The sequence below is a fragment of the Cibotium barometz genome, chromosome 45 (assembly GCF_041138505.1).
Source record: "Cibotium barometz isolate CiBa-2024 chromosome 45, ASM4113850v1, whole genome shotgun sequence".
In the NCBI taxonomy this organism is placed as follows: Eukaryota; Viridiplantae; Streptophyta; class Polypodiopsida; order Cyatheales; family Cibotiaceae; genus Cibotium; species Cibotium barometz.
The window spans coordinates 26,913,017-26,985,105 of NC_141090.1; the positions used below are offsets into that span (position 1 = coordinate 26,913,017).

Below are 72,089 nucleotides of genomic sequence, written 5' to 3' on the forward strand. Positions count from 1 at the left end.
GTATGGAATTTGTTGGCCCATTCAAGCCAATAGCTTAGAGAACATGAAATAGATACATTTTGGTAGGCACAGATTGCTGCGCAAAATAGGTAGAAGCGAAGGCTTTGAAATACTAAAAATCATTGTCAATAGCAAAGTTTCTTAATGAAACTATCATGACAAGACTCAGATGCCAAGAATAGAGATAGTTAGTGAGACCAAGGGAGCCACTTCCTCAATGAAGTGATTAAGAAGCTGATAGAGCAACATATGATCATACATAAGAAGTCAACAATCTACTTCCTGCAAGTAAATGGGAAGGAAGAATCCACACAAAATCTTGTGTTGGGCTATGAGGGGGTGGTTGGTTTGGGAGCTCTCTATTATATACTGGAGCCTCTTCAGTGGTTCTCATGTTGGAGACCGAAGAGCATGGCGGCTCAAGGTAAGCAGTTGTTTGGAGGCTCATCTTCTATATGAGTTTGGTAATCCCTGACCAATTCTTGGGCCACCAAGAGTCTTTCCTTCTCTCCTCGATGGCATTAGGGTATTCGGCAAGCTTTTTAGGAAGCTAGTTAGTGTCAATCGGTTCCCTAGATTGGGTAGCTGAATGTAGTAGATATTCTTCTGACTAATAGGTTGGTGCATGTGTGGTCATGCCATCTTTTGAACCACACTTAATAACTACCTGGCTACCCCTTCGCCGATCTTCATGGTTTTCTTTCTTGAGTGTCTAGTTGCTCATGCTTGTTTTCAGGGACATTCTTTGAAGCGAAGACCCTTGCATGTCTGAAATGGATCTAGAGCAAAATATTAAATCAAACACATCAAAGCAAGAATCTAGTATCCATTAATCATGAGATTAGTTATCAAATGGCTCATCACATGAATATACAAGAGAGAGAAAATATATAAGTGCATGTAGAAAGAGAAGATGCACAAATAGCCTAAGTGTGTTTAACCTCTCACCAAGAGGATGGCTTTCATGTTAGCCATGAACTTGACCATGGAAGGCCAAATCTCCATTGATGGAACCCAAAGGTACAAGATGACCAAAATTAGTAAAAGTGTCAAAAGATCCTACCAATGTACCCCAAGCCCTATTTATAGTCACTTTCTCCTTTTTGCCCATGGGCCCCTATGTACATGTGGAAATCAAGCTCTATGGTTCATGTGACAAACCATCCCTTCCTAAAGATTTTGTCCTCAAAATCATACAAGATATTTACAATTAAATCGCAATCTCAATGTAAACCCATGGGAAGTAGAGAGGTCTTCAAAAATGCACCTCGAATACATTTGGAATAGGGAAACCAAATGTAGTGAAGCCGGCAAACTCCTTCTCCAAAAATAGCATGTAGGACTGTTATGGCAGCCATGTTGTCGATGAAGCTTCCCTTGAAATTCTTCATGAAACCTCCATAAAAATGAGCTGCAAATGATGCATAGCCACACCCAAAAGGGTCCCACATATTTATCATCGAACCAAATGATCTTCCAAGTGTGTTGGAGTAGATTGGTAACCCCAACAATAGATCCAACCAAAGCTGTCCAGAAATTACAGCACATATAAAACCTCATGATATGCCCATTATTCACATATAAAACCTCATGATATGCCCATTCTTCATATAATAATCATGCCACTTGATCAAGGAATACTTCCACCAAGTACACCATGTTGTTGAACATACTCCATTGATTGCCAAGTAGCCTCATCTATGGGCAAGCGCTTCCATTTCAAAAGGAATTCATCAATGTTCCGGTTCCTCAAAGCCCTTGTCCTCTTGTCCCCAATCCTCTCTGGCTCATAGATAATCTCTCCTCCTTCATCCATCGGTGGTAACTCTTCAATCTCTTGAGGAAGAGAGCCCACAAAAATCGTAAGGTTGGATACATGAAACACATTATGAATCCTTGTCGAAGGAGGTAGGTCAAGCTTATAAGCCAAGTCACCCACTTTCTTGACTACCAAATATGATCGATAGTATCTATGTGCCAACTTGGAATTGGAAGACCCTTTGAGAATATTGTGACGGCTCTTAGGAAGCCTGATGAACACATAATCACCTTCCTTGAACTCCGTCTTGAGTCTATGCTCATCCGCATTAGCCTTCATGACTTCTTGTGTGTGCCTTCTTCATATTATCCTTGCATAATTGAAGAAGCTGTCTCATCCTTTCCAACTCTTCCTTGGCTAAAGGATTAACCATTTTATCCTCATGGAAGGCAATAGATGGCACATGCACTTGATACCCATAAAGAGCCTCGAAAGGTGACATCCCAATTGATACTCAAATGCTTGCTTGAATTATGACAAAATTCAGCAAGGTAAAGCCATTCATCCCATGATGCTTGCATGTCATAACAATAGTGCCTCAAGTACACTTCGAGCCATTTGTTTGTGCACTCCGTTTGCCCATCTGTTTGAGGGTGATAGGCTGTAGAAGGAGTGATTTGAGTCCCCAAGTTCTCATACAATGTCCTCCAAAAAGTGCCCATGAACTTGGTATCTCTATCATAAACTATGTTGAGTGGCAAACCATGTATCTTGAATACATGCTCCATAAATTGCTTGGCAATGTGAGAGGCCCCATAAGTAGTCTTGGAAGCAATAAAATGAGCTAATTTGGTGAGTCTATCCACCACCACAAATACTTGATCCCATCCATGCTTCGTCTTTGGCAAGCCCGTGATGATGAAGTCCATGGAAATGTGAGTCCATTTTCCATCCAGAATAGGCAAAGGATGAAGTAAACCACTTGGCAATTGGTGACTATCCTTATTCCTTTGGCATGACACACATTCCAAAACAAACTTCTTGACATCCCTCCACATGCCTTTCCAATAGAAGCTCTTGCTCACTTTGTCAAATGTCTTGAGAACACCAAGATGACCCGAAAGCGGTGAAGAATGCATCTCTGGAAGCACCTTGGGAATGTAGGATGAGGTTGGAACCAAATACACCTTATCCTTGTGCCATAGTAGACCATTCCAAAGCTTATAATGAGGAAATTCTTCACCATCTCCTTGCTGTAATTTTTTGTAAATATGGGCAGCACTCTCATTGACAAGATACTCCTCTTGTATCCCTTTCATCCATTCACTATACACTTCCATAATTGATGTCAAGGTGCAAGCCCACATTCTAGAAAATGCGTCCACTACTATGATCCCTTCCACCGGGGTCGAAAGGAAACTCATCCTCTTCTTTGACAAAAGAATGACCCTCCAAGTCTTCTTCACGTGTCTCCTTGCTAAAATCTTCAAACTCTTCCACATCATGAGATGACTTGGAATCATCATCCTCATCCATAATGATCATAGTAGCCACCACTTTCTTTGATTAGCAAATATGCCTGGGTGACCACTTCTCTTTGCATTTAAAACATAGGCCTTTGCTCCTCAATTCCTCAATCTTAGGATCATCCATCCGTTGAGTCTTCTTGAATGGTTGATGAGGAGGCTTCTTGACAAACCCATTGCTCTTCTTAGCATCATTATGAACTCCACTTGTGGACTGTCCACTTCCAAAAGATGTATGGAATTTGGAAGTGTAAGTGGATGTAGAATAAGGTAGACTTTTCCCCACATTTGAAGAAGTGTGAAATGGCTTATGAAAAGGTACATTTGGCTGAACCCTCTTATACTTTGGCTCATATAGCTCCGCCAACCTCATAGCCTCTTTTGATAGTGCTTGGTCTTTGTGCCGAGACATCTGCTTTGATGTATGAATCTAGACCATGCACAAACTTCTTCAATCGCATGCCTTCATTGAGTCCATCCACAAACATAGAGAGCTTCATGATCCTCTTGATATACTCCCTAACCGACATGCCCTTTTGTGTGAGTTCATACCAGTCTTCATGGTATCGGTCAAGAACCAAAGGCAACACAAATGTCATATTCATTTCATGCTTGAGTTCTTCCCAAGTATGAGGCATAACTCCTTCCCAAGTATGAGGCATAACTCCTTCCTTGAGCATATGTCTCCACCATTAATGTGCATAGTCTTCCAAATGCAAGGATGGAAAATGCACTTTGTCCCTTTCATTCTTTGGATAGAGCTGAAAGTATGTATCCAACTTATTCATCCATTCTTCCAACTCATGTGGGGTGAACCATCACCCTTGAACTTAGAGAGTGAAATCTTGTCCTTTACATCCTTTGACACGGTTGACGATGCATTCGCATGATGGTGCGAGGGCTTGTGCTTTTGCATTTGCACAAAAGATCCAAGAAATTGTGCAAAATCCTTGTACTCCCTCTTGAGGAAATTTGGCATTTCCATCCACCTATCATGAGCTTCTCTTTGTCTCTCAATGAATGACATATGTTTCCAATCAAGCTCAACCACATCATCCATATCATACACCTCCTCTTCAAGCATGGAGAACTGATTTGCTTTGGGATGCAAAGGTTTCCCTTGAAATTCTTCATGAAACCTCCATAAAAATGAGCTGCAAATGATGCATAGCCACACCCAAAAGGGTCCCACATATTTATCATCGAACCAAATGATCTTCAAAGTGTGTTGGAGTAGATTGGTAACCCCAACAATAGATCCAACCAAAGCTGTCCAGAAATTACAGCACATATAAAACCTCATGATATGCCCATTCTTCACATATAAAACCTCATGATATGCCCATTCTTCATATAATAATCATGCCACTTGATTAAGGAATACTTCCACCAAGTAAACCATGTTGTTGAACATACTCCATTGATTGCCAAGTAGCCTCATCTATGGGCAAGCGCTTCCATTTCACAAGGAATTCATCAATGTTCTGGTTCCTCAAAGCCCTTGTCCTCTTGTCCACAATCCTCTCCGGCTCATAGATAATCTCTCCTCCTTCATCCATCGGTGGTAACTCTTCAATCTCTTGAGGAAGAGAGCCCACAAACATCTTAAGGTTGGATACATGAAACACATTATGAATCCTTGTAGAAGGAGGTAGGTCAAGCTTATAAGCCAAGTCACCCACTTTCTTGACTACCAAATATGATCCATAGTATCTATGTGCCAACTTGGAATTGGAAGACCCTTTGAGAATATTGTGACCGCTCTTAGGAAGTCTGATCAACACATAATCACCTTCCTTGAACTCCGTTTTGCGTCTATGCTCATCTGCATTTGCCTTCATGACTTCTTGTGTGTGCCTTCTTCATATTATCCTTGCATAATTGAAGAAGCTGTCTCATCCTTTCCAACTCTTCCTTGGCTAAAGGATTAACCATTTTATCCTCATGGAAGGCAATAGATGGCACATGCACTTGATACCCATAAAGAGCCTCGAAAGGTGACATCCCAATTGATACTCAAATGCTTGCTTGAATTATGACAAAATTCAGCAAGGTAAAGCCATTCATCCCATGATGCTTGCATGTCATAACAATAGTGCCTCAAGTACACTTCGAGCCATTTGTTTGTGCACTCCATTTGCCCATCCGTTTGAGGGTGATAGGTTGTAGAAGGAGTGATTTGAGTCCCCAAGTTCTCTACAATGTCCTCCAAAAAGTGCCCATGAACTTGGTATCTCTATCATAAACTATGTTGAGTGGCAAACCATGTATCTTGAATACATGCTCCATAAATTGCTTGGCAATGTGAGAGGCCCCATAAGTAGTCTTGGAAGCAATAAAATGAGCTGATTTGGTGAGTCTATCCACCACCACAAATACTTGATCCCATCCATGCTTTGTTTGCCCGTGATGATGAAGTCCATGGAAATGTGAGTCCATTTTCCATCCAGAATAGGCAAAGGATGAAGTAAACCACTTGGCAATTGGTGACTATCCTTATTCCTTTGGCATGACACACATTCCAAAAAAAACTTCTTGACATCCCTCCACATGACTTTCCAATAGAAGCTCTTGCTCACTTTGTCAAATGTCTTGAGAACACCAAGATGACCCGAAAGCGGTGAAGAATGCATCTCTGGAAGCACCTTGGGAATGTAGGATGAGGTTGGAACCAAATACACCTTATCCTTGTGCCATAGTAGACCATTCCAAAGCTTATAATGAGGAAATTCTTCACCATCTCCTTGCTGTAATTTTCTGTAAATATGGGCAATACTCTCATTGACAAGATACTTCTCTTGTATCCCTTTCATCCATTCACTATGCACTTCCATAATTGATGTCAAGGTGCAAGCCCACATTCTAGACAATGCGTCCACTACTATGATCCCTTCCATCGGGGTCAAAAGGAAACTCATCCTCTTCTTTGACAAAAGAATGACCCTCCAAGTCTTCTTCACGTGTCTCCTCGCTAAAATCTTCAAACTCTTCCACATCATGAGATGACTTGGAATCATCATCCTCATCCGTAATGATCATAGTAGCCACCACTTTCTTTGATTTGCAAATGTGCCTGGGTGACCACTTCTCTTTGCATTTAAAACATAGGCCTTTGCTCCTCAATTCCTCAATCTTAGGATCATCCATCCGTTGAGTCTTCTTGAATGGTTGATGAGGAGGCTTCTTGACAAACCCATTGCTCTTCTTAGCATCATTATGAACTCCACTTGTGGACTGTCCACTTCCAAAAGATGTATGGAATTTGGAAGTGTAAGTGGATGTAGAATAAGGTAGACTTTTCCCCACATTTGAAGAAGTGTGAAATGGCTTATGAAAAGGTACATTTGGCTGAACCCTCTTATACTTTGGCTCATATAGCTCCGCCAACCTCATAGCCTCTTTTGATAGTGCTTGGTCTTTGTGCCAAGACATCCGCTTTGATGTATGAATCTAGACCATGCACGAACTTCTTCAATCGCATGCCTTCATTGAGTCCATCCACAAACATAGAGAGCTTCATGAACCTATTGATATACTCCCTAACCGACATGCTCTTTTGTGTGAGTTCATACCATTCTTCATGGTATCGGTCAAGAACCAAAGGCAACACAAATGTCATTCATTTCATGCTTGAGTTCTTCCCAAGTATGAGGCATAACTCCTTCCTTGAGCATATGTGTCCACCATTAATGTGCATAGTCTTCCAAATGCAAGGATGCAAAATGCACTTTGTCCCTTTCATTCTTTGGATAGAGATGAAAGTATGTATCCAACTTATTCATCCATTCTTCCAACTCATGTGGGGTGAACCATCACCCTTGAACTTAGAGAGTGAAATCTTGTCCTTTACATCCTTTGACACGGTTGACGATGCATTCGCATGATGGTGCGAGGGCTTGTGCTTTTGCATTTGCACAAAAGATCCAAGAAATTGTGCAAAATCCTTGTACTCCCTCTTGAGGAAATTTGGCATTTCCATCCACCTATCATGAGCTTCTCTTTGTCTCTCAATGAATGACATATGTTCCCAATCAAGCTCAACCACATCATCCATATCATACACCTCCTCTTCAAGCATGGAGAACTTATTTGCTTTGGGATGCAAAGGTACTCTCCTCGGATCTCCAAAATTTGATGTCTGAATGTAGGTGCATGTTGCTTTCCATCCAATTGAGAAGAACCCGCTTGGAATGTAGTAGGCTTCATCTCCCACATAGAAGGCCTCCTAGCATCCGCCATGAGTCCGAAAGTGACATTCTTGGTGGAATGCTCATGTGTTACCTTGGGAGAAACCTCTTGTACAATGGGTAGCTTGCCTTCCCTACGGCCTTCAAAAGCTGTCCCAAATTGCTTGCCTTCATGTAAAGCACCATGACCATTATTATAGGAAGGTTGGCTCATTGGCCCAGCGACCCTCTCTTCCAAAACTTCCATCCTTGTAGCCATAGTGTCAAGCCTACCATTGACTTCCACCCTTGTAGCCATCGTGTCCATCTTAGCATTCATTTCCATCAGCATTTGCATGATCGAATCGATGGGGATGGTATGCGAAAATTGTGGGGTGTGCTTATGGGCACTTCCAACATTCAACTCCTCATTCCCTTCTCTTGAAGTATGCCCAAAAGCATCCCCTTCTCTTGAAGTGTGCCCAAGAGTATCCTCCGGAGCATCCAAAATTCCTTGTTCCATCATTGCCTCTTCACCCTCTACCTCGTCGGAAGCCAAAGTGTTGCGCTTCGGTCGCCCTTTTGGCTTCGGCCCCATGGAAACCTTTGGTTTCAGAAATTTGGCTCTAAATTGAGGTAGGGATGTCTGATTGAAGTGATCTAAAGCTTGTTGGAGAGCTAATGAAGTGTACTAGACCACTATGCAAAGATCCGTAAGAGATGAGGTGTGCTACTATTCTCTGTTTTAGGGTTTACAGGGTTATAGGGCTGAAACGGTATTTTGGATACAACTTGAGCTAGAGATATCCAAATGCAAAACTTTTTAGCTCAAATGAAAGCCTAGATGAGTACTACAAGCCTATGTAATTAGATCTAGAAGACCTTCAAACCCCTGTGAGACTGAATTAGGGTTTATTGTTTTTACAAAAACCCTAAATTCTACCCTAAAGAGATATCAAAATGCGGAGGTGAAGGGCTCGTTGGGTAGCTCTAAGGAAGCACTAAGAGCTTATATGGTCCCTTTTAATTCATTCCAAAAGGGTTGGGACTGAATTAGGGTTTTTGTGAATCTGCAGATTCTTGCCAAAGTGACCCTTTTTGTGCCCAATTGATCTTTGTTTGCTCCCAAACCAATGTCAACACCTTCTGCACCTCATTGGCATCCCAAGATTTGCAAATTATGCTCCACAATCTTCAATTGTCCATGTATGACCAGAAATTTGAGAAAATTTTGACATAGTCTCCTTTGTTTTAGGAGCTAAATCTCAATTTTTCTCAAGTAGCAATGCAAAAATCCATAATCCTCTTATCAATTTCCATCCATTACATAGCATGTGCCTTAACTTGCATCACCAAAAGGCATACAAATTCCTTGCAATTCCAAGCATTCACCATATGTGTTTCCCATGGCATAATGCAAGATCAATTTCCATGAGATGTCCATATTAAGGTGCCATTGCCATGTACATAAACCAAGAGGATGATTGTGCGAAGAAGATCGTCAGTGTAGCACGTTGAAGCTTGCCGATCTCCCGGCCAAGCTCTTCTCACCCTCGTACTTAGTTCAAACCAAGGCACGGGTTGAGGCCAAGTCTTCACCTCCACACCTAATCCTCCACCGTACCGCTTTACCACGGCACTCACGGAACGGAGGATTCAAGCCGTGCTCCCCCCGGGCCTCTCCGCCAACACCCGGGGTACCCTCGCCAACATATCTAGTTTCTCGAAATTGAAGTGAGTGCAAACAATTGTGAGGTGCATATAGCTTGAATATGAAAATGAGGCGGATCACTTGCAAGGATGTAGCATGACTCATGCCCATTACAATATACTCATAAACCATTATGCATGAACTCATACTTATCCACATAGCTCCAAATGTCCGCCATTCATCCAAAAATCCAACATCAATCAATAAGCACAAGTGAGGTAATACCATATACCAATGATATCAATATCCAATTGGTATCACTCCCATAAGCATTGCTTATGAGTAATTGGCATCAAATGGCATTCAAGGGCATCAACTTGCATGTGAATGTAGCATTACCAATTGATTCCAATCACACATCAAGCTCTTCCAATGCTCAATAGCATCATTCCAATACATAAAAGCATCATGTCCATAGCAAAAACCTTCTCATTATTACCCAATATCCACTCCATGCATGTGGCTCAATCAATGCATCTAAGCATATGCATTCCTTCATCCATTTATGCATGGATTCATCAAAGAATCCTGCATTTGTCTCACAAATGGCCACATGACATCCAAATGGGTGTGATTAAAGAAAAATGTTAAAATTCTATAAATTAGGATTTCCTTTCATGAATAACCCCAATTTGTCCATAGCATGAGGATTAATCCCCAATGCTTGAGAAAATGGCCATAGCAACTCACCAATGGTATTCCGAAAGCTTCAATGGTTGGATTGTTGCTTGAAAGAGCCTTCAATGGATCCAAATCTTGAAGATTTTTGAAATTTTTGAGAGCTGCTCAAACCTCCTCTTCTCCCTCTCCAAAAGCAATGAAGAACTCCCCAAAATCCACCAAAAAGATGCCAAACATCATAGCTAACAACCACATGGATCTTGTGCCAAATGGAATAGATCTTGTGCCAAATGTAATAGGTCTTGTGCTAGCCTTCTATGGCTTTGAAGCAATAACTTCATATGGTAACAAAACAAAGCTTAATGGCCACAATTTGCACCAGCAGCAGTTCAAGTATCAGAAGCAGCAGCCGGTAGTGCTGGAGAGGCGACGGCCTTTTTTTTTCGTGAGCAGCAGCACACGAATCTCTCTGTGGTGTAATGGATCTTCTTCTTGTTGTCACGGGCAGCATTAGCAGCCAGCTCAAGCACCTCGGCTGCCAGGTATTCGAGGACCGCTGCAAGGTAGACGGGAGCACCGGAGCCGATTCTCTGAGCATAGCAGCCCTTCTTGAAATAGCGAACCAAGCGGCCCACAGGAAATTGCAGCCCTGCTTTCAAAGTCTTGGACACAGCCTTCTTCTTAGGCTTACCACGACCTCCCTTGCTCCCACCTTTGGCGTCCATGATCGACACAGCCACAAGCAGTATGAGTGAGTGGAATGGGATAACACTTGCAATAGGATAACACTTGCAGCCATTAGAATGAGTGGAGATGGAAAATGGTGAGCTATGTGAGAGAGATTAGGGTTTGGAGCAAAGGGAAAGAAATTTTCAGGAAAAATGCATGTAAATTGGTACTCTATGTGTTCCTCTCCTCAAGAACAACAAAAGCCCTAGCAAATGGGAGCAAAACAGGGGAAAGATGAGAAGTAATGGCTATGGAAAGCTTGGAAAAGAAGCACAAAAATATAAACATGATTAACATAGAGATTAACAGGTGATTAATTCAAATTTTTTTCAATTTTTGTACCCCGCTCCAAATAATTGGTCTAAGGTGCCCAAATTAGGTCCAATTGAGCTAAATCTCCATGAAATCACATGAAATGATGTCTCCTCTCCACTAATCCCTAAAGATTAAGTAGAAATTAAGCAAGATTAAGCTAAAACTCCAAGAAATCAAGAGAAAATTCAGAAAATTATCAAGAAAATGACTAATCTCATGCCCAAAACCTTGATAATGGATCAAAGTCAAGGCTGTGATACCAAATGAAATAGATCTAGAGCAAAATATTGAATCAAACACATCAAAGCAAGAATCTAGTATCCATTAATCATGAGATTAGTTATCAAATGGCTCATAACATGAATATACAAGAGAGAGAAAATCTATAAGTGCATGTAGCAAGAGAAGATGCACAAATAGCCTAAGTGTGTTTAACCTCTCACCAAGAGGATGGCTTTCATGTTAGCCATGAACTTGACCATGGAAGGCCAAATCTCCATTGATGGAGACCAAAGGTACAAGATGACCAAAATTAGTAAAAGTGTTAAAAGATCCTACCAATGTACCCCAAGCCCTATTTATAGTCACTTTCTCCTTTTGCCCATGGGCCCCATGTACATATGGAAATCAAGCTCTATGGTTCATGACAATGTCCCTCGTCTCATGAGGTCAATGCCTCTACTACAACATGAGCTATGACACTTTGTCTGTTCTACAATTTGGTCAGAGTGTTGAGAGGGATTGTGTGGATGAAGTCGTCTCTTACACTCAACACATTATTGCTAGTGCTAGGATTAGCTTCATGAGCTTTTTCTATTGTTCATGGTCTCGGTAGACAATCCTTATACATATGGTCTATCTCACACCCAATGCATAAAGGACTTAATGAGAAGCACCTATAGAGGTACTTTCCATCCCTTCCTTGATTAGACACTCAACCACTCGGGGAGGTCCTGCGCACTTGTAGCATTGCATGGGTGGTCGTTTAGCCATTGTATTCATGTCCTGGCCTCATGGGATTGGGGTGTGGCTAAGTATACTGGGAACATTTGGTTGCCCTCAATCATGTAGTGGCGTAGAATTTGGGAGGGTGGACTAGTTGGCGCTCGAGGGGTCGTAGGTGGGACCTTCACAGAGTTCCCCCTCATCCCCTTCTTCAAAGATTTATGTCATGGTGGTTATCTAATGAACAAGTGTGATTCGTGGCAATGGGGGTTGAGGTGGGAGAACTAGGGGTGGTAAGGGCATTTAGAGGACTCAGAATTCCTCTTTGGGCTACTTCTTGGCCTGGTTGAGGTACGTTGTGAATAGCAGGTGCTGGAAAGAACAACGGTTGCCTTTGGTTTGCATGCAAGGCTTGAGGTAGAACGTGGGCTTGATCAGCCCATAGGAGTTTGTGACTTCATGTTTGCCCCATGTTTGGAGATATGTGCAATAGAGTGTGGAACGGGGTCACAGATGTGGACACTCCGTGATGGTATGGTTAGCTCGACAAATCGGGCACCATATTATCTCCCTCTTTGGATAGAGATGGGGTTGGCCAACGTGATCGCGGCCTTCGTCAGTTCTCCACTATTGGGTCATTTGCTGCATTAATGCAGTGGCCAAGTGCTTGACCTATTGTCCAGAGGTGGACTCCTTGCTCTTTCCATCAGATCTTGTGCTGGTGGCCTTGAATGCGGCTTCTGATGTACCCTCATGGAGTTATCGAGAACGTGTTTCCTTGAAGTTGTCCTCAAAGTCCATAGCACTCCTACAACATTGCTCGAAGGAGGTACGGTCCAAGGAATACAAGGAATTGTGTAGGGTTACATCATCTAGACCTTTCAAAAATATCCCTATTAACCTTTCATCAAAGAACTTGTCTCTGGCACTACACAAGCGTGGAGATATCTGACTCTGTTGATGTAATCTCAGATGGTTTCACCAACCTTTTGTCTAACATTGTGCAGTTGCTCAATAGGACTCCATCTGGTTTCCTTGACAAGAATATCCAACCTTTAAGTCCTCTTTCAAGGCTTTGAAGGTGGCCTTATATTATGTTTTCAAGGACCTAAACCATTGACTAACTTTATCATCTAGGGTGAGGCCAAAGGAACTCACCTTGACTTGATCGTCCACATGGCTAAAAGCGTCACAGATCTGGGTGAACGTCTCTAAGTGCGGAATGGGTTCTCCAGTCCCATCAAACTTAGTAATTAGCTTTGAGATGTTTGCGGGTTTTTTCTAATCTAGTCTGCGTCTTGGTATTGGTTAAGCTGACCGTGGGGGCATGATGCTAGTAGCCACCCCCTCCCTATTTCCATGGCTATTCTCAATATTTCTGGTGTTAGCCCGGGAGTGGGTGCTGGTTGGGGAACGATGGGTGGAGGAGCTAGGCTAGGAAGATAGTAGAGCATAGGAGGTACTTGTCTTATGGGTGGATTGTGCCTCATGTGGCCCCATGTGGTATCCTGGGTATACTCCCTGAGGTGGATATTGTTGATATACAAGTGGGCCTAGTGGATGTGACAGGGCTGGGTAGGCCCTTTCTCTCTGATACGACTTTTTAGGCCCTTGGGAAGCTAGATATGGACCCAAGTTTGGTATGGGTATGTAGGCTCGAAATGAATCAGCCACCCTCGAGACACGCATGGCTCTCCACACTCGTGGACAAGGTTTGATGGATCTCACTTTGCCCTATATCTGCTCTAGGATCTAGAGGCGGCATGGGCTCTCTTTCCTATTAGTGTTTCATACCTCGCGCCCTGGGATGTGGCTCTTTCGACTATGCATTTCCCATGATAAAGTTGTGGAGCCTCAAAGTAAGGCTTCTTTGTGAATGTGTGGGGAGCTAGGGTCTTTCTCTTGGATAGGTGGTCTCTCTATACACTGAGCTTCAAGTTCTGGTGTGTCGAGGGTAGGCGTATCTCGTCTCATGCAGGGACGATCTTTGGTCGTCTCATTGGTGTTGTCAAAGACTAGCACCATTTGGCTCCAAGCTGTATTGATCGATGGGTTCAAGATAATTTATATCATCAAAGAGAGGGTTGTTTCACACCAATTTTCCTTAACGTAGGTGTATAAATGTGTGTGAATTATTGTGTAGGACCCCCCTGTGCTGAACATGGGGGTCCTACATGTGTGGAATTACTGTGTAGGATCCCTTGTGATGAACAATCTTTTTTTTTGGGAAATAGTATGGCCATACGCTTTAAGATGGTATGGGCATACACTTTGTTGAAGACATAGGCATATGCTTCTCAAAAAGAAGATGACCCAAGCATATGCTTCCTGGAAGACATGGACGTCGCTTTAGGAAGGAGTGAACAAACTCTTTTGAATGATGAAGGTACGGGCATGGCAAAAATGACATGGGCATGGCAAGGTTGCCACGGGTGTACGCTTTAGAAAGGAGATATGGTACAGGTGTGGAAAAAATAACACGGACGTACACTTGTTGTAGCCATGGAAAAATAAAATGACACGGGCATGGTGAAACTGACACGCGCATGGCAAGTTGAAGGGAACAAGTATATGCTTTGGAAAGGAACAATTGTGCGCTTTGAATGGTATGGGTGTATGCTGGAAATGGTGCGAGCATTCACTTAGAAATTTTCATAGATTTGAATTATGCACGTCTGACTGCCACCTACAAATATTCTGTGACAGTGCAGATGTACCCCTTGTTTAAATGCAATTTATGCTTACTCAATGCAATTATTCCTTTTTTAACGCACAGTGCTAAATTAATGGCTAGAGATCTCACAAGATTTTCCCAGGAGGAATGGACGGGCGTGGCAAGTTTGCCATGGTCGCTATGAATGAAATGGGCGTTCACTTCTCAGAGTTCATCCAGAATGGGATTTTTACCTACGTTGCTGCTCTGAATTTTGTTGATTTAGGCATTCCCAAAATATTTTTTGAACTTTTGTTTTTATGGGGAGCTAGAGCTAGTCTCTAGCTACCTATTGATACCTAGAATGCATAAAGAAACCTAATAAATTAAGAATAATTTGATGAATAATCTATTGTGAAAACTCAAAGAAAGAGGAACAAAAATAAAAAATTGTATGAATGTCAAGAGCAAAAATTAAACACTTACTTGTGTCTCTCACACTTGTTGGTGAAGACATCAATGCTCCAATGCTCTCGTTGACCTCCATAGCTCAATTGAACACAATCAATCAAACAAACAACAAACTAAAATAACATGAAACCAATCGGTGGATTTGTACTCCTATTGGGAAAAATGAACATGAAATATGTGGATGAACCCTAAGCTAAGTGCTATCTCTGGTAGTGGTGCCAAAGATGTTAATCTAAATATACAACCTTGCACACAAGAGAGGGGAAGAAGAAGAGAAACACCCATGCAAGGGTGGAGTCAGAGATGTGCACTTAGCCAACCCTAATGAGGGTTAACTCCCCTTTGTGAGGCCGCTAGGGGCTCACTCCACCACCACTTGTGTCACCCAAGTGGAGATTCACAAGCTAGGTGAGGAGCAAAGAAGAAGGGAGCTATGGAAAGCTCAACCTTCACTCCAAGGGATCTTGGTAGAGAGACAATAGAGGGGAGAGGAGAAGAGAAGCTAGATCATTACCATCCCTAACATGCACACACAACAACAATCAAGCATGTAAACATTTACAACACAAGCAAGCATCCACAAGCTCAAGAGAGTGAGAGAGAGAGAGAGAGAGAGAGCAAAACTTAATTGAGACTAATGGGATTGTCCCTATTCATATTCCATAAAATGTCTTATATACAAGAGCTCTCATTTTACAATGGCTGGCCGCCCATTTACAATTGGGGGCCCAAAACTAGCTTCCTAGCTCTATGTACATCGCATTCCTATGACCGGCATTACACAAGCCGTAAGCTCAGTCATCCCATATCTCTTTTATCATTCAGCGCTTTGCGTAGTTACAAGAAAATAAGTTACAAGAAAGCATGGGCCACAATTTAAAAATAATGTTAATAACTAGAGTGGTTAACAACTAATATTAACTCAAAGAGGAATATAACCATTAGTGAGAATGGCAATAATAAAGTAATTTTATAAAATTATAACATGCACCTTTTCATGTCATGTGTGTGAGATACAATTTTTTGGAAATAGGTGTGCCTCATCTTGAGAAAAATGCTAGATGAAAATTCACAATAGCCAGTTCAGGGATTCTCTTTAAAGGAATTGAGCCGATTGTAGATAATGCAATAGTAGTGTAATATTTTCAAAAAGTATGGCTATTCTCTTGAATTTTTTGGTTTCACCAAGAGTGAAGCAAAAGGAAGTGTGTATATTTCTCAAGAATAACACTATTGCAAGGGCTTCAAGGTTTGATTTTGAACATGAAGGAATTTATATTCAAGCAAGCTCTTGAGTCTTTGCTTGAGAGCCACCAGGCTATACCAACTTATCCCAACTCACTAACGTACCTTGGAAATGTGTATGGTTACCAAAAAAAGAAAATAATCCGAATCAAAGGCCAGAAGCATGTAGATGATCACCACCAGTGCTCACATAACCCGGTTTGTAGTGTAATTTTTCTAGCCGAAATTTAGAAATCTTGGTTGGAGTTTGATATTGTCTTTAATTTTAAGGGTATAAATTTGTACATTTTAGTTCTTAATCCCCTCAATGTAGTTTTTCCGATCGAAATTTAGAAATCCTGGTTGGAATTTGATATTGTCTTTCATTTAGGGGTTGAAATTTATACATTTTAGTTATAAATCCCCTCAATTGTACAATTTCTAGTCATTTGCAAGACTATGCCCCATCAATTGCATGATTTTTAATGATTAAATTAAATTCTAAATCCCAATTAAGCCTAAGCGTAGCCTTTAATTTTTGAAGGGTTAAAAAAGCTATTTTTTTCGAGCACTTGATCACCACCTTTGAAAACAAATCTCCCAAATTGAACGTGATGACATTTATGTGGTCTTACTGCTTTTCCCAAACTTATCGAACTCAAAGCTGGTGTGACACGTTTACGTACTTGAGAACGATAGTGGGAGCGTGGAGTGTGCATGGGAAGAGGGGACGTGTATGAGAGTCTCGTGCTCTCGCAAAGACAACATCTGCGCATTTATGGCCCCCCTCCCCCCCAAAAAAAAAAGCAGAAAAGCAAAAAAAACCCACCAAAAAAAAAACACGCTTGCCTATTTAGTCCAAATTGCTTCTTATTCTGAGCATTCTTTCATCATCGCCATGGATCCTGACTCCTTCTTGAACCTCCTTTCTACTGATTTTGATGAGTTTGATGACTGGTACAGTGCAGGCGCACAATCTAGTGATCCTTCTCTCTCTACCCACAACGTTTGTGAAAGGAATATTGGTACTAAACCGCCAGCTATGGATTTTGAGCCCCTAGAGAAATCTGTGACCAGTAGTATCGGCACTCCCTTCACATCTGTGCTCAAGATTTCCGACATAGCCTGCGCCCTTGGGAAGTTCTCAAAGCCTTCTCTATGCTCGGAGTCTTTAAACTCGACTGCTGCGGCCGGTCGTGAGCTGGACGTGCCCATGGCCGGTAGCCTCAGTAAGAAGCCGCCCACCGGCAATGGCCATGCCCATGCCCATAGCCAGATTATCAGTGAGAAACGCAATCTTTTGCAGGTGGTGGTGGATAATAATGAGATCAGTGAAGATGTTAAGCCTGAATTACCTACAGCTTCTAATTCCTTTCGTCTATGTTTTCCATTTCCCTGCACGCAAAGCTGTAGCCCTGCGAAAAGGCCCAAGATCTCTCAAAGCTCTAAGTTCGGATTAGACATTAACACTGCTTTGAGGGCTGATATTCTTGATGTGGGTAGAAAACCTGCCAACAGAGAAGGCCTGTCCCAGCGAGAAGCCCACATTCAATCTGAGAGGCTCAGAAGGAAGAGTATGTCAGATAACTTCACTATATTGCAGTCTTTGGTGCCTAGACTCAAGCTTAAAGTAAGTTAAACGAGCCAATTAAGTTATAATCTACTTGAACTTATTATAGCAGTAAGTTAATCTGGTTTAATCAGCTTCTCTTGGCCTTATAATAATCAGCAGATGTCAGTAAGTTAACCCAGCTTAATTTATATCAGCTCTCTAAGTGTTCTAAAATTTATTTTAGCCGTGTGTTAATCTACTTTAATAAGCTTCTTGTAGCCTAATCACATGAAAAAAGGTAAGTTAATCTACTCTAATTAATCTGACGATAGTACAGTCAACCTTCTCGTTGGCAATGAACATGGGTCGTACACTTTGATATTATAATGTCATACTCTCGCCTGGGTGTGTGTTCATATTCGCGGTTTGATGTAATCATATCCTTAGTAATGATTTGATACCTAATCTACAATAGGATTTTGTTAATAATGAGGGACTGTTATTCGTGTTTGAGCTTAATCAAGAGTAATTATCATAAATCATCATATGATGATCATGATTGTTGAGGCTGGAAGTGTCAGGACGGAATTCAAAATGCTTAATGAGCTTAATCGTAAATAATTAATCATATGTCGAGAGATTGAGCTTGCAGATCATGAATGATCATATACTGACTGAGATTAAGGATGAGGGGAAGTATAACTGTTTGAGCTTAATCATGACCGACGACATGCTGTTTTCTGAGCTTAATGAAGATGAGGGGCAGTATTCATGTTTGAGCCTAATCATCTAACATGGTGATTTATGGATGTGTTAAGGTTGAGAATGAGGGACTGTGGTGTGAATATTAATGATTGTTCAGAGTGCCAATGGGATGAGAAATATATGATGTAATCAAAGTGTGTGCTTATTGATGAAAGGTATTAATTGCATGCCTTGCTGCAATGCATGGATTAGTGTGTCACAAAAATGAGATAATGTATGCAGTTAATTTATTTACGTGAATGTGATAGTTGTTTGCTGAAGGCAGTACACAAGCTTATTAATTGAGAATATGGTGATTAGTGAGTGGGTGAGATGATCAACGTGAGATTAATTGATAATATGGTGATTAATGAGTGGGTGAACTGAACTACGTATTGAGATTATGGATGTGCAGCATACAGACCGGATCACGATCTTGACAGAGGTAGTCGCCTACATTGAATCTCTGCAAGGAACGTTGAAAGAGTTGGAACAGAAGAAGGTTGATTTGCTCACGATATTGGGCTTGTCGGAAGAGGATTATTATTACACGAGCCTGCAAGCTGAACACATGCAGAGGGGCTTCATGAGTTTATCCGATCGAAGGGCGAAGAGAAAGCCCTACAGTAGTATTGATAAAATCCAATTATTGGATTGCCATGCAGAGGTTACTGTTCGCATTTCTGGAGTTGACGTCTTTGTCAGTCTTAATTATGCTCCTAAGCAGAAAGGTGTTTGGTCTAAGGTCTTGCTTTTGCTCCAACGACACAGCATTGAAGTTGTCAATGCCACATTGGCCGCCACCAGTCGCGATAACAATTTCCATTGCATCCGTGGCAAGGTAATTAGTCATTAACCCTCCCTTAATTATGCCATTGTACTCAGTTACCTTAATCCATGGTTTCGTATAACCTCACTCAAGTGTGCCAAATCTTATTCATGTAGCTAATCCATGGATTGATTGCTGACCCAACCCGTCGATTAATTGTTTACTTCACGTGTGCTTTAGTTTTTCACTTTAATCATGTGCTAATGAATGCAATCAACGTCTAACTCGTTGCTTAAATGCATGGATTAGTGCCTCACTTAACTGTGTTGATGCATGCAAATAGCTTATCCATACGTGACTTCTTAACTTTAATTGCATGGACTAATGTCACGTTTGAATGTGCTAATGTATGAAACTAGCTTAATCCGCAGGTTAATTTCTTAATTCATAAGTTATTCTAATAATTTCCACGATTATCACATCGGTGAAAGCTGTTCACATGCCTTTCGATTGTCAAGCAGGTTGAAAACATCCCCGAGGTTGGATGCGTGGATCTGCAGGAGAAGCTAGAGGAGCTAATTGCCAAGGAATTGAGCAGGAGACCCAGATCATGATATCTAGATTGGTTTAGTAATTGAGCTAATGATATCTAGATTGGTTTATTGATTAACCCAATCGAATGGTGTAATATTATATATGGTATTTGCTATTGTATAGTTACCTTATCTCATGTAGCATCCTTACATTTCATGTCGTCAAAACATGTGATCTTCTGTCAAAAAAATGGAGCTATTACTCTAAGCATGGGTTTCTGTGAGGCGTGGGATTTTTGGGATTTCTATCCGGCCTCACATGGTGCTCTCGAGGTATGCTTGGACACCCCGAATTCTTTGCATCTATATGGGAGTACCTTGAGGTGGAGTAATGTGGCCTATAGCCCGACCTCTCCTACCTTCGTTTAGATACAAGACGGCTCGTGGGTAAGGGATCCCGCGCCTCGGATACCCGTAAGTCATTTTCTCTCATCACTCTTGTGATCCCATTGTAATCTCCTCGCATGTTGGAATTTTATCAATACAAGTTTTGGGTTGGAAGCCCGCATTTGGGTGACACCGTTTTCCATTGCCGTTCGTACGTTTTTGGTCATAACTCCTTCGTACAGAGTCCGATTTCAAAGTTCTAGTACTCAAAATGACCGGCTCATCGTCCTCTTTGAGATAAACTATAGGTCTTGGTGTGCACCATTTAGCAAGTACTCTCTGTTTTCACTTTTGTACTGGATTTTCTAGTCCCGAGCGAGAACTCACGCCCAGCACGCGACCCGAGATCACCACTTGGTGACACTTGGTATCAGAGCAGGAAATGCCGCGTCGCGGTGAGTTTGATCAAGACCACAGAAGGTGGCTACCTGACGCGGAGGAAGCCACGAGAATTGAGGAGGAAGCAAGGTAAGAAAGAGAGGCAGAGCTTGACGCACCGAAGTAACAGCTTGGATTCGGCGTGAAAGGCACAACAGAAGTCTCGAGTCAAGAGCAATAGATACTCGACAACACCAAATGGATGACCCAAGGGATCCAGGGTGACTTGGCAAGATCACCAAGATGACAGACTGAACCGGCTAGAAGGCATATTGGCCTCCTTAGTCGAGCAACTACACAAGAAGGATGGCAGCTGACCTTCGTCGCCAAGACAGATGAGGTCGAGGTGCCCTCCCAACGTCAACACAGAAGATGGAATGACAAGACTCAGAGTCATCACATGAGGAATACGGGAAGTACAAACTGTTATCCCCAGAGAAGTATACTAGGCAAAGAGATTCGTTTGTGGTGGTGACAAGGTGGATCCGTGAGACAGAGGATTATCTCACCATGAACAAAGTGTCTCATGAACACTGGATCCCTGTGGTGTCGCGACTGCTATCAGTGGTTGCATACATGTGGTTTCTGGCAGGTGAGGCAAAAAGGCCATGGACAAGGTGGGATGATTTTACCAAGGACATGGCCGAGTATTTTGTACCACGGAATGAAGTCTTCAGGGTATGTGATGAATGGCGTAACCTCAAACACGCAAATGGAAAACTGCGAGATTATATCAACAAATATAGGCAACTTATGCTGCAAATTATGGATATGCATTCTATAGATAGATTACGCGGGTTCCTGCTCGGATTGTGTGACTGGACCCGTAGAGAGATCGAGAAGCAGGAGCCTGAAAATTATGAGGCGGCACTCACAATGGCGGAACGCCTATCCGACACTAAGAGCAGAAAGTGGCAAAGTAAAAACAATGCAACAGGAACAGGGGGATGGAATGGTGCCAAACCTCAAAACAAGAAATGATAACTCCTCCAATGAAACCCGAGAAGAAAATTCTGGGACAAGTACAAGCGGGGCAAGGTTGAGTGGATCTTGCATACCTATGGGAGTGGATCTTGCATACCCCGAACCTATGGGAGCAACACCCCAATCAACCAATAAAAGGGGATTTTTCAATATTGCAAGAAGGCGTCCTCTTCCTCCCCGACATGCCTGTGCAGAAGTTGCGCGGGCAATCATTATGACAGTGAATGCCCTCGCGTCGACCTGCACAAAGCCGAGTTACCACCGTTCAGGCCCAAGGGCAATAAGATAATTATGAACAGATGGATCGACTGAGGACAGGGATTTTATATTCACGTGATCACAAAATTTTTCTTGTTAATAACATGTGTGAACATGTTATTAACATGTTCACATGTTAACATGTTCACAAAAAAGCCGGTGGCAAGCGACCTGGTAACCGGGAAAAATCCCGCCGGGCTTTTGATATACCCCGGCGGGCCCGCCGGGCTTATGCTTTACCCGGCGGGTCCCGGCGGGGTCGTCACATATCCCGGCGGGGTACATTTTTCTATATATATGGGCCCGGGGGGCCCTTTGGGATTTCATTGCTGACAGCATACACAGGTAATAAAAACTTGTGTGTGTGTGTGTGTGTGTGTGTGTTTGTGTATGTGGGTGTGTTCGTGCGGGCAGCCGCCCACTGTCGCAATGCACGACAAGATGTGGGTGGTCCGCCACACGAGGGATGTGTGTGTGGGTGAGTTCGTGCGGGCAGCCGCCCATTGTCGCAATGCGCGGCAGGATTTGGGTGGCCCGCCACACGACTGGTGTGTGTGTGTAAGGCCATTCTTCGGAATGGTGCTTACCCTGGGGCACTTAGTCGGTAACGCGGCTAGTCTGTGTCCTATGGTAAGTATGGCACGCCGTAGCGGTACTAGTCGGTAACGCGGCAAGCATAGTATCGTTATGGCGATGTCACCTTCCCTTCCCTTCCCTTTGTCAAATGCGGACATATGGTCGGTAACGCGGCCAGTGTATGTTCGTATCCTATTGGTATTCCCATAGAATCGGGCGGCATTTTGTCGTTAACACGGCAAGTTGGTGTCGTCCGCTAGTGCATACAATGTTTTTTGCATATTGCGGCATTTGATCGTTAACGCGGTCGAAAAAGTGTCGTAAATTTGCTTGTGTATTTCGGCATATGATCGTTAACGCGGTCGAATAAATGTCGTAAATTTGTTTGATTTGACTTGTATTGTTTTTATTGTGTTTGATCCATGCGATACTTGGTTGCTAACGCGGCATTAGTATTTCATGGATCAAAGTTTACATCATATTATTGTCTAACCGTTTTATTTTATAATATCGTGATTCGTAACTCGAAAAATATGAATCTCTCTCTTCTTACCCCCCTCTCTCTCATGATACACTTCACAACTCTTTCTCTATCTCTCTCATGATTCACTTCACAACACGATAGATGTGTAGATAATGATTTTTTTTCTCTCTTAAAATATACATACTTCTTAATAATTTCTTTTTTCTCCCTCTATTTACTTAAAAATTAAAACAATACATTATTTTTCTCTTTAGGAACTCCCAAAAACATTAAAAATGTGATTTAATGTTTCTTCTCTCTATCTGTCACAACTCTCTCTTCCTCTCCTCTCTCTCTCTCTCTCTCATGATACACTTCACAATTCTCTCTCTCTCTCTCGCAATGATACACTTCACAACTCTTTCTCTCTCTCTCTCATGATACACTTCACATCTCTCTCTATCACGATAGGTATGTAGATTAGGACTGCTTTAGGATTACAAAACATTATTTTTCTCTCTTTAGGAACTCACAAAACTATAAAAAATATCATTTAATGTTTCCTCTCTCTATCTGTCACACCTCTCTCTCTTCCTCCCCCTCTCTCTCTCTCTCTCATTCGATAATGTATACACTTCGTAAGTAATAATGCGCTTGTTGCGGTTGTCTCACGTTCGATAATGTATTGCATGATGTTGAGTTCAGTAATGTTTGATATATTCTGTTTTTGTTTGTTCATTGATAAGTAATGATACACTTATTGCTGTTTTCTCACGTTTGATGATGTATTGGATGATATTGAGTTCATTCAAATTATTTGATATTCCGTTTTTGTATGAACATTGACGATATTGATATACTTGTTGCTGTTCTCTCACGTCTGCTTGATGTTTATTTCAGTAATGTTTGATATTTTGTTTTTTTATGTTTAGTGTTATTTGCTAGATTTACGAAGACGATCAACATGCTTACTCCCGAAGAGCGCAAAATTGTTCTGCGAGCAATTCGCGTTGAAGCGGTCATCACAGTATCACAATGTACTGATGATGTCGTCAAGAAGATCAATGAGTCTGAGATACTCATGCGAGATCTCATAGACCAAATATGGGAAAATGCACAGCGGCGGCTTCGAAGCGGAGGCAACGCTGAGCTGCTGGATAGACAGAAGATAGCAGATTTCAACCATCAGCACATAACACGAACCATTTTGGGGAGCATGCGAGTAGCGTGCAGTGATCTTCGAGATGCTGCCCCGCCTGAAGCCAACATGCAACGTCTACAGTTATGGGACGTTGTATGGAGCGAGCAGAGGGCCAAGAGCAAGCGCATGAAGGCGTTGGATGCAGAGTCCCTCCCCAAGAGAGTGCGAATTGCCCAGGACGTCGCTGCAACGTCCAGTCAGGCAGATGCAAGTGGTACAGGTGTCATTAATCGTACCATCTACAATTCTATGTGCACACATCTTATTGGAATCCCGCACGAAAATCTTCACGAAGGACGAACAATAGGCTCCGGTGTGTTTGGAACTGTAAAAGAGTATGCAATTAAAGGCATATCATTTTTACCGGAGCACATCACTTTTTGCGGAAAGCACTACAAAGGAGAAGGCAGCGCGAAGTTCGAGAGCTTCCAGGCAGAGCAGGGTATGCAAGTGCTACATCCATCGATTGTCCGATGCATTGCCTTTACAAAAGAGGCTCCTTGGATCACAATTTTCCCGTACTTTAATGGCGGCGCTCTTGGTGATACTCTACTGAAAGTTCCCTTCAGATTCAGTGAGTTCACCAGAGCCATTTTTCGTTTGGATCGAGGATGGAGACAACCACCGCTTGATAATATCCCTTTAGGTCATCTAGAACTTTCAAAAATAAAAGAGGTAGTAATAAACATGCCACATATTATGCATGCCCTGGTGGAAGGTGTAGCGGGAGCGCATATGGCAGGTATTGTACATACCGACCTACATCCTTTTAATGTAGTGTTGGATTATACAAAAGAGCTAAAGCCACGGATAGGTATTATCGATTGGGGATTGCTGCTGAGAGCGCCCAAAAAACGGGTGTCTCTCAATTTTGTTTATGAAGCAGACAAGAACCCCGAGAAGGTGGCACAGGCAGTCTCCCACGCAGACAGAGAGCGAAATAAACGGCCGTGGATAGCCCCAGAGCTTTATGATCCATTTTTGGCAGATGCATACACTCCTGCATCTGATGTTTTTGCCTTGGGATATTTATTACAAACTTTATATGACTTTTGGAAGAAAGTGCAAGAGTTGTGGATGGATAATAGTTCCCATGACAAAGTTACCATGGATACTATTATTCATAGAGTCAAAAATTGGATGTTTCTGCCTAATCGCGATGAGCGAAAATCAATTTTGCAAGTAGTTGAATTTTTTAGGTCACTAAATACTGACCCTACGAGGGTACAACGTCCTCTTGTAGAGCTATCGGTGGCATTCACCCCGACTTTGTAATGATACAGTATCAAGAGATGAAGTTTCAGGAATTTGAGAATTTGATGTGTCCAATGTTTCAAAATTTTGTTTCTCTTCAAAATTTGATGTGTCCAATGTTTCAAAATTTTGTTTCTCTCTTCATTGAGTCTTTGCAATATCTCTCTCCTCTTCTGGTGTTTAAGTTTATGTTTTCTCTTCAAAATTTGATGTGCGAGCATTGTTTGAAGTGTTTTTGGAGTCAAGTGGATATTTCTCATCGAGTCTTTGCAATACATATCTCCTCTCGTTGTGTTTGACTTCAAGATTTTGAGAGCAATGGTCAATTTATCTTACGTTGATCTTTACAGTTTATTAAAATCCTAAAGTCGTTTACGTTCATGCAGATATGGAGCAGGCGCAAGCGAACGAGCATCAAGAGTTAGCCAAGAAGGCATACGAGAGAATGAAGGCCCTTGCACATGGCCTGACAGCCCGCGAAGCTACAAGAACAGCGTGCAGATTATCGAAATGGACAAATCCAACATATGCCCAATGGAAAGACATAAACAAACGGGTAACCACAGAGATGATAAAGGCAATATGGCCATGTCCAGATGGCGAGATAAAGAAGGGAAGATGGAAGATTTCTCGTTGCACTCACGATGATATCAAAACTAATGCCGAGCGCATTTTCTTGGAGGTGTACGGCCGTCCTCTCCATAACGCCGACGCTCCACTGTATTTTGCTAAAATGCTATATGCTCACTTTGTACTGGAAACTCCAGTGGACTTCGCCTCCAGAGAGGCCACTGTCAACACCCACGACATACGTGAAGAGACAGTTACATTCACAAGAGAAGAACTTGCTCTTATGGTGGAGGGCGCCGAACTGGAGTTAAACCAGGTCAAAGAAAGCTTAGGGGCACAGCTAGCAGAGAAGGAGAAAGAAGCTGACCGATTAACTCAAGCGTCAACTCCTCCCCCGGCCAATAGAGGAATTCAAGAGCAGCTAACAAAGATCAGCCAAGACGTGCAGAGCATCTCTTCACGTATTGCTCCTGTGCGCCAAGGAAACCACATCTCTCATTTTTTGATACATCCTGATCTTGTGGGAGTTTCTGCTGAGGCTACAAGTTCCTCCACCCCCCAATGTCCTGTATGTTACAAAGTATTCGATGGGTGGAGCGGCCAGTATATACTACCATGTGGACACTACTACCACTTAATATGTTTAGTGAGACAAATGCAAAATACTTCCACATGTGCATTGTGCAGTGTCCCAATAAATCAAGGTATTTATACAGTGTTCGGCATGGCTAGCGAATATAAACCACCAGGACCTTTAGATGCAACTACTAGTGCAATTCGCAATTTATTTCAAGATGAGAGCTAAGAAAAACAAATTCTACTTTTGTATTGATAATTTCTCCAAATATGATCATTTGTACAAGTACTTTTTATTAAATTAATGAAGTGACTTCTTCCTCTATGTCAGTATCTTGCTCCAAAATTCTTTCACCGTTTACTCTCTCGTCTGCTAAATTAAGCTCATCTAAGTCAATGTCTAAATTGTCTTCTATCTCAAGGGTGGTGCACAACGTACGTCCGACATCAAAGTTCTCGTCTACATCTTCACAATTGTACATCCATCTGGGCATATCTTCTTCATACTCTTCGCTTTCGATGTCTCGCAAGATCTTTTCATTGCAGTACATGTAAACAAGTTTATCTGCTCGATCTGCAAGAAGTCGATTGCGAATAGTACTATGAATATATTTATACATGCTCCAGTTTCTTTCTGAGCCTGAGTTTGAAGAGCACTGACTTAGAACCTTCATCGCAAGGTTGCGCAATAAAGCATAATGCTCACCACCATTCATCATCCACCACTTCCATGCAGGTTGCTCTTTAGCCATTTGTTGAACAAGGGAGTTGGAAAATAAACCCTCTTTCAACCGAAATGAGGTCATCTCCTTTATGCACTGTACACGATCATCATCATTATTATAGAAAGTGTTTACCACTTTATAAAAATCTTGCACCACCTCAACGTTGGACATCAAATCCATATTCCAATATTCAGGATCTAACATGTAAGCAGCACTGTGCAGTGGTGAATGCGCTCCAATCCATCTAGCATGAAAGTACTTCAACAGAACTTTTCTTTGTCTACTAGAGAATGGTACACGCCATTGCTTCTCCACCACTGAATGCTCTAATTTCTCAGGACACTCCAAACTCCGCTGGACAGTCCACCATTGCATCCATGCTTTTCCGAGATTAGGCGCTCTTTGATCAAGGCTTCGTACAGCATACATAACAGGCATCATTACATGGTATGCATCCATCACACTGTTCCACCAACTTCTTCTCGTAAGCGCTGCCTTCAAGACTTTGATTTTCTCTTTCACTTTTTCAAGTTGAGTGCTCTCCCACCAGTCATGAAATGCCATGCATGTAAATGTTTCACAAACTGCATCTTTATTTCTAAGAAGAGACTCAAAAGTGTAAAAGTGAGTGCAAAACCTAGTCTCCGCTGGAAGCTTTAACATAACTGACATGCGAGGTCGAAACATATCCAAAACTCTCTGTCTCTTGAGCATGAATTTCACAAGCTGGCGAGCAGTGTCGACGATTGAGGCAAACCATTTGGTATCATCAGATTTATACCAATCTTTTAATACAAGATTCAAACTATGAGTATTACAGCCTACCGGAAAAATATGTGGATATTGTCGCTGTAGGATTCTGGATGCATTTTTACAATTTTTTGCATTGTCCATGACGACTTGGACTACATTTTTGGCACCCACTTCCTCTATCACAGTGCTAATAACTTGAGCAATGTAAGCCCCAGTTTTGATTGAACCAGCTGAATCCACGGCACGGATGAAAGTCTCACCTCTAGGTGAAATTACCATTACATTAATTAATGGTTTTCTTTGCACATTAGACCATCCATCACTTACTATACTACATCCAGAAAGCTCTATATTGCTAAGAATTATTCTTTGTACACGTTCTTTTACCTGCGCATAACATTTCTCTAATAGATCATTTCGCATAGCATGGTACGTAGGCGGTGAAAACCCTGGTCCAAACTCACCAATTTTCTTCCATGCTCTCTTCCAATGCTCACTGTCCACCATCATCATAGCACTCCCAGAAAAGTAAATCGCTTCAGCAAGGACGAGTTGTGAATCATCGAGTCGACCTTGACGTAGGCTTTCTTGCAATGAAGTTTGACGCATGGGTATATTTCCTACGTCAAAGTTTTGCTTGCAAGAAGATGCACTGGGTAGATTACTTTCTGGCTGCATATTGCCGTTCGGGGTACAAGTAGGCGATGTAGCGGGAGTTTGATGATTAGAAGAACAGTGTTCTTGCTGCCTTGATACATTAACGGGAGGAGTGTCATGTTTTCTTGAATCTTTCTTTTGAATTTCTTTTCTTATGCGTTTGGCCACTATAGGTGCAGAGGGGTGGGTACATGACTTTTTCTTCGGTCCGCCTAAAAAGTGTTCTCTTAGTCGAGGCGCCCCACCTGATTTTACTGCATGGCATAGCTTACACTCCCAATCTATGAATCGATCACCAACGTTAATTGCATATTGCCACTCTATCCCAGGTGCCTTTTTTTTCCTGCTATTTGAAATTTGGACTCTATTGGAGGTACCACTGGATCCAACATTGTCCTCCATCTCAACAAATAGCCTATTCAACCAAGCATATAACAATGAATACACAAATGAAAAAACAACAAATCACTCACGTATAACAAAACATACATCTGCAGACAAAGTACTTCGAAACTATCTTGACAAATACAAAAGATCATCACATAACACAAAACTATTTCAAACTATCTTGCAAGGTCTTACTACAAAACTACTTCGAAACTATCATGCACATTGCACCCCCAATGAAGGATGCCTTTTGTACCCAATTAAGGATACTTTACACAATCAAAGATCTATGCTTGCCCAATACTCTAGTATAGGACAATAGACCTTCTCTAACATTCACAAAAAAAATCAAAGATCTATGCTTGCCCAATACTCTAGTATAGGACAATAGACCCTTGTCTACTCTAAACTATATCAAGTATCAAGAACCAATACAAGCCCCTAAGCAGGACTCTTGGCTCCATCAAACCATTCATAAAGCAGAATGAGGTAGATTACGTACGTGGCTCAAATGCAAAGCTGAATGACTCCAAATTTGTCCCTAAATCTCCGCAAGTATTAGCTACGAACCACACCCTGCCCCCAGTTCAAAGAACTAAGGACGAGTGGCCCAATAGCCTTAGGAGTGCCTACAAGGAAAGACGACAGCCCCTAAAATAAGGACGTTTTTCCCAAGAGGACACTTCTAGCAACTCGAGAGCTCTACAAGTACTTTGAGGAAAGATATCACGCCCCCAAAACAAGGACTATCTTCCCAAAAGTTGTACGACGGGTGTCGGGCAGTGTTTATATACAGAATAATACCTCGCCGGTGTTCTTTTTTTTCCCGGCGGGCCCGCCGGGCTTTTAGCTTTCCCGGCGGGCCCGCCGGGAAAACCTCATACCCCGGCGGGCCCGCCGGGAAAGCTAAAAGCCCGGAGGTGTTACTGGAATAGTGGGTTCCGGCAGGTCATTTCTCAGGTCATGTGAATATACAATGTGATCACAAGTTTTAATATGTTAACAATAGGTTTTGTTAACGTGATCACGAAATTGTGAAGACGTGAATGAAATCCCTGACTGAGGATCACCGAGATTGAGGATACAAAGACCTCGTCTTGACGAGGCAATAGCCCACCAAGGGTAGGTGCCGTGCAGGCAATACGAAAATGCATGGCAGCACAGTTATTGACAGTGCAAAATGTGTATTTCGAGGCTCATGTGAATGGCCTAAAGCAAAACATCATGTTGGATATGGGAGCCACCCATAATTTCATCACCCCAAAATGCGCTAAGAAGCTGGGAGTGAAGGTGTGCGACTCCAGTAAACTCTCAGTGTCGCTTGCACAAGGACAGGATGACAATGTAAAGATGGCATACAATGTGCAGGTGCAGGCACGCGCATGGAAAGCGCGATTGGATTTCATAGTTGTGCCCATGGTTACTTTCAAAGTGATGTTAGGCTCACTTGGGTCGACAAATATCTCATCGCCTTTATAGGAAAAGGTGTAAATAACATGATACTAGATATGCAGGGTATAGGAGTCAGTGTGCCATGCATCCGTCCTCACTCAGGGGATAAAACAGTCAACAAGGACATTGGAAGCAAAATCCAAGACACCCCAATGTATGCAGTAGGGTCGAGTAAGGCTCGAACAGTAACAGATTGCCGTGGAAAGATGCCGGAATGGTGCAGTGCCAAGCACGCAGAGAGGGCAGCTAAGGAGGGCTGCCAAATACATTTATGCGTAATTAAGGTCAAGAATGCACATCAGACGAAGTGCAAAATTGGTGAAGCAGAAATACACGAAGTGTTACATGAGTTCCAAGATGTCTTGCCCAAAACATTGCCAACTGGGTTACCGCCAAAAGGATAAGTGGATCACAAAATCGAACTCTTGCTAGGGCATAGTCCTTCGGCTAAAGCTCCATATAGGATGGATGCTACAAAGCTCAAGGAGCTCAAGGTACAGTTGAACGAACTGGCTGAAAATGGAATGGTTCACTCCAGCAAGTCGCCGTATGGTGCACATGTGCTGTTTGTCACAAAGAAGGACGGGTCAGCTAGGTTATGCACCGATTACAGAGACCTCAATAAAATCACCATCAAGAACCGCTACCCCATACCAGTAATGAAGGAACTCTTAGACCAATAGGCGGGAGCGAAGTACTTCAGTCGGATCGACTTATGATCCGGATATTATAAGATACGAATCGCCGAAGACAACATTGAGAAAACGGCGTTTCGCACAAGGTATGGAAGCTACAAATGGTTGGTGTTGCCGTTTGGGCTAACCAACACCCCGGCCATCTTTTGCACGATGATGAATGATATTTAAAGATTATCTAGATGAGTTTTTGATCATATATATAGATGATCTGCTCATATATAGCGAAGACGTTGAGTGAGCATAAAGAACACTTAACAAAGGTCTTCCAAATGTTACGGCATCACAAACTGTATGCCAAGCCAGAGAAATGTGAATTTGAAGTCACTGAAGTGGAGTTTCTAGGCTTTGTGGTCAATCAAAAAAGGGTACAAGTAGACCCCAAGAAGATCGAGGTAGTGGTGAAATGGAATGCACCCAGAACTGTGCATGAAGTTTGCGAGTTCGTAGGTTTCACACAATTCTGTCGAAAGTTTATCAAAGATTTTAGCAAAATCGCCACCCCACTCATTGATATAACTAAAGGCATCAAGCCTTTTAAGTGGACAGATATAGAAAAGAGCGCTTTCGAAAAGATGAAAGTCGCAATGTGCAGTACCCCGATGCTTAAGCTCCCAGAGTTCAACAAGGAGTTTGAGATCCACACGAATGCATCGGATGGGGCCCTTAGAGGAGTTTTATTACAAGACGGGCACCCTGTCACATATGAGTCTCACAAGTTCAGCGATGTAAAATGCCAATAGACCACACATGAAAAGGAAATGCAAGCAGTGGTTCATTGCCTTAGGAAGTGGCGTCATTATGTGCAAGACAAGCACACGAAAGTTCTTACAGATAACATATCTCTCAAGTACTTTCAGACGCAACCCAAGTTGTCACCAAAACAAGGCAGATGGCAGGATTTCATCGCAAAATTTGACATAGATATTATTCACAAGATGGGGAAACATAACTTGATGCCAGATGCTCTAAGCCGTAAGCTACAGTTGAATGCAGTGAGTGTTGCAAATGGGGCGCTGTTTGACAAGATCAGAGATGCTCAGAAGTTAGATGCAGCAGTCATTCGCATGGCCACAGAGTTGCACAGTGGTACTTCAACCGTGGGTTTATTTGAATTCAAAGATGGAATATTCTACGTCCACCAAAAGGTGTATGTGTCCAATGACCCGGACCTCAAAGCCATGCTACTTTGGGAAACCCATGACTGTAAGCTGGTCGGGCATGGTGGGCAGAAGTGCTCGCTCGAGCAACTTTGACGTCATTTCTTCTAGCCACGCATGATTGAGGATGTCATCGAATATGTTCGTACATGCCCAACTTATCAACTCGTGAAGGCACAGCGAGTCAAACCGACTGGTTTATTGCAAACCATGCCCATCCCGTCAAGGCCGTGGGACATTGTCAGTATGGACTTTATTGTGGATCTCTAGGAGTCCCATGGATACAACACCATATTTGTGGTAGAGGATATTTTAGTCAAGTGTTCAAATACCATGGATTGCCAATGGCTATTGTGTCAGACTGGGACAACAGATTCATGAGCAACATGTGGAGAGAACTGTTCAAGTTAATAGACACACAATTGCGCATGTCTTCAGCATATCACCCACAAACAAATGGTTAAACGGAGCAAATCAATCAAGGCATAGAAGACTACATTTGCAATTACGTTCATGCCGATCAGAAGGATTGGGCGAACTACCTAGAAATTTTAGAATTCCATTTTAACAACTCCGTGCACAGTGCTACCCGGGTACACTCCGTTTGAGCTGGCCACCGGTAAAGAGGTCAATACACCTCTTGCCATTGCCACTCACAAGAGATGTGCATGTCCTAGATGCAGATACAGAGGAATTTTTGCAGAAATGGCAGAAGAGAATGCGGGTTGCACAGCAAAATCTAGAACAAAGCAAAGTCATATATGTCAAACATGCCAACAAGAAGAGACGTGATGACGAATTTCATGAGGCCCGAGACTTGGTCCTGGTTAGTGCCCAAAACATTGCACTACCTGCCAACCTCACACCGAAATTCAACCATCACTTCTATGGCCCATACAAAGTGCTCAAATCTTATAATGGAGTCACCTACAAAATAGAGGTGCCCGCAACAGTACACATACATAATGCATTTCATATAGGCCTACTCAAGAGGTTTGTCGCCGTCGATACCAGGTTTGGTCGCCATGTATCAATGCTTGCAGATGGTGCAACACCCACCGTTACGCCTTTTGAACCAGAACTGATGTTGAAATCATGGTTCTGGCGAGGAACGCCAGAATTCTATGTGAAATGGAAACATCGCCCCATGACAGATTGCACATGGGTGCTACAAGGAAAAATGATTCAAATGGCACGTCCATTGGTTCTGCAGTTTTACAACATAGTGCCTGTTGGGGATGATGTACATCCAGAATAATGGCTTGAAAGGGACTTCAAGCTCTTCAAAAGGGGGGTGTATGTGAGGCGTGGGATTTTTGGGATTTCTATCCAGCCTCTTGATAGTCGGCCTATGAGGTGATCTGGATTGGCCTATTGGTTGGCAATATAAGCTTTTCCTTGGCCATAAAATCTAGCAGAAAAAACCCACCAAAAAATCAAGAGATTTGGATAGGTCAAAAACCCACCGAAAATAGGAATTAAAAAATGAACTTCTAGCATGCACAACAAAGAAGAAAATTTTTGAGTTCAATGCTTCCATTTAGATGCACACAATGTATCTCATTGAAATCCCATTGCACTTTGTGAGATTTGTTATTTTGAAAAATGATGGAACATATGTAGATGATCTGTTGTTCAATATAGGATTAAATTCGGTAGGTGCCACATTTGGTGGCCATCCGCCGACTTCATTCATTTTGGGAGGTGGCCGATATTAAATTTGTGCATTAAGGGATGTTCTTTTTCCTAAAAAATTGGTAGTTGGCGGTGACTACTGGCCTCGAGTGTCAGTGAGGAAATATTCTGTTGTGTTTATTTTATCCATTTATGAATGAATGCACAACGTTATTATCTTGAACATGAAACCATTGTGGAAGTATGTTGTTTGTCGAAAATGAGCCTTGCATCTAGAAGCAATATCGACAACAAATCCTCCAGATATCCACTCCGTCATCTCTGCTCTCCCAGTCTTTAAGTGTGTGTGAAATGGAGGGAGAATCTCAGCTTCTTTCAGGACGACGTAAAAAGCGTAAATCTATCGTGCATGTCAAAAATCGTGGAGCCATAAGTGAGGAGAGACCCACAACCTCAGCTCCAGCTTGGAGGGGTCTTTTTGAAGACCCTAGAAATGTCATTTTAGAAGGAGATGAAGAAGAGGCCAATCATGCCAAGACTACCTATGTTGCAGTCCATGGAATGGGACCTCTAGAGAAATGAGTGGAAGGAGATGATGTCAGCCTTTATGAGGATGATAACGGCCATGGGACGACTCATGGAGGAGAATGAAGGGCATGATTTGGAGGATGCCATGCAGACAGAGGAGGGTCTTGAGAAGAAAGGGAAGGCATAGATGAGACACAAAGTAGCCAAAGCGAGGGCACAGGCACAAAGGACACCTCCAAACAGGTCAGAAAAATAGAGATTTTTGGGAAGATGATGAGAACGAGAAGCCACAAAGATGGACCATTATTGTGTTAAGGATATGAATGTTCTGTATGTTCTGAATGAATTGTTCTCTAAAAATGAGTTTTGTATGTTCTTCTTGTAGAAGGGATCTTTATCCTAGGATTCTGTGTGGGTTGACCAGACTATAAGGAACCCCAGAATCAATTGGATCTTAAGGTGAAAGAGTTTATCCCCCAGCTGCGAGATGAGGACATCTCGTGTTTTTTAAGTGGGGTAGGATGTAAGATTCCTCCCTCTAGCTTTTGAGGTTTAAAGGTGTAAGAACCTCCCCTTCTGTTCTTGAAATTATTCCCCTCTCTGAAATAGAAGAAAGATCTTGTTTTACCCTGTTTTGGTCTAGAGATAGATAATCCAAAATTGAGATACCTTTGGATATAAAAATCCTCCTAGTGTATAAAATGGATTCCCTTGAAACAGAAGTTCAAAATGAACTTTCCAAGGTGAATTAGGAAGTAATTGAAAATGTGTATAAGGGACCTTAGCCTAAAGCTATACATTTTAAGAATTTTTTGGATTATGGTCCAATTAAGGTTCCAATGGGCCAATTGGATTGATCCAAGTGTTGGAATGAGATAAATCCAAAAGAATAAAAGCAAATATCCAAAAATGAGTAAATGCTCACATAAGATGAAGAGTTGACTGAGTACAAGGTTTATTAGTTAAAAATGATGAGATATTACAAAAAAATGACATATTTTGAAATAATGACGCATTTTTGACACCTTGGTAAGGAAAGGGGGACTCTTGAGGTAGGCACCTCTTTCACATGTGTGGAAGGGTTTTTAATTCAAAAAAGTTGTGATATTTTTATCTCTCCTCTCTCCTGGATCAAACTAAATCAAAAAGGGAGCCAAAAAGGGAGCCAAACTGGTCCAAATCTTATCCAAATTGAGTCAAACTGAACTTGGAAAATTCTAGAACCCAGTTGGACTTCGTTAGTGGCCTACCTCAACTATAAATAGACCCTCAATCATTTGAAAAAAATTTTGGAGCTATACCATGCCAGTATTATATTAAAATAATCATATTTTTTAAAAAAAAAAATAAAAAGCAGGGATTTTGAATTAGAAAAAGAAAAGGGACTGACGATTACATAGCAGATACGGGCTGTGCCCTTTCAAAAGGAACCATACTGATCTAGGGGTTACATGATTACAAGGGCATGCACAGCCCGTATCTGCTATGTAATCTCTTAAATTTTCCTTTCTTGAGAGCTTGAAGCTTTCTCTCTCTACAACACTTCTTGGAGTTGCTCTTCTCCTCTTGGGGGACCAAATAATTATTTAGGGGCTTCACTGCAATTAGAGAATCAAGTTAAACTTGGAGGTAAAATCAAATTTTATGGTTTTTTCCAATTTATCTCAATGACTTTCCTCTTCTCAACCCCTCTCAAGCTTTAGAAGATTTCTAAATAATTATTTTAATTCAAATCAAACTTTCCCTAGGTTTCTTAATGTTTAATTAACATTAAGTTAAGCTTTATGTTTAAATTATAATGCTTTCTTAAGTAAATCTCTCTCTCTAAAAGAATAGCCATCTTTATGGCTAAATCCCTTGAAAAAGGATGCTTCTCATTGATAGTCTCTTAATTCAAAGCTAAACTCTAGGCTTGATAAGCTAGAGATTAAGAAAATGGTATTTTTATGATTTTGTGTTAACAAAATAATGGTTATTTCTTTTAGATTATTTATAAGTAGTTAAAAACTACTTTGATTGATTCTAAATAAGAAATAGATTATCCTATCGATTTTGAAAAAGGAAAATAATGAAATTAGCTTAATCTAGTGAAGTATTCATAATTAATTTATGATTATGGTTAAAATTATGATTTAAATTCATAGTTTGATTTTATGCATAAAAGAGGAACTACTATCATATTTTCATATTACAAGCTTTTATTCTTTAGAAAAAAATTGAGAATTATCAGTAATAGCAGCGAAGCTATGGCAAAAGTTTCAAAAAATAATACATATCTTATTTTTATGCATAATGATAAAAGAAAACTTCCTACCATATTCTAGGATTGGACATCCTATGCAAAAAGAATGATTTTCATCATATTCATGAGAAATATTTTTTTTCTAATTATGCATAATTAATTGATTATTAGAAAAGAGTAAATTTTGGTAAATTTATTTTTATGCAAAAAGAGAAATTCTCATGATAATTGAGATCCAAGTAATTAAATGGTAAAAGAGGAATTTTTGGCATAATTCAAATTATGAGTATTTATCAAAAGTGAAATTTTGAGCATTATTAATTTTATTGAAAAATATGTGTACAATTGATTTTTCTAAATCCCATGAATCTTTTACTCAAAAGAAGAATATTGAATATATTTCACTTGAGAAATTTGAGAAAGAATATGAAAATATCCATGGAGAAAAAGTACCTTTAACTAGGCCAATCAATTGGCAGAAACTTAAAGAAGTCCCATCGATATATCGAAAGTAGAAAATAGTAGTAAAAGTGGATGTGACAAGATGTGATGTAGAGCCAAATGAATGTGACGGGATGTTAATGGATGCAATGTGAGTAGATGAGATGTGAATGTGATAAGAGGAGATGTAAACATGATGTGATAAGATGTAAATGTGATGTGATAAGATGTGAATGTGATATGATAAGATATGAATGTGATGTGAGAATCAAGCTAAACTTGGAGGTAAAATCAAATTTTATGGTTTTTTCTAATTTATCTCAATGACTTTCTTCTTCTCAACCCCTCTCAAGCTTGAAAAGATTTCTAAATAATTGTTTTAATTCAAATCAAACTTTTCCTAGGTTTCTTAATGCTTAATTAACATTAAGTTAACCTTTATGCTTAAATTATAAAGCTTTCTTTAAGTAAATCTCTCTCTCTAAAAGAATAGCCATCTTTATGGCTAAATCCCTTGAAAAAGGATGCTTCTCAATGATAGTCTCTTAATTCAAAGCTAAACTGTAGGCTTGATAAGCTAGAGATTAAGAAAATGGTATTTTTATGATTTTGTGTTAACAAAATAATGGTTATTTCTTTTAGATTATTTATAAGTAGTTAAAAACTACTTTGATTGATTCTAAATGAGAAATAGATTATCCTATCAATTTGAAAAAAGAGAAATAATGGAATTAGCTTAATCTATTAAGATAATCATAATTAATTTATGATTATGATTTAAATTCATAGTTTGATTTTATGCATAAAAGAGGAACTACTATCATATTTTCATTACAAGCTTTTATTCTTTAGAAAAAAACTGAGAATTTTCAGCGAAGCTATGGCAAAAGTTTCAAAAAATAATACATATCTTATTTTTATGCATAATGATAAAAGAGGACTTCCTACCATATTCTAGGAATGGACATCCTATGCAAAAGGAATGATTTTCATCATATTCATGAGAAATAGTTTTTTTTCTAATTATGCATAATTAATTGATCATGAGAAAAGAGTAAATTTTGGTAAATTTATGTTTATGCAAAAAGAGAAGTTCCCATGATAATTGAGATCCAAGTAATTAAATGGTAAAAGAGGAATTTTTGGCATATTTCAAATTATGAGTATTTATCAAAAGTGAAATTTTGAGCATTATTATTTTATTGGAAAATATGGGTACAATTGATTTTTGTAAATCCCATGAATATTTTACTCATCAAAAGAAGAATATTGAATATATTTCACTTGAGAAATTTGAGAAAGAATATGAAAATATCCATGGAGAAAAAGTACCTTTAACTAGGCTAATCAATTGGCAGAAACTTAGAGAAGTCCCATCGATATATCGAAAGTAGAAAACACTAGTAAAAGTAGATGTGACAAGATGTGATGTACAGCCAAATGAATGTGACGGGATGTTAATGGATGCAATGTGACTAGATGAGATTTGAATGTGATAAGAGGAGATGTAAACATGATGCGATAAGATTTAAATGTGACGTGATAAGATGTGAATGTGATATGATAAGATATGAATGTGATGGGAGAATCAAGCTAAACTTGGAGGTAAAATCAAATTTTATGATTTTTTCCAATTTATCTCAATGACTTTCTTCTTCTCAACCCCTCTCAAGCTTGAGAAGATTTTTAAATAATTATTTTAATTCAAATCAAACTTTTCCTAGGTTTCTTAATGTTTAATTAACATTAAGTTTACCTTTATGCTTAAATTATTATGCTTTCTTTAAGTAAATCTCTCTCTCTAAAAGAATAGCCATCTTTATGGCTAAATCCCTTGAAAAAGGATGCTTCTCAATGATAGTCTCTTAATTCAAAGCTAAACTCTAGGCTTGATAAGCTAGAGATTAACAAAATGGTATTTTTATGATTTTGTGTTAACAAAATAATTGTTATTTCTTTTAGATTATTTATAAGTAGTTAAAAACTACTTTGATTGATTCTAAATGAGAAATAGATTATCCTATCAATTGGAAAAAAGATAAATAATGGAATTAGCTTAATGTATTGGGATAATCATAATTAATTCATGATTATGGTTAAAATTATGATTTAAATTCATAGTTTGATTTTATGCATAAAAGAGGAACTACTATCCTATTTTCATTACAAGCTTTTATTGTTTAGAAAAAAATTAAGAATTATCAGTAATAGAAGCGAAGCTATGGCAAAAGTTTCAAAAAATAATACATATCTTATTTTTATGCATAATGATAAAAGAAAACTTCCTACCATATTCTAGGATTTGACATCCTATGCAAAAAGAATGATTTTCATCATATTCATGAGAACTAATTTTTTTTCTAATTATGCATAATTAATTGATTACGAGAAAAGAGTAAATTTTGGTAAATTTATTTTTATGCAAAAAGAGAAATTTCCATGATAATTGAGATACAAGTAATTAAATGGTAAAAGAGGAATTTTTTGCACAATTCAAATTATGAGTATTTATCAAAAGTGGAATTTTGAGCATTATTAATTTTATTGGGAAATATGGGAACAATTGATTTTTCTAAATCCCATGAATCTTTTACTCAAAAGAAGAATATTGAATATATTTCACTTGAGAAATTTGAGAAAGAATATGAAAATATCCATGGAGAAAAAGTACCTTTAACTAGGCCAATCAATTGTGGTAGAAACTTAGAGAAGTCCCATCGATATATCGAAAGTAGAAAATAGTAGTAAAAGTGGATGTGACAAGATGTGATGTAGAGCCAAATGAATGTGAGGGATGTTAATGGATGCAATGTGAGTAGATGAGATGTGAATGTGATAAGAGGAGATGTAAACATGATGCGATAAGATGTAAATGTGATGTGATAAGATGTGAATGTGATATGATAAGATATGAATGTGATGTGAGAATCAAGCTAAACTTTGAGGTAAAATCAAATTTTATGGTTTTTTCCAATTTATCTCAATGACTTTTTTCTTCTCAACCCCTCTCAAGCTTGAGAAGATTTCTAAATAATTGTTTTAAATCAAATCAAACTTTCCCTAGGTTTCTTAATGTTTAATTAACATTAAGTTAACCTTTATGCTTAAATTATATTGCTCTCTTTAAGTAAATCTCTCTCTCTAAAAGAATAGCCATCTTTATGGCTAAATCCCTTGAAAAAGGATGCTCTTCAATGATAGTCTCTTAATTCAAAGCTAAACTCTAGGCTTGATAAGCTAGAGATTAAGAAAATGGTATTTTTATGATTTTGTGTTAACAAAATAATGGTTATTTCTTTTAGATTATTTATAAGTAGTTAAAAACTACTTTGATTGATTCTAAATGAGAAATAGATTATCCTATCAATTTGGAAAAAGAGAAATAATGGAATTAGCTTAATGTATTGGGATAATCATAATTAATTTATGATTATGGTTAAAATTATGATTTAAATTCATAGTTTTATTTTATGCATAAAAGAGGAACTACTATCATATTTTCATTACAAGCTTTTATTCTTTAGAAAAAATTTGAGAATTATCAGTAATAGCAGCGAAGCTATGGCAAAAGTTTCAAAAAATAATCCATATCTTATTTTTATGCATAATGATAAAAGAGGACTCCTACCATATTCTAGGATTGGACATCCTATGAAAAAAGAATTATTTTCATCATATTCATGAGAAATAATTTTTTTTCTAATTATGTATAATTAATTGATTATGAGAAAAGAGTAAATTTTGGTGAATTTATTTTTATGCAAAAAGAGGAATTCCCATGATAATTGACGAGATAATTGAGATCCAAGTAATTAAATGGTAAAAGAGAAATTTTTGGCATATTTCAAATTATGAGTATTTATCAAAAGTGGAATTTTGAGCATTTTTAATTTTATTGGAAAATATGGGTACAATTGATTTTTCTAATTCCCATGAATCTTTTACTCAAAAGAAGAATATTGAATATATTTCACTTGAGAAATTTGAGAAAGAATATGAAAATATCCATGGAGAAAAAGTACCTTTAACTAGGCCAATCAATTGGCAGAAACTTAGAGAAGTCCCATCGATATATCGAAAGTAGAAAACACTAGTAAAAGTGGATGTGACAAGATGTGATGTAGAGCCAAATGAATGTGACGAGATGCGAATGGATGAAATGTGAGTAGATGAGATGTGAATGTGATAAGAGGAGATGTAAACATGATGCGATAAGATGTAAATGTGATGTGATAAGATGTGAATGTGATATGATAAGATATGAATGTGATGGGAGAATCAAGCTAAACTTGGAGGTAAAATCAAATTTTTTGTTTTTTTCCAATTTATCTTAATGAATTTCTTCTTGTCAACCCCTCTCAAGCTTGAGAAGATTTCTAAATAAATGTTTTAATTCAAATCAAACTTTCCCTAGGTTTTTTAATGTTTAATGAAAAAACCTTTATGCTTAATTAAGCATAAAGGTTAACTTAATTAACATTAAGTTAACCTTTACGCTTAAATTATAATTCTTTCTTTAAGTAAATCTCTCTCTCTAAAAGAATAGCCTTCTTTATGGCTAAATCCCTTGAAAAAGGATGCTTCTCAATGATAGTCTCTTAATTCAAAGCTGAACTCTAGGCTTGATAAGCTAGAGATTAAGAAAATGGTATTTTTATGATTTTGTTTTAACAAAATAATGGTTATTTCTTTTAGATTATTTATTAGTTAAAAACTACTTTGATTGATTCTAAATGAGAAATAGATTATCCTATTAATTTGAAAAAAGAGGAATAATGGAATTAGCTTAATGTATTGGGATAATTATAATTAATTTATGATTATGGTTAAAATTATGATTTAAATTCATAGTTTGAATTTATGCATGAAAGAGGAACTACTATTATATTTTCATTACAAGCTTTTATTCTTTAGAAAAAATTTGAGAATTATCAGTAATAGCAGCGAAGCTATGGCAGAAGTTTCAAAAAATAATCCATATCTTATTTTTATGCATAATGATAAAAGAGGACTTGCTACCATATTCTAGGATTGGATATCCTATGCAAAAAGAATTATTTTCATCATATTCATGAGAAATAATTTTTTTTCTAATTATGCATAATTAATTGATTATGAGAAAAGAGTAAATTTTGGTGAATTTATTTTTATGCAAAAAGAGAAATTCCCATGATAATTGACGAGATAATTGAGATCCAAGTAATTAAATGGTAAAAGAGAATTTTTTGGCATATTTCAAATTATGAGTATTTATCAAAAGTAGAATTTTGAGCATTATTAATTTTATTGGAAAATATGGGTACAATTGATTTTTCTAAATCCCATGAATCTTTTACGCAAAAGAAGAATATTGAATATATTTCACTTGAGAAATTTGAGAAAGAATATGAAAATATGCATGGAGAAAAATTACCTTTAACTAGGCCAATCAGTTGGCAGAAACATAGAGAAGTCCCATCGATATATCAAAAGTAGAAAACAGTAGTAAACGTGGATGTGACAAGATGTGATGTAGAGCCAAATGAATGTGACGGGATGTTAATGGATGAAATGTGAGTAGATGAGATGTGAATGTGATAAGAGGAGATGTAAACATGATGCGATAAGATGTAAATGTGATGTGATAAGATGTGAATGTGATATGATAAGATATGAATGTGATGGGAGAATCAAGCTAAACTTGGAGGTAAAATCAAATTTTATGGTTTTTTCCAAGTTATCTCAATGAATTTCTTCTTCTCAACCCCTCTCAAGCTTGAGAAGATTTCTAAATAAATGTTTTATTTCAAATCAAACTTTCCCTAGGTTTTTTAATGTTTAATTAAAAAACCTTTATACTTAATTAAGCATAAAGGTTAACTTAATTAACATTAAGTTAACCTTTATGCTTAAATTATAATTCTTTCTTTAAGTAAATCTCTCTCTCTAAAAGAATAGCCTTCTTTATGGCTTAATCCCTTGAAAAAGGATGCTTCTCAATGATAGTCTCTTAATTCAAAGCTAAACTCTAGGCTTGATAAGCTAGAGATTAAGAAAATGGTATTTTTATGATTTTGTGTTAACAAAATAATGGTCATTTCTTTTAGATTATTTATAAGTAGTTAAAAACTACTTTGATTGATTCTAAATGAGAAATAGATTATCCTATCAATTTGGAAAAAGAGAAATAATGGAATTAGCTTAATGTATTGGGATAATCATAATTAATTTATGATTATGGTTAAAATTATGATTTAAATTCATAGTTTTATTTTATGCATAAAAGAGGAACTACTATCATATTTTCATTACAAGCTTTTATTCTTTAGAAAAAATTTGAGAATTATCAGTAATAGCAGCGAAGCTATGGCAAAAGTTTCAAAAAATAATCCATATCTTATTTTTATGCATAATGATAAAAAAGGACTTCCTACCATATTCTAGGATTGGACATCCTATGCAAAAAGAATGATTTTCATTATATTCATGAGAAATAATTTTTTTCTAGATATGCATAATTAATTGATTATGAGAAAAGAGTAAATTTTGGTAAATTTATTTTTATGCAAAAAGAGAAATTCCCATGATAATTGAGATCCAAGTAATTAAATGGTAAAAGAGGAATTTTTGGCACAATTCAAATTATGAGTATTTATCAAAAGTAAACTTTTGAGCATTATTAATTTTATTGGAAATTATGGGTACAATTGATTTTTGTAATTCCCATGAATCTTTTACTCAAAAGAAGAATATTGAATATATTTCACTTGAGAAATTTGAGAAAGTATATGAAAATATCCATGGAGAAAAAGTACCTTTAACTAGGCCAATCAATTGGCAGAAACTTAGAGAAGTCCCATCGATATATCGAAAGTAGAAAACAGTAGTAAAAGTGGATGTGACAAGATGTGATGTAGAGCCAAATGAATGTGACGGGATGTTAATGGATGCAATGTGAGTAGATGAGATGTGAATGTGATAAGAGGAGATGTAAACATGATGCTATAAGATGTAAATGTGATGTGGACATTAGCTAGGGTTAGTAGAGTGTGGACACAACTCATAGAGTGTTGTGTGTATTGTGGATGATGGCTTTATGCATTGTGTGAGAAGGGAGATGGCTTCCCTCTATGGTTAGGGTCTACAATATACATTAGGGTTTGCTCTTGTGTGTGTGTCTCCTCTCCCTCTACCATTCTTTCAACATAAAACACCATGTTGATGGATTTTTCCATGTGATGAAGGGTTTATCCCATTCTTTTATGAAGCATGATGGGGCTGATTCGCCTATCCATGCCATGGGCTCTCATATTGATGATGGTTTTCATTATAGTATATTCTTAAGGGATGTGATCACTGCCTCAAGGGACGTGATCCTGAAGTATTGGTAAGTACCCAATGATAGTTATTGTCTATTACTTCTTCCAACTATGGATGTGTGGAGCTCCCTCTTATGAGATGCGAAAACCCATAACATTAATCCAGCCAAGTGTGCCTGTGTGCTGTCACACGTGGATCCCTGATAGGGCACATAGTATCTACAAACAAACTGGTAGTAGATCCAGCCAAGGTCGAGATCATTGTAAAGCTGCAGCCGCCCAAGAATTCCAAAGAACTTGCTAGATTCCTAGGAGTGATCAAATGGCATAGCAGATTCATGATGTTCCTGGCAAATGTGACAATACTCTTGTATAGCCTGACGATGAAAGATGCTGAATAAGTCTGGTCTGGATTCTGTCAGGAGGCATTCTAGAATCTAAAGTGGATATTGTCCTCACACCCATTCTGCAACAACAATTGAACTTTGATCTGGTGTTTCTTGTATTTGTTGATGATTTTGATTTCACCATTGGTAGTGCTTTGATGCAGGAATGCCAAGAGGGCTAGTTTTTTGATTAGTTTACTACATAAGCAAAAGGCTTTCCAAGATTACTCTACCACAGAAAAGTAGTCATTGGGGATGATGTACTTGATCAAGAAATTCTGGCACTATCTGTTAGGAATTTTTTTTGGAATTTCATGTGTTAGGAAACATGTTTGAATTTCATTTAGACCACAAAGCACTCTTGTACCTAGTGAACAAACCAGACCTAGTAGGAAAATTAGCTAGATGGATACTATTGTTACAAAAGTTTGAGTTCACTATCAAGCACACCCTAGGAAATAAGAACCTAGTAAAAGATTTCCTCTCCAAACTATAGTCAGGAGAAGATCCAACAAGGAGAAAAGATGACTTCCCGGATGCTCAACTCTTCATCATATATGGAGAAAAACCCACCTGGTATGATGAGATGTTGCGGTTCCTCTCTAACTTGTCTTTTCCAAAGTATATTTCCAAAGATGAGAGGAAAAGGATGACTCTCGTGAGCAATTCATTCATGGTGGTAGTAAGCCAGCTCTACAAGATGGTCATTTTTCAAATACTAAGAATATGTGTCCCAGGGCATGAATAACAGGCTGTGCTGGCAAAAGTACATCAAGATATAAGTGGAGGGCACTTATCTGGAGAAGTCACAAGGCAGAAAGTGTTCCAAGTAGGATTATATTAGCTAACGGCATTAAAAGCTACAGAAAAATTTACAAAACAGTGCGATATGTGCCAGAGGCTGGGCCAACCTAATGAATGCCTCACACCCCAATATTGCCACCAGCACCATTCCAAAAATGGGGTATGGAATTTGTTGGCCCATTCAAGCCAGTAGCTTAGAGAACATGAAATAGATACATTTTGGTAGGCACAGATTGCTGCGCAAAATAGGTAGAAGCGAAGGCTTTGAAATACTAAAAATCATTGTCAATAGCAAAGTTTCTTAATGAAACTATCATGACAAGAATCAAATGCCAAGAATAGAGATAGTTAGTGAGACCAAGGGAGCCACTTCCTCAATGAAGTGATTAAGAAGCTGATAGAGCAACATATGATCATACATAAGAAGTCAACAGTCTACTTCCTGCAAGTAAATGGGAAGGAAGAATCCACACAAAATCTTGTGTTGGGCTATGAGGGGGTGGTTGGTTTGGGAGCTCTCTATTATATACTGGAGCCTCTTCAGTGGTTCTCATGTTGGAGACCGAAGAGCATGGCGGCTCAAGGTAAGCAGTTGTTTGGAGGCTCATCTTCTATATGAGTTTGGTAATCCCTGACCAATTCTTGGGCCACCAAGAGTCTTTCCTTCTCTCCTCGATGGCATTAGGGTATTCGGCAAGCTTTTTAGGAAGCTAGTTAGTGTCAATCGGTTCCCTAGATTGGATAGCTAAATGTAGTAGATGTTCTTTTGACAAATAGGTTGGTGCATGTGTGGTCATGCCATCTTTTGAACCACACTTAGGCTACCCCTTCGCCGATCTTCATGGTTTTCTTTCTTGAGCGTCTAGTTGCTCATGCTTGTTTTCAGGGACATTCTTTGAAGCGAAGACCCTTGCATGTCTGAAATGGATCTAGAGCAAAATATTAAATCAAGCACATCAAAGCAAGAATCTAGTATCCATTAATCATGAGATTAGTTATCAAATGGCTCATCACATGAATATATAAGAGAGAGAAAATATATAAGTGCATGTAGCAAGAGAAGATGCACAAATAGCCTAAGTGTGTTTAACCTCTCACTAAGAGGATGGCTTTCATGTTAGCCATGAACTTGACCATGGACGGCCAAATCTCCATTGATGGAACCCAAAGGTACAAGATGACCAAAATTAGTAAAAGTGTCAAAAGATCCTACCAATGTACCCCAAGCCCTATTTATAGTCACTTTCTCCTTTTGCCCATGGGCCCCTATGTACATGTGGAAATCAAGCTCTATGGTTCATGACAAACCATCCCTTCCTAAAGATTTTGTCCTCAAAATCATACAAGATATTTACAATTAAATCGCAATCTCAATGTAAACCCATGGGAAGTAGAGAGGTCTTCAAAAATGCACCTCGAATACATTTGGAATAGGGAAACCAAATGTAGTGAAGCCGGCAAACTCCTTCTCCAAAAATAGCATGTAGGACTGTTATGGCAGCCATGTTGTCGATGAAGCTTCCCTTGAAATTCTTCATGAAACCTCCATAAAAATGAGCTGCAAATGATGCATAGCCACACCCAAAAGGGTCCCACATATTTATCATCAAACCAAATGATCTTCCAAGTGTGTTGGAGTAGATTGGTAACCCCAACAATAGATCCAACCAAAGCTGTCCAGAAATTACAGCACATATAAAACCTCATGATATGCCCATTCTTCACATATAAAACCTCATGATATGCCCATTCTTCATATAATAATCATGCCACTTGATCAAGGAATACTTCCACCAAGTAAACCATGTTGTTGAACATACTCCATTGATTGCCAAGTAGCCTCATCTATGGGCAAGCGCTTCCATTTCACAAGGAATTCATCAATGTTCCGGTTCCTCAAAGCCCTTGTCCTCTTGTCCACAATCCTCTCCGGCTCATAGATAATCTCTCCTCCTTCATCCATCGGTGGTAACGCTTCAATCTCTTGAGGAAATCTTAAGGTTGGATACATGAAACACATTATGAATCCTTGTCGAAGGAGGTAGGTCAAGCTTATAAGCCAAGTCACCCACTTTCTTGACTACCAAATATGATCCATAGTATCTATGTGCCAACTTGGAATTGGAAGACCCTTTGAGAATATTGTGACGGCTCTTAGGAAGCCTGATCAACACATAATCACCTTCCTTGAACTCCGTTTTGCGTCTATGCTCATCCGCATTAGCCTTCATGACTTCTTGTGTGTGCCTTCTTTATATTATCCTTGCTTAATTGAAGAAGCTGTCTCATCCTTTCCAACTCTTCCTTGGCTAAAGGATTAACCATTTTATCCTCATGGAAGGCAATAGATGGCACATGCACTTGATACCCATAAAGAGCCTCGAAAGGTGACATCCCAATTGATACTCAAATGCTTGCTTGAATTATGACAAAATTCAGCAAGGTAAAGCCATTCATCCCATGATGCTTGCATGTCATAACAATAGTGCCTCAAGTACACTTCGAGCCATTTGTTTGTGCACTCCGTTTGCCCATCTGTTTGAGGGTGATAGGCTGTAGAAGGAGTGATTTGAGTCCCCAAGTTCTCATACAATGTCCTCCAAAAAGTGCCCATGAACTTGGTATCTCTATCATAAACTATGTTGAGTGGCAAACCATGTATCTTGAATACATGCTCCATAAATTGCTTGGCAATGTGAGAGGCCCCATAAGTAGTCTTGGAAGCAATAAAATGAGCTGATTTGGTGAGTCTATCCACTACCAAGCCCTATTTATAGTCACTTTCTCCTTTTGCCCATGGGCCCCATGTACATATGGAAATCAAGCTCTATGGTTCATGACAATGTCCCTCGTCTCATGAGGTCAATGCCTCTACTGCAACATGAGCTATGACACTGTTTGTTCTCCAATTTGGTCAGAGTGTTGAGAGGTATTGTATGGATGAAGTCGTCTCTTACACTCAACACATTAATGCTAGTGCTAGGATTAGCTTCATGAGCTTTTTCTATTGTTCATGGTCTCGGCGGACAATCCTTATACATATGGTCTATCTCACACCCAATGCATAAAGGGCTTAATGAGAAGCACCTATAGAGGTACTTTCCATCCCTTCCTTGATTGGACACTCAACCACTCGGGGAGGTCCTGCGCACTTGTAGCATTGCATGGGTGGTCGTTTAGCCATTGTATTCATGTCCTGGCCTCATGGGATTGGGGTGTGGCTAAGTATAGTGGGAACATTTGGTTGCCCTCAATCATGTAGTGGCGTAGAATTTGGGAGGGTGGACTAGTTGGCGCTCGAGGGGTTGTAGGTGGGACCTTCACAGAGTTCCCCCTCATCCCCTTCTTCAAAGATTTATGTCATGGTGGTTATCTAATGAACAGGTGTGATTCGTGGCAATGGGGGTTGAGGTGGGAGAACTAGGGGTGGTAAGGGCATTTAGAGGACTCAGAATTCCTCTTTGGGCTACTTCTTGGCTTGGTTGAGGTACGTTGTGAATAGCAGGTGCTGGAAAGAACAACGGTTGCCTTTGGTTTGCATGCAAGGCTTGAGGTAGAACGCGGGCTTGATCAGCCCATAGGAGTTTGTGACTTCATGTTTGCCCCATGTTTGGAGATATGTGCAATAGAGGGTGGAACGGGGTCACAGATGTGGACACTCCGTGATGGTATGGTTAGCTCGACAAATCGGGCACCATATTATCTCCCTCTTTGGATAGAGATGGGGTTGGCCAACGTGATCGCGGCCTTCGTCAGTTCTCCACTATTGGGTCATTTGCTGCATTAATGCAGTGGCCAAGTGCTTGACCTATTGTCCAGAGGTGGACTCCTTGCTCTTTCCATCAGATCTTGTGCTGGTGGCCTTGAATGCGGCTTCTGATGTACCCTCATGGAGTTATCGAGAACGTGTTTCCCTGAAGTTGTCCTCAAAGTCCATAGCACTCCTACAACATTGCTCGAAGGAGGTATGGTCCAAGGAATACAAGGAATTGTGTAGGGTTACATTATCTAGACCTTTCAAAAATATCCCTATTAACCTTTCAAAAATATCCCTATTAACCTTTCATCAAAGAACTTGTCTCTGGCACTACACAAGCATGGAGATATCTGACTCTGTTGATGTAATCTCAAATGGTTTCACCAACCTTTTGTCCAACATTGTGTAGTTGCTCAATAGGACTCCATCTGGTTCCCTTGACAAGAATATCCAACCTTTAAGTTCTCTTTCAAGGCTTTGAAGGTGGCCTTATATTATGTTTTCAAGGACCTAAACCATTGACTAACTTTATCATCTAGGGTGAGGCCAAAGGAACTCACCTTGACTTGATCGTCCACATGGCTAAAAGCGTCACAGATTTGGGTGAACGTCTCTAAGTGCGGAATGGGTTCTCCAGTCCCATCAAACTTAGTAATTAGCTTCGAGATGTTTGCGGGTTTTTTCTAATCTAGTCTGCGTCTTGGTATTGGTTAAGCTGACGCTGGGGGTGTGATGCCAGTAGCCACCCCCTCCCTATTTCCATGGCTATTCTCAATATTTCTGGTGTTAGCCTGGGAGTGGGTGCTGGTTGGGGAACGATGGGTGGAGGAGCTAGGCCAGGAAGATAATAGACCATAGGAGGTACTTGTCTTATGGGTGGATTGTGCCTCATGTGGCCCCATGTGGTATCCTAGGTATACTCCCTGAGGTGGATATTGTTGATATACAAGTGGGCCTAGTGGATGTGACAGGGCTGGGTAGGCCCTTTCTCTCTGATACGACTTTTTAGGCCCTTGGGAAGCTAGATATGGACCCAAGTTTGGTATGGGTATGTAGGCTCGAAATGAATCAGCCACCCTCAAGACACGCATGGCTCTCCACACTCGTGGACGAGGTTTGATGGCTCTCACTTTGCCCTATATCTGCTCTAGGATCTAGAGGTGGCATGGGCTCTCTTTCCTATTAGTGTTTCATACCTCTCGCCCTGGGATGTGGCTCTTTCGACTATGCGTTTCCCATGATAAAGTTGTGGAGCCTCAAAGTAAGGCTTCTTTGTGAATGTGTGGGGAGCTAGGGTCTTTCTCTTGGATAGTGGTCTCTCTATACACTGAGCTTCAAGTTTTGGTGTGTCGAGGGTAGGCGTATCTCGTCTCATGCAGGGACGATCTTTGGTCATCTCATTGGTGTTGTCAAAGACTAGCACCATTTGGCTCCAAGCTGTATTGACCGATGGGTCTGACCTTATGAGCGAGGGAGCTTCAAGATAATTTATATCATCAAAGAGAGGGTTGTTTCACACCAATTTTCCTTAACGTAGGTGTATAAATGTGTGTGAATTATTGTGTAGGACCCCCCTGTGCTGAACATGGGGGTCCTACATGTGTGGAATTACTGTGTAGGATCCCTGGTGATGAACAATCTTTTTTTTTGGGAAATAGTATGGCCATACGCTTTAAGATGGTATGGGCATACACTTTGTTGAAGTCATAGGCATATGCTTCTCAAAAAGAAGATGACCCAAGCGTACGCTTCCTGGAAGACATGGACGTGGCTTTAGGAAGGAGTGAACAAACTCTTTTGAATGATGATGGTACGGGCATGGCAAAAATGACATGGGCATGGTAAGGTTGCCACGGGTGTACACTTTAGAAAGGAGAGATGGTACAGGTGTGGAAAAAATAACACGGACGTACACTTGTTGTAGCCATGGAAAAATAAAATGACACGGGCATGGTGAAACTGACACGCGCATGGCAAGTTGAAGGGAACAAGTATATGCTTTGGAAAGGAACAATTGTGCGCTTTGAATGGTATGGGTGTATGCTGTAAATGGTGCGAGCATTCACTTAGAAATTTTCATAGATTTGAATTATGCACGTCTGACTGCCACCTACAAATATTCTGTGACAGTGCAGATGTACCCCTTGTTTAAATGCAATTTATGCTTACTCAATGCAATTATTCCTTTTTTAACGCACAGTACTAAATTAATGGCTAGAGATCTCACAAGATTTTCCCAGGAGGAATGGACGGGCGTGGCAAGTTTGCCATGGTCGCTATGAATGAAATGGGCGTTCACTTCTCAGAGTTCATCCAGAATGGGATTTTTACCTACGTTCCTGCTCTGAATTTTGTTGATTTAGGCATTCCCAAAATATTTTTTGAACTTTTGTTTTTATGGGGAGCTAGAGCTAGTCTCTAGCTACCTATTGATACCTAGAATGCATAAAGAAACCTAATAAATTAAGAATAATTTGATGATTAAACTATTGTGAAAACTCAAAGAAAGAGGAACAAAAAATAAAAAATTGTATGAATGTCAAGAGCAAAAATTAAACACTTACTTGTGTCTCTCACACTTGTTGGTGAAGACATCACTGCTCCAATGCTCTCGTTGACCTCCATAGCTCAATTGAACACAATCAAACAAACAAACAACAAACTAAAATAACATGAAACCAATCGGTGGATTTGTACTCCTATTGGGAAAAATGAACATGAAATATGTGGATGAACCCTAAGCTAAGTGCTATCTCCGGTAGTGGTGCCAAAGATGTTAATCTAAATATACAACCTTGCAGGGTTAACTCCCCTTTGTGAGGCCGCTAGGGGCTCACTCCACCACCACTTGTGTCACCCAAGTGGAGATTCACAAGCTAGGTGAGGAGCAAAGAAGAAGGGAGCTATGGAAAGCTCAACCTTCACTCCAAGGGATCTTGGTAGAGAGACAATAGAGGGGAGAGGAGAAGAGAAGCTAGATCATTACCATCCCTAACATGCACACATAACAACAATCAAGCATGTAAACATTTACAACACAAGCAAGCATCCACAAGCTCAAGAGAGTGAGAGAGAGAGAGAGAGAGCAAAACTTAATTGAGACTAATGGGATTGTCCCTATTCATATTCCATAAAATGTCTTATATACAAGAGCTCTCATTTTACAATGGCTGGCCGCCCATTTATAATTGGGGGCCCAAAACTAGCTTCCTAGCTCTATGTACATCGCATTCCTATGACCGGCATTACACAAGCCGTAAGCTCAGTCATCCCATATCTCTTTTATCATTCAGCGCTTTGCGTAGTTACAAAAATATAAGTTACAAGAAAGCATGGGCCACAATTTAAAAATAATGTTAATAACTAGAGTGGTTAACAACTAATATTAACTCAAAGAGGAATATAACCATTAGTGAGAATGGCAATAATAAAGTAATTTTATAAAATTATAACATGCACCTTTTCATGTCATGTGTGTGAGATACAATTTTTTGGAAATAGGTGTGCCTCATCTTGAGAAAAATGCTAGATGAAAATTCACAATAGCCAGTTCAGGGATTCTCTTTAAAGGAATTGAGCCGATTGTAGATAATGCAATAGTAGTGTAATATTTTCAAAAGTATGGCTATTCTCTTGAATTTTTTGGTTTCACCAAGAGTGAAGCAAAAGGAAGTGTGTATATTTCTCAAGAATAACACTATTGCAAGGGCTTCTTAGTAGCAATTGCTAACTTAAGCTAGAGTTTATGAGTCGAGCTCCACGCCTAATGTGATATAAATTCTTTCTTACTATTAATAAAAAAAACCTCTTTTCTCTTAAGAAAAATGTGTATGGTTTTTTTGGGCCAAAGATGGGTAATGAAGGAATTTGTGTTCAAGGTTTGATTTTGAACATGAAGGAATTTATATTCAAGCAAGCTCTTGAGTCTTTGCTTGAGAGCCACCAGGCTATACCAACTTATCCCAACTCACTAACGCACCTTGGAAATGTGTATGGTTACCAAAAAAAGAAAATAATCCGAATCAAAGGCCAGAAGCATGTAGATGATCACCACCAGTGCTCACATAACCCGGTTTGTAGTGTAATTTTTCTAGCCGAAATTTAGAAATCTTGGTTGGAGTTTGATATTGTCTTTAATTTTAAGGGTATAAATTTGTACATTTTAGTTCTTAATCCCCTCAATGTAGTTTTTCCGATCGAAATTTAGAAATCTTGGTTGGAATTTGATATTGTCTTTAATTTAGGGGTTGAAATTTATACATTTTAGTTATAAATCCCCTCAATTGTACAATTTCTAGTCATTTGCAAGACTATGCCCCATCAATTGCATGATTTTTAATGATTAAATTAAATTCTAAATCCCAATTAAGCCTAAGCGTAGCCTTTAATTTTTGAAGGGTTAAAAAAGCTATTTTTTTCGAGCACTTGATCACCACCTTTGAAAACAAATCTCCCAAATTGAACGTGATGACATTTATGTGGTCTTACTGCTTTTCCCAAACTTATCGAACTCAAAGCTGGTGTGACACGTTTACGTACTTGAGAACGATAGTGGGAGCGTGGAGTGTGCATGGGAAGAGGGGACGTGTATGAGAGTCTGGTGCTCTCGCAAAGACATCTGCGCATTTATGGCCCCCCTCCCCCCCCAAAAAAAAAGCAGAAAAGCAAAAAAACCCACCAAAAAAAAAACACGCTTGCCTATTTAGTCCAAATTGCTTCTTATTCTGAGCATTCTTTCATCATCGCCATGGATCCTGACTCCTTCTTGAACCTCCTTTCTACTGATTTTGATGAGTTTGATGACTGGTACAGTGCAGGCGCACAATCTAGTGATCCTTCTCTCTCTACCCACAACGTTTGTGAAAGGAATATTGGTACTAAACCGCCAGCTATGGATTTTGAGCCCCTAGAGAAATCTGTGACCAGTAGTATCGGCACTCCCTTCACATCTGTGCTCAAGATTTCCGACATAGCCTGCGCCCTTGGGAAGTTCTCAAAGCCTTCTCTATGCTCGGAGTCTTTAAACTCGACTGCTGCGGCCGGTCGTGAGCTGGACGTGCCCATGGCCGGTAGCCTCAGTAAGAAGCCGCCCACCGGCAATGGCCATGCCCATGCCCATAGCCAGATTATCAGTGAGAAACGCAATCTTTTGCAGGTGGTGGTGGATAATAATGAGATCAGTGAAGATGTTAAGCCTGAATTACCTACAGCTTCTAATTCCTTTCGTCTATGTTTTCCATTTCCCTGCACGCAAAGCTGTAGCCCTGCGAAAAGGCCCAAGATCTCTCAAAGCTCTAAGTTCGGATTAGACATTAACACTGCTTTGAGGGCTGATATTCTTGATGTGGGTAGAAAACCTGCCAACAGAGAAGGCCTGTCCCAGCGAGAAGCCCACATTCAATCTGAGAGGCTCAGAAGGAAGAGTATGTCAGATAACTTCACTATATTGCAGTCTTTGGTGCCTAGACTCAAGCTTAAAGTAAGTTAAACGAGCCAATTAAGTTATAATCTACTTGAACTTATTATAGCAGTAAGTTAATCTGGTTTAATCAGCTTCTCTTGGCCTTATAATAATCAGCAGATGTCAGTAAGTTAACCCAGCTTAATTTATATCAGCTCTCTAAGTGTTCTAAAATTTATTTTAGCCTTGTGTTAATCTACTTTAATAAGCTTCTTGTAGCCTAATCACATGAAAAAAGGTAAGTTAATCTACTCTAAATAATCTGACGATAGTACAGTCAACCTTCTCGTTGGCAATGAACATGGGTCGTACACTTTGATATTATAATGTCATACTCTCGCCTGGGTGTGTGTTCATATTCGCGGTTTGATGTAATCATATCCTTAGTAATGATTTGATACCTAATCTACAATAGGATTTTGTTAATAATGAGGGACTGTTATTCGTGTTTGAGCTTAATCAAGAGTAATTATCATAAATCATCATATGATGATCATGATTGTTGAGGCTGGAAGTGTCAGGACGGAATTCAAAATGCTTAATGAGCTTAATCGTAAATAATTAATCATATGTCGAGAGATTGAGCTTGCAGATCATGAATGATCATATACTGACTGAGATTAAGGATGAGGAGAAGTATAACTGTTTGAGCTTAATCATGACCGACGACATGCTGTTTTCTGAGCTTAATGAAGATGAGGGGCAGTATTCATGTTTGAGCCTAATCATCTAACATGGTGATTTATGGATGTGTTAAGGTTGAGAATGAGGGACTGTGGTGTGAATATTAATGATTGTTCAGAGTGCCAATGGGATGAGAAATATATGATGTAATCAAAGTGTGTGCTTATTGATGAAAGGTATTAATTGCATGCCTTGCTGCAATGCATGGATTAGTGTGTCACAAAAATGAGATAATGTATGCAGTTAATTTATTTACGTGAATGTGATAGTTGTTTGCTGAAGGCAGTACACAAGCTTATTAATTGAGAATATGGTGATTAGTGAGTGGGTGAGATGATCAACGTGAGATTAATTGATAATATGGTGATTAATGAGTGGGTGAACTGAACTACGTATTGAGATTATGGATGTGCAGCATACAGACCGGATCACGATCTTGACAGAGGTAGTCGCCTACATTGAATCTCTGCAAGGAACGTTGAAAGAGTTGGAACAGAAGAAGGTTGATTTGCTCACGATATTGGGCTTGTCGGAAGAGGATTATTATTACACGAGCCTGCAAGCTGAACACATGCAGAGGGGCTTCATGAGTTTATCCGATCGAAGGGCGAAGAGAAAGCCCTACAGTAGTATTGATAAAATCCAATTATTGGATTGCCATGCAGAGGTTACTGTTCGCATTTCTGGAGTTGACGTCTTTGTCAGTCTTAATTATGCTCCTAAGCAGAAAGGTGTTTGGTCTAAGGTCTTGCTTTTGCTCCAACGACACAGCATTGAAGTTGTCAATGCCACATTGGCCGCCAGCAGTGGCGATAACAATTTCCATTGCATCCGTGGCAAGGTAATTAGTCATTAACCCTGCCTTAATTATGCCATTGTACTCAGTTACCTTAATCCATGGTTTCGTATAACCTCACTCAAGTGTGCTGATATCCTATGCATGTAGCTAATCCATGGATTGATTGCTAACCCAACCCGTCGATTAATTGTTTACTTCACGTGTGCTTTAGTTTTTCACTGGAATCATGTGCTAATGAATGCAATCAACGTCTAACTCGTTGCTTAAATGCATGGATTAGTGCCTCACTTAACTGTGTTGATGCATGCAAATAGCTTATCCATACGTGACTTCTTAACTTTAATTGCATGGACTAATGTCACGTTTGAATGTGCTAATGTATGAAACTAGCTTAATCCGCAGGTTAATTTCTTAATTCATAAGTTATTCTAATAATTTCCACGATTCTCACATCGGTGAAAGCTGTTCACATGCCTTTCGATTGTCAAGCAGGTTGAAAACATCTCCGAGGTTGGATGCGTGGATCTGCAGGAGAAGCTGGAGGAGCTAATTGCCAAGGAATTGAGCAGGAGACCCAGATCATGATATCTAGATTGGTTTAGTAATCGAGCTAATGATATCTAGACTGGTTTATTGATTAACCCAATCGAATGGTTATATATGGTATTTGCTATTGTATAGTTACCTTATCTCATGTAGCATCCTTACATTTCATGTCGTCAAAACATGTGATCTTCTGTCAAAAAAATGGAGCTATTACTCTAAGCATGGGTTTTTGTGAGGCGTGGAATTTTTGGGATTTTTATCCAGCCTCACATGGTGCTCTGGAGGTATGCTTGGACGCCCCGAATTCTTTGCATCTATATGGGAGTACCTTGAGGTGGAGTAATGTGGCCTATAGCCCGATCTCTCCTACCTTTGTTTAGATTACAAGACGGCTTGTAGGCAAGGGATCCCGTGCCTCGGATACCCGCAAGTCATTTTCTCTCATCATTCTTGTGATCCCATTGTAATCTCCTCGCATGTTGGCATTTTATCAATACAAGTTTTGGGTTGGAAGCCCTCATTTGGGTGACACCGTTTTCCATTGCCGTTCGTACGTTTTTGGTCATAACTCCTTCATACAGAGTTCGATTTCGAAGTTCTAGTACTCAAAATGACCGGCTCGTCGTCCTCTTTGAGACGAACTATAGGTCTTGGTGTGCACCATTTAGCAAGTACTCTCTGTTTTCACTTTTGTACTAAATTTTCTAGTCCCAAGCGGGAACTCACGCCCAGAACGTGACCCGAGATCACCGCTCCGTGACACTTGGTATCAGAGTACGAAACGCCGCGTCGCGGTCAGTTTGATCAAGACCATGGAAGGTGGCTACTTGGACGCGGAGGAAGCCACCAGAATTGAGGAGGAAGCAAGGCAAGAAAGAGAGGCAGAGCTTGACGCGCCGAAGTAACAGCTTGGATTCGACGTGAAAGGCACAACAGAAGTCTCGAGTCAAGAGCAATAGATACTCAACAACACCAAATGGATGACCCAAGGGATCCAGGGCGACTTGGCAAGATCACCAAGATGACAGACTGAACCGGCTAGAAGGCATATTGGCCTCCTTAGTCGAGCAACTACACAAGAAGGATGGCAGTCGACCTTCGTCGCCAAGACAGATGAGGTCGAGGTCCCCTCCCAACGTCAACACAGAAGATGGAATGACAAGACTCAGAGTCATCACATGAGGGATACGGGAAGTACAAACCGTTATGCCCAGAGAAGTATACTAGGCAAAGAGATTCGTTTGTGGTGGTGACAAGGTGGATCCGTGAGACAGAGGATTATCTCACCATGAACAAAGTGTCTCATGAACACTTGATCCGTGTGGCGTCGCGATTGCTATCAGTGGATGCATACACATGGTTTCTGGCAGGTGAGGCAAAAAGGCCATGGACAAGGTGGGATGATTTTACCAAGGACATGGCCGAGTATTTTGTACCACGGAATGAAGTCTTCAGGGTATGTGATGAATGGCGTAACCTCAAACACACAAATGGAAAACTGCGAGATTATATCAACAAATATAGGCAACTTATGCTGCAAATTATGGATATGCATTCTATAGATAGATTACACGGGTTCCTGCTCGGATTGTGTGACTGGACCCGCGCAGAGAGATTGAGAAGCAGGAGCCTGAAAATTATGAGGCGGCACTCACAATGGCGGAACGGCTATCCGACACTAAGAGCAGAAAGTGGCAAAGTAAAAACAATGCAACAGGAATAGGGGGATGGAATGGTGCCAAACCTCAAAAAAAGAATGATAACTCCTGCAATGAAACCCGAGAAGAAAATTCTGGGACAAGTACAAGGGGGGCAAGGTTGAGTGGATCTTGCATACCCCGAACCTATGGGAGCAATACCCCAATCAACCAATAAAAAGGGATTTTTCAATATTGCAAGAAGGCGTCCTCTTCCTCCCCGACATGCCTGTGCAGAAGTTGCGCGGGCAAACATTATGACAGTGAATGCCCTCGCGTCGACCTGCACAAAGCCGAGTTACCACCGTTCAGGCCGCCCAAGGGCAAGAAGATAATTATGAACAGGTGGATCGACTGAGGATCACCAAGATTGAGGATACAAAGACCTCGTCTTGACGAGGCAATAGCCACCAAGGGTAGGTGCCATGCAGGCAATACGGAAATGCATGGCAGCACAGTGATCGACAGTGCAAAATGTGTATTTCGAGGCTCATGTGAATGGCCTAAAGCAAAACATCATGTTGGATATGGGAGCCACCCATAATTTCATCACCCCAAAATGCGCTAAGAAGCTGGGAGTGAAGGTGTGCGACTCCAGTAAACTCTCAGTGTCGCTTGCACAAGGACAGGATGACAATGTAAAGATGGCATACAATGTGCAGGTGCAGGCACGCGCATGGAATGCGCGATTGGATTTCATAGTTGTGCCCATGGATACTTTCAAAGTGATTGTTAGGCTCACTTGGGTCGACAAATATCTCATCGCCTTTATAGGAAAAGGTGTAAATAACATGATACTGGATATGTAGGGTACAGGAGTCAGTGTGCCATGCATCCGTCCTCACTCAGGGGATAAAACAGTCAACAAGGACATTGGAAGCAAAATCCAAGACACCCCGATGTATGCAGTAGGGTTGAGTAAGGCTCGAATAGTAACAGATTGCCGTGGAAAGATGCCGGAATGGTGCAGTGCCAAGCACGCAGAGAGGGCAACTAAGGAGGGCTGCCAAATACATTTATGCGTAATTAAGGTCAAGAATGCACATCAAACGAAGTGCAAAATTGGTGAAGCAGAAATACACGAAGTGTTACATGAGTTCCAAGATGTCTTGCCCAAAAAATTGCCAACTAGGTTACCGCCAAAAGGATAAGTGGATCACAAAATCGAACTCTTGCTAGGGCATAGTCCTCCAGCTAAAGCTCCATATAGGATGGATGCTACAAAGCTCAAGGAGCTCAAGGTACAGTTGAACGAACTGGCTGAAAATGGAATGGTCCGCTCCAGCAAGTCGCCGTATGGTGCACATGTGTTGTTTGTCACAAAGAAGGACGTGTCAGCTAGGTTATGCACCGATTACAGAGACCTCAATAAAATCACCATCAAGAACCGCTACCCCATACCAGTAATGAAGGAACTCTTAGAACAATAGTCGGGAGCGAAGTACTTCAGTCGAATGGACTTACGATCCGGATATTATAAGATACGAATCATCGAAGACGACATTGAGAAAACGGCGTTTCGCACAAGGTATGGAAGCTACAAATGGTTGGTGTTGCCGTTTGGGCTAACCAACGCCCCGGCCATCTTTTGCACGATGATGAATGATATTTAAAGATTATCTAGATAAGTTTTTGATCATATATATAGATGATCTGCTCATATATAGCGAAGACTTTGAGTGAGCATAAAGAACACTTAAGAAAGGTCTTCCAAATGTTACGGCATCACAAATTGTATGCCAAGCCAGAGAAATGTGAATTTGAAGTCACTGAAGTGGAGTTTCTAGGCTTTGTGGTCAATCAAAAAAGGGTACAAGTAGACCCCAAGAAGATCGAGGCAGTGGTGAAATGGAATGCACCCAAAACTGTGCGTGAAGTTTGCGAGTTTGTAGGTTTCACACAATTCTGTCGAAAGTTTATCAAAGATTTTAGCAAAATTGCCACCCCACTCATTGATATAACTAAAGGCATCAAGCCTTTTAAGTGGACAGATATAGAAAAGAGCACTTTTGAAAAGATGAAAGTCGCAATGTGCAGTACCCCGATGCTTAAGCTCCCAAAGTTCAACAAGGAGTTTGAGATCCACACGGACGCATCGGACGGGGCCCTTGGAGGAGTTTTATTACAAGACGAGCACCCTGTCACATATGAGTCTCGCAAGTTCAGCGATGTAAAATGCCGATAGACCACACAGGAAAAGGAAATGCAAGCAGTGGTTCATTGCCTTAGGAAGTGGCGTCATTATGTGGTGCAAGACAAGCACACGAAAGTTCTTATAGATAACATATCTCTCAAGTACTTTCAGACGCAACCCAAGTTGTCACCAAAACAAGGCAGATGGCAGGATTTCATCGCAAAATTTGACATAGATATTATTCACAAGACGGGGAAACATAACTTGATGCCAGATGCTCTAAGCCGTAAGCTGCAGTTGAATGCAGTGAGTGTTGCAAATGGGGCGCTGTTTGACAAGATCAGAGATGCTCAGAAGTTAGATGCAGCAGTCATTCACATGGCCACAGAGTTGCACAGTGGTACTTCAACCGTGGGTTTATTTGAATTCAAAGATGGAATATTCTACGTCCACCAAAAGGTGTATGTGTCCAATGACCCGGACCTCAAAGCCATGCTACTTTGGGAAACCCACGACTGTAAGCTGGTCGGGCATGGTGGGCAGAATTGCTCGCTCGAGCAACTTTGACGTCATTTCTTCTAGCCACGCATAACTGAGGATGTCATCGAATATGTTCGCACATGCCCAACTTATCAATTCGTGAAGGCACAGCGAGTCAAATCGACTAGTTTATTGCAAACCATGCCCATCCCGTCAAGGCCGTGGGACATTGTCAGTATGGACTTTATTGTGGATCTCTAGGAGTCCCATGGATACAACACCATATTTGTGGTAGAGGATATTTTAGTCAAGTGTTCAAATACCATGGACTGCCAATGGCTATTGTGTCAGACTGGGACAACAGATTCATGAGCAACATGTGGAGAGAACTGTTCAAGTTAATAGACACACAATTGTGCATGTCTTCAGCATATCACCCACATACAAATGGTTAAACGGAGCAAATCAATCAAGGCATAGAAGACTACATTCGCAATTACGTTCATGCCGATTAGAAGGATTGGGCGAACTACCTAGAAATTTTAGAATTCCATTTTAACAACTCCGTGCATAGTGCTACCCGGGTACACTCCGTTTGAGCTGGCCACCGGTAAAGAGGTCAATACACCTCTTGCCATTGCCACTCACAAGAGATGTGCATGCCGAAGATGCAGATACAGAGGAATTTTTACAGAAATGGCAGAAGAGAATGCAGGTTGCATAGCAGAATCTAGAACAAAGCAAAGTCATATATGTCAAACATGCCAACAAGAAGAGACGTGATGACGAATTTCATGAGGCCCGAGACTTGGTCCTGGTTAGTGCCCAAAACATTGCACTACCTGCCAACCTCACACCGAAATTCAACCATCGCTTCTATGGCCCATACAAAGTGCTCAAATCTTATAATGGAGTCACCTACAAAATAGAGGTGCCCGCAACAGTACACATACATAATGCATTTCATATAAGCTTACTCAAGAGGCTTATCGCAGTCGATACCAGGTTTGGTCGCCATGTATCAATGCTTGCAGATGGTGCAACACCCACCGTTACGCCTTTTGAACCAGAACTGATATTGAAATCACGGTTCTGGCGAGGAACGCCAGAATTCTATGTGAAATGGAAACATCGCCCCATGACAGATTGCACATGGGTGCCACAAGGAAAAATGATTCAAATGGCACGTCCATTGGTTCTGCAGTTTTACAACATAGTGCCCGTTGAGGATGATGTACATCCAGAATAATGGCTTGAAAGGGACTTCAAGCTCTTCAAAAGGGGGGTGTATGTGAGGCGTGGGATTTTTGGGATTTCTATCCAGCCTCTTGATAGTCGGCCTATGAGGTGATCTGGATTGGCCTATTGGTTGGCAATATAAGCTTTTCCTTGGCCATAAAATCTAGCAGAAAAAACCCACCAAAAAATCAAGAGATTTGGATAGGTCAAAAACCCACCGAAAATAGGAATTAAAAAATGAACTTCTAGCATGCACAACAAAGAAGAAAATTTTTGAGTTCAATGCTTCCATTTAGATGCACACAATGTATCTCATTGAAATCCAATTGAACTTTGTGAGATTTGTTGTTTTGAAAAATGATGGAACATATGTAGATGATCCGTTGTTCAATATAGGATTAAATTCGGTAGGTGCCACACTTGGTGTCCATCCGACTTCATTCATTTTGGGAGGTGGCCGATATTAAATTTGTGCATTAAGGGATGTTCTTTTTCCTAAAAAAATTGGTGGTTGGCGGTGACTACTGGCCTCGAGTGTCAGTGAGGGAATATTCTATTGTGTTTATTTTATCCATTTATGAATGAATGCACAACGTTATTATCTTGAACATGAAACCATTGTGGAAGTATGTTGTTTGTCGAAAATGAGCCTTGCATCTAGAAGCAATATCGACAACAAATCCTCTAGATATCCACTCCGTCATCTCTACTCTCCCAGTCTTTAAGTGTGTGTGAAATGGAGGGAGAATCTCAGCTTCTTTCAGGACGACGTAAAAAGCGTAAATCTATTGTGCATGTCGAAAATCGTGGAGCCATAAGTGAGGAGAGACCCACAACCTCAACTCCAGCTTGGAGGGGTCTTTTTGAAGACCCTGGAAATGTCATTTTAGAAGGAGATGAAGAAGAGGCCAATCATGCCAAGACTACCTATGTTGCAGGTCATGGAATGGGACCTCTAGAGAAATGAGTGGAAGGAGATGATGTCAGCCTTTATGAGGATGATAACGGCCATGGGACGACTCATGGAGGAGAATGAAGGGCATGATTTGGAGGATGCCATGCAGACAGAGGAGGGTCTTGAGAAGAAAGGGAAGGCATAGATGAGACACAAAGTAGCCAAAGCGAGGGCACAGGCACAAAGGACACCTCCAAACAGGTCAGAAAAATAGAGATTTTTGGGAAGATGATGAGAACTAGAAGCCACAAGGATGGACCATTATTGTGTTAAGGATATGAATGTTCTATATGTTCTGAATGAATTGTTCTCTAAAAATGAGTTTTGTATGTTCTTCTTGTAGAAGGGATATTTATCCTAGGATTCTGTGTGGGTTGACCAGACTATAAGGAACCCCAGAATCAATTGGATCTTAAGGTGAAAGAGTTTATCCCCCAACTGCAAGATGAGGACATCTCGTGTTTTTTAAGTGGGGTAGGATGTAAGATTCCTCCCTCTAGCTTTTGAGGTTTAAAGGTGTAAGAACCTCCCCTTTTGTTCTTGAAATTATTCCCCTCTCTGAAATAGAAGAAAGATCTTGTTTTACCCTGTTTTGGTCTAGAGATAGATAATCCAAAATTGAGATACCTTTGGATATAAAAATCCTCCTAGTGTATAAAATGGATTCCCTTGAAACAGAAGTTCAAAATGAACTTTCCAAGGTGAATTAGGAAGTAATTGAAAATGTGTATAAGGGACCTTAGCCTAAAGCTATACATTTTAAGAATTTTTTGGATTATGGTCGAATTAAGGTTCTAATGGGCCAATTGGATTGATCCAAGTGTTGGAATGAGATAAATCCAAAAGAATAAAAGCAAATATCTAAAAATGAGTAAATGCTCACATAAGATGAAGAGTTGACTGAGTACAAGGTTTATTAGTTAAAAATTATGAGATATTATAAAAAATGACATATTTTGAAATAATGATGCATTTTTGACACCTTGGTAAGGAAAGGAGGACTCTTGAGGTAGGCGCCTCTTTCACATGTGTGGAAGGGTTTTTAATTCAAAAAATTTGTGATATTTTTATCTCTCCTCTCTCTTGGATCAAACCAAATAAAAAAGGGAGCCAAACTGGTCTAAATCTTGTCCAAATTCAGTCAAACTGAACTTGGAAAATTCTAGAACCTAGTTGGACTTCGTTAGTGGCCTACCTCAACTATAAATAGACCCTCAATCATTTGGAAAAAATATTGAAGCTATACCATGCCAGTATTATATTAAAATAATCATATTTTTTTGTTATCTCTTAAATTTTCCTTTCTTGAGAGCTTGAAGCTTTCTCTCTCTACAACACTTCTTGGAGTTGCTCTTCTCCTCTTGGTGGACCAAATAATTATTCAGGGGCTTCACTGCAATTAGAGAATCAAGTTAAACTTGGAGGTAAAATCAAATTTTATGGTTTTTTTCAATTTATCTCAATGACTTTCCTCTTCTCAACCCCTCTTAAGCTTTAGAAGATTTCTAAATAATTGTTTTAATTCAAATCAAACTTTTTCTAGGTTTCTTAATGTTTAATTAACATTAAGTTAACCTTTATGTTTAAATTATAATGCTTTCTTAAGTAAATCTCTCTCTCTAAAAGAATAGCCATCTTTATGGCTAAATCCCTTGAAAAAGGATGCTTCTCATTGATAGTCTCTTAATTCAAAGCTAAACTCTAGGCTTGATAAGCTAGAGATTAAGAAAATGGTATTTTTATGATTTTGTGTTAAAAAAATAATGGTTATTTCTTTTAGATTATTTATAAGTAGTTAAAAACTACTTTGATTGATTCTAAATAAGAAATAGATTATCCTATCGATTTGGAAAAAGAAAAATAATGGAATTAGCTTAATCTAGTGGAATATTCATAATTAATTTATGATTATGGTTAAAATCATGATTTAAATTCATAGTTTGATTTTATGCATAAAAGAGGAACTACTATCATATTTTCATATTACAAGCTTTTATTCTTTAGAAAAAAATTGAGAATTATCAGTAATAGCAACGAAGCTATGACAAAAGTTTCAAAAAATAATACATATCTTATCTTTATGCATAATGATAAAAGAAAACTTCCTACCATATTCTAGGATTGGACATCCTATGCAAAAAGAATGATTTTCATCATATTCATGAGAAATATTTTTTTTTCTAATTATGCATAATTAATTGATTATGAGAAAAGAGTAAATTTTGGTAAATTTAATTTTATGCAAAAAGAGAAATTCCCATGATAATTGAGATCCAAGTAATTAAATGGTAAAAGAGGAATTCTTGGCATAATTCAAATTATGAGTATTTATCAAAAGTGAAATTTTGAGCATTATTAATTTTATTGAAAAATATGTGTACAATTGATTTTTCTAAATCCCATGAATCTTTTACTCAAAAGAAGAATATTGAATATATTTCATTTGAGAAATTTGAGAAAGAATATGAGAATATCCATGGATAAAAAGTACCTTTAACTAGGGCAATCAATTGGCAGAAACTTAGAGAAGTCCCATCGATATATCGAAAGTAGAAAATAGTAGTAAAAGTGGATGTGACAAGATGTGATGTAGAGCCAAATGAATGTGACGGGATGTTAATGAATGCAATGTGAGTAGATGAGATGTGAATGTGATAAGAGGAGATGTAAACATGATGCGATAAGATAAAAATGTGATGTGATAAGATGTGAATGTGATATGATAAGATATGAATGTGATGTGAGAATCAAGCTAAACTTAGAGGTAAAATCAAATTTTATGGTTTTTTCCAATTTATGTCAATGACTTTCTTCTTCTCAACCCCTCTCAAGCTTGAAAAGATTTCTAAATAATTGTTTTAATTCAAATCAAACTTTCCCTAGGTTTCTTAATGTTTAATTAACATTAAGTTAACCTTTATGCTTAAATTATAATGCTTTCTTTAAGTAAATCTCTCTCTCTAAAAGAATAGCCATCTTTATGGCTAAATCCCTTGAAAAAGGATGCTTCTCAATGATAGTCTCTTAATTCAAATTTAAACTCTAGGCTTGATAAGCTAGAGATTAAGAACATGGTATTTTTATGATTTTGTGTTAACAAAATAATGGTTATTTCTTTTAGATTATTTATAAGTAGTTAAAAACTACTTTGATTGATTCTAATTGAGAAATAGATTATCCTATCAATTTGAAAAAAGAGAAATAATGGAATTAGCTTAATCTATTAGGATAATCATAATTAATTTATGATTATGATTTAAATTCATAGTTTGATTTTATGCATAAAATAGGAACTACTATCATATTTTCATTACAAGCTTTTATTCTTTAGAAAAAAACTGAGAATTTTCAACGAAGCTATGGTAAAAGTTTCAAAAAATAATACATATCTTATTTTTATGCATAATGATAAAAGAGGACTTCCTACCATATTCTAGGATTGGACATCCTATGCAAAAAGAATGATTTTCATCATATTCATGAGAAATAGTTTTTTTTCTAATTATGCATAATTAATTGATTATGAGAAAAGAGTAAATTTTGGTAAATTTATGTTTATGCAAAAAGAGAAGTTTCCATGATAATTGAGATCCAAGTAATTAAATGGTAAAAGATGAATTTTTGGTATATTTCAAATTATGAGTATTTATCAAAAGTGAAATTTTGAGCATTATTAATTTTATTGGAAAATATGGCAATCTTCATGGTTTTCTTTCTTGAGCGTCTAGTTGCTCATGCTTGTTTTCAGGGACATTCTTTGAAGCGAAGACCCTTGCATGTCTGAAATGGATCTAGAGCAAAATATTAAATCAAACACATCAAAGCAAGAATCTAGTATCCATTAATCATGAGATTAGTTATCAAATGGCTCATCACATGAATATACAAGAGAGAGAAAATATATAAGTGCATGTAGAAAGAGAAGATGCACAAATAGCCTAAGTGTGTTTAACCTCTCACCAAGAGGATGGCTTTCATGTTAGCCATGAACTTGACCATGGAAGGCCAAATCTCCATTGATGGAACCCAAAGGTACAAGATGACCAAAATTAGTAAAAGTGTCAAAAGATCCTACCAATGTACCCCAAGCCCTATTTATAGTCACTTTCTCCTTTTGCCCATGGGCCCCTATGTACATGTGGAAATCAAGCTCTATGGTTCATGTGACAAACCATCCCTTCCTAAAGATTTTGTCCTCAAAATCATACAAGATATTTACAATTAAATCGCAATCTCAATGTAAACCCATGGGAAGTAGAGAGGTCTTCAAAAATGCACCTCGAATACATTTGGAATAGGGAAACCAAATGTAGTGAAGCCGGCAAACTCCTTCTCCAAAAATAGCATGTAGGACTGTTATGGCAGCCATGTTGTCGATGAAGCTTCCCTTGAAATTCTTCATGAAACCTCCATAAAAATGAGCTGCAAATGATGCATAGCCACACCCAAAAGGGTCCCACATATTTATCATCGAACCAAATGATCTTCCAAGTGTGTTGGAGTAGATTGGTAACCCCAACAATAGATCCAACCAAAGCTGTCCTGAAACTACAGCACATATAAAACCTCATGATATGCCCATTATTCACATATAAAACCTCATGATATGTCCATTCTTCATATAATAATCATGCCACTTGATCAAGGAATACTTCCACCAAGTACACCATGTTGTTGAACATACTCCATTGATTGCCAAGTAGCCTCATCTATGGGCAAGCGCTTCCATTTCACAAGGAATTCATCAATGTTCGGGTTCCTCAAAGCCCTTGTCCTCTTGTCCACAATCCTCTCTGGCTCATAGATAATCTCTCCTCCTTCATCCATCGGTGGTAACTCTTCAATCTCTTGAGGAAGAGAGCCCACAAAAATCTTAAGGTTGGATACATGAAACACATTATGAATCCTTGTCGAAGGAGGTAGGTCAAGCTTATAAGCCAAGTCACCCACTTTCTTGACTACCAAATATGATCCATAGTATCTATGTGCCAACTTGGAATTGGAAGACCCTTTGAGAATATTGTGACGGCTCTTAGGAAGCCTGATCAACACATAATCACCTTCCTTGAACTCCGTTTTGCGTCTATGCTCATCCGCATTAGCCTTCATGACTTCTTGTGTGTGCCTTCTTCATATTATCCTTGCATAATTGAAGAAGCTGTCTCATCCTTTCCAACTCTTCCTTGGCTAAAGGATTAACCATTTTATCCTCATGGAAGGCAAAAGATGGCACATGCACTTGATACCCATAAAGAGCCTCGAAAGGTGACATCCCAATTGATACTCAAATGCTTGCTTGAATTATGACAAAATTCAGCAAGGTAAAGCCATTCATCCCATGATGCTTGCATGTCATAACAATAGTGCCTCAAGTACACTTCGAGCCATTTGTTTGTGCACTCCGTTTGCCCATCTGTTTGAGGGTGATAGGCTGTAGAAGGAGTGATTTGAGTCCCCAAGTTCTCATACAATGTCCTCCAAAAAGTGCCCATGAACTTGGTATCTCTATCATAAACTATGTTGAGTGGCAAACCATGTATCTTGAATACATGCTCCATAAATTGCTTGGCAATGTGAGAGGCCCCATAAGTAGTCTTGGAAGCAATAAAATGAGCTAATTTGGTGAGTCTATCCACCACCACAAATACTTGATCCCATCCATGCTTCGTCTTTGGCAAGCCCGTGATGATGAAGTCCATGGAAATGTGAGTCCATTTTCCATCCAGAATAGGCAAAGGATGAAGTAAACCACTTGGCAATTGGTGACTATCCTTATTCCTTTGGCATGACACACATTCCAAAACAAACTTCTTGACATCCCTCCACATGCCTTTCCAATAGAAGCTCTTGCTCACTTTGTCAAATGTCTTGAGAACACCAAGATGACCCGAAAGCGGTGAAGAATACATCTCTGGAAGCACCTTGGGAATGTAGGATGAGGTTGGAACCAAATACACCTTATCCTTGTGCCATAGTAGACCATTCCAAAGCTTATAATGAGGAAATTCTTCACCATCTCCTTGCTGTAATTTTTTGTAAATATGGGCAGCACTCTCATTGACAAGATACTCCTCTTGTATCCCTTTCATCCATTCACTATACACTTCCATAATTGATGTCAAGGTGCAAGCCCACATTCTAGAAAATGCGTCCACTACTATGATCCCTTCCACCGGGGTCGAAAGGAAACTCATCCTCTTCTTTGACAAAAGAATGACCCTCCAAGTCTTCTTCACGTGTCTCCTTGCTAAAATCTTCAAACTCTTCCACATCATGAGATGACTTGGAATCATCATCCTCATCCATAATGATCATAGTAGCCACCACTTTCTTTGATTAGCAAATGTGCCTGGGTGACCACTTCTCTTGGCATTTAAAACATAGGCCTTTGCTCCTCAATTCCTCAATCTTAGGATCATCCATCCGTTGAGTCTTCTTGAATGGTTGATGAGGAGGCTTCTTGACAAACCCATTGCTCTTCTTAGCATCATTATGAACTCCACTTGTGGACTGTCCACTTCCAAAAGATGTATGGAATTTGGAAGTGTAAGTGGATGTAGAAGAAGGTAGACTTTTCCCCACATTTGAAGAAGTGTGAAATGGCTTATGAAAAGGTACATTTGGCTGAACCCTCTTATACTTTGGCTCATATAGCTCCGCCAACCTCATAGCCTCTTTTGATAGTGCTTGGTCTTTGTGCCGAGACATCTGCTTTGATGTATGAATCTAGACCATGCACAAACTTCTTCAATCGCATGCCTTCATTGAGTCCATCCACAAACATAGAGAGCTTCATGAACCTCTTGATATACTCCCTAACTGACATGCCCTTTTGTGTGAGTTCATACCATTCTTCATGGTATCGGTCAAGAACCAAAGGCAACACAAATGTCATATTCATTTCATGCTTGAGTTCTTCCCAAGTATGAGGCATAACTCCTTTCCAAGTATGAGGCATAACTCCTTCCTTGAGCATATGTCTCCACCATTAATGTGCATAGTCTTCCAAATGCAAGGATGCAAAATGCACTTTGTCCCTTTCATTCTTTGGATAGAGCTGAAAGTATGTATCCAACTTATTCATCCATTCTTCCAACTCATGTGGGGTGAACCATCACCCTTGAACTTAGAGAGTGAAATCTTGTCCTTTACATCCTTTGACATGGTTGACGATGCATTCGCATGATGGTGCGAGGGCTTGTGCTTTTGCATTTGCACAAAAGATCCAAGAAATTGTGCAAAATCCTTGTACTCCCTCTTGAGGAAATTTGGCATTTCCATCCACCTATCATGAGCTTCTCTTTGTCTCTCAATGAATGACATATGTTTCCAATCAAGCTCAACCACATCATCCATATCATACACCTCCTCTTCAAGCATGGAGAACTGATTTGCTTTGGGATGCAAAGGTTTCCCTTGAAATTCTTCATGAAACCTCCATAAAAATGAGCTGCAAATGATGCATAGCCACACCCAAAAGGGTCCCACATATTTATCATCGAACCAAATGATCTTCCAAGTGTGTTGGAGTAGATTGGTAACCCCAACAATAGATCCAACCAAAGCTGTCCAGAAATTACAGCACATATAAAACCTCATGATATGCCCATTCTTCATATAATAATCATGCCACTTGATCAAGGAATACTTCCACCAAGTAAACCATGTTGTTGAACATACTCCATTGATTGCCAAGTAGCCTCATCTATGGGCAAGCGCTTCCATTTCACAAGGAATTCATCAATGTTCCGGTTCCTCAAAGCCCTTGTCCTCTTGTCCACAATCCTCTCCGGCTCATAGATAATCTCTCCTCCTTCATCCATCGGTGGTAACTCTTCAATCTCTTGAGGAAGAGAGCCCAAAAACATCTTAAGGTTGGATACATGAAACACATTATGAATCCTTGTAGAAGGAGGTAGGTCAAGCTTATAAGCCAAGTCACCCACTTTCTTGACTACCAAATATGATCCATAGTATCTATGTGCCAACTTGGAATTGGAAGACCCTTTGAGAATATTGTGACCGCTCTTAGAAAGTCTGATCAACACATAATCACCTTCCTTGAACTCCGTTTTGCTTCTATGCTCATCTGCATTTGCCTTCATGACTTCTTGTGTGTGCCTTCTTCATATTATCCTTGCATAATTGAAGAAGCTGTCTCATCCTTTCCAACTCTTCCTTGGCTAAAGGATTAACCATTTTATCCTCATGGAAGGCAAAAGATGGCACATGCACTTGATACCCATAAAGAGCCTCGAAAGGTGACATCCCAATTGATACTCAAATGCTTGCTTGAATTATGACAAAATTCAGCAAGGTAAAGCCATTCATCCCATGATGCTTGCATGTCATAACAATAGTGCCTCAAGTACACTTCGAGCCATTTGTTTGTGCACTCCATTTGCCCATCCGTTTGAGGGTGATAGGTTGTAGAAGGAGTGATTTGAGTCCCCAAGTTCTCATACAATGTCCTCCAAAAAGTGCCCATGAACTTGGTATCTCTATCATAAACTATGTTGAGTGGCAAACCATGTATCTTGAAAACATGCTCCATAAATTGCTTGGCAATGTGAGAGGCCCCATAAGTAGTCTTGGAAGCAATAAAATGAGCTGATTTGGTGAGTCTATCCACCACCACAAATACTTGATCCCATCCATGCTTCGTCTTTGGCAAGCCCGTGATGATGAAGTCCATGGAAATGTGAGTCCATTTTCCATCCAGAATAGGCAAAGGATGAAGTAAACCACT

General features: G+C 39.7%; 3 protein-coding genes across 3 annotated transcripts; 2 read left to right on the forward strand and 1 right to left on the reverse strand.

Annotated features, from left to right (window-relative positions):
- Positions 1-10,172: 10,172 nt before the first annotated feature.
- Positions 10,173-10,527, reverse strand: LOC147612575 (putative histone H2A.5). The gene has a single exon (XM_086783518.1). It carries the CDS (start codon positions 10,506-10,508, stop codon positions 10,173-10,175), a length of 336 nt encoding a protein of 111 aa, XP_086639644.1. The 5' UTR covers positions 10,509-10,527.
- A 21,328-nt stretch (positions 10,528-31,855) lies between these two features.
- LOC147612576 (uncharacterized) lies at positions 31,856-32,350 on the forward strand. The gene has a single exon (XM_086783519.1). It carries the CDS (start codon positions 31,856-31,858, stop codon positions 32,348-32,350), a length of 495 nt encoding a protein of 164 aa, XP_086639645.1.
- Positions 32,351-60,735: 28,385 nt separating this feature from the next.
- On the forward strand, positions 60,736-61,233 carry LOC147612577 (uncharacterized). Its single transcript, XM_086783520.1, has one exon. The coding sequence runs from the start codon at positions 60,736-60,738 to the stop codon at positions 61,231-61,233; it is 498 nt and encodes a 165-aa protein (XP_086639646.1).
- Positions 61,234-72,089: the final 10,856 nt, after the last annotated feature.

Bases quoted from the DNA above. Each gene is read 5' to 3' on its own strand.
- LOC147612575 (XM_086783518.1), bottom strand. From the start codon at position 10,508: ATGGACGCCAAAGGTGGGAGCAAGGGAGGTCGTGGTAAGCCTAAGAAG.
- LOC147612576 (XM_086783519.1), top strand. From the start codon at position 31,856: ATGCAAGCAGTGGTTCATTGCCTTAGGAAGTGGCGTCATTATGTGCAA.
- LOC147612577 (XM_086783520.1), top strand. From the start codon at position 60,736: ATGCAAGCAGTGGTTCATTGCCTTAGGAAGTGGCGTCATTATGTGGTG.